Source organism: Cupressus sempervirens, chromosome 7 (genome assembly GCF_028749045.1).
Source record: "Cupressus sempervirens isolate cs-2001-9-10 chromosome 7, ASM2874904v1, whole genome shotgun sequence".
NCBI classification, from domain to species: domain Eukaryota; kingdom Viridiplantae; phylum Streptophyta; class Pinopsida; order Cupressales; family Cupressaceae; genus Cupressus; species Cupressus sempervirens.
The window spans coordinates 785,663,052-785,735,140 of NC_143124.1; the positions used below are offsets into that span (position 1 = coordinate 785,663,052).

At 34.1% G+C, this 72,089-nt stretch overlaps 1 protein-coding gene across 2 annotated transcripts; it reads right to left on the reverse strand.

Moving 5' to 3' along the window:
- Window positions 1-32,713: 32,713 nt before the first annotated feature.
- LOC149549696 (signaling peptide TAXIMIN 1) lies at window positions 32,714-38,558 on the reverse strand. 2 transcript variants are annotated; one of them, XM_089792980.1, is made up of 3 exons: window positions 35,460-35,554; window positions 35,221-35,392; window positions 32,714-33,038 (listed from the first exon to the last, which is right to left on the reverse strand). In XM_089792980.1, the coding sequence occupies exons 2-3, from the start codon at window positions 35,325-35,327 to the stop codon at window positions 32,915-32,917; spliced, it is 231 nt and encodes a 76-aa protein (XP_089649106.1). In that variant the 5' UTR covers window positions 35,328-35,392; window positions 35,460-35,554; the 3' UTR covers window positions 32,714-32,914. The 2 variants fall into 2 exon arrangements, with proteins under 2 accessions (XP_089649106.1, XP_089649105.1); XM_089792979.1 differs by lacking the exons at window positions 35,221-35,392; window positions 35,460-35,554 and adding an exon at window positions 38,185-38,558.
- Window positions 38,559-72,089: the final 33,531 nt, after the last annotated feature.

A 72,089-nucleotide genomic window follows, 5' to 3' on the forward strand; every position in this document is an offset into this window, starting at 1 on the left:
TTCCTTTACCCTTCTAAGCCCTATAATATCCAACTTCTCTGTCAAGTTGGTGCACTATTTCTGACCTCACTGGGGACTGAGCTATAAAAGTGAGCATTGTTACCTTAGCTCCTCTACCTCCTTTTGGGTGGGCTATAGCATGGAAGACTACCGCTTGAGGAATTGGATCAAGTTTGAAAGGTCTTTTGATCTAATCCTTAGTCAATTTGATGACATGCCTAGCCCTATGATTCATATCTAAATTTTCTTCCTTCTCAATCTCTGCATTCATAATGGGTTGATCAAAAATATCGTCTCTATTATACAATGGATCAAGGACATCCTTTATATCTTGTTGCACTACCTTTAAATGAACCTTTGTCTTCAAAGCACTGCTTTCCAAATAGAGAGTCATCCTAAAATAATCCCTTATACGGATATCATAGTTGTCTACTACATTCATCCAATGGTCCTCAATTGCATCTTCATGTTGGAATGTTTCTCCAACTAAGTATTACACTCTTCCAATGTTATCAAAATAAGGATGAGGAGATCTATATTCCTCCAAGGGATACTGATCCCACTTAGGCTCAAAAGATAAAATATCCTATCTTCGAACCACACTAAATGGTCCTATAGTAATAGGCCACACCCAGGTTATCTTGTGCTACTTCCTTACTTTGTCATATGCAGACAAGAGTTGTCAAGCAATCTCTAGCAATATAAGTCTATCACTTGGATACCTAGGGAGCTTCTTGGGATTGATAGTCATACCTACTACCCTCAAATAAGTGAATGTCTGAAATTGGATTAAATAGGCACCAACTTCTGAAATCTTGGCCGCTACCTCATCTGACATCCTCTTTGCATAATCCCCTTCAATGAACTGGATAACCATGAAAATAAAAGTTTCATTCACTATCATGTATTCCTTGTGTTTTGGAAGCTTTTTCTTCACCAATTGGGGATATACTATATAGGGCCATGCATTAGCATCTTGCATGCGACTCCTTTTGAATAGTCTCAGATAATCCATTGCCCTTGCCACTAATAGGTACACCAAATAAGATGTCATGTAGAACTTACAACTATTCTTAACCATCACCAAATACTCATCCAAATTATCACTAAGAATGGAAGCCCAACCAATTGGCATCTTCATTGTTTTGATAGTCTCAATAAAATGCACCATCCATATGTTTAGGTGTCTTGATGTTGGTAACCCCATAACTCTACTCAAGAGTATTATAGAATATCTAATATCCTCTTTCATATAGCCCCTTGTCATGTCCACTTTGCCTGCTTTGCATCTGAGAGGATTTTTCTGAATGAGCTATGAGGATTGGATGATTTCAAACGCTTCCTCTACATGTTCTCTGTACCATCTTTCCACCTGGTGATAAGTTAATCTAATAAAATGATCTGCTCTCAGGAGATGAAACACCTTTTCTATGTTCTTAGGTCAGAGATCTAGTACAATCTCTCCAGTTATACTCTTTATGACCCTTTCCTTGAGGACATAGTTTTATGCTAATGTCATGATCAACTTCGAGGATTGTACTGATATTGGGTGTGATGCAGCATTGACTAGTCCCTATCAGATAAGAGAAGATATCAATGAGGACCTTTTTGTGGGTTTTTTGCACAACATTAGGAATGTTTCAAGTCTGTATGACCAAGTTTGGTGTCCTTGATCTCAGAATAGTCAGCATGGAAGCGTGACTTTGCCAAAACACCATGAAACTTGAAAATCATTGGTTTCTGGACCATCTTTGTAGCAAGGGAGGACAATGAAGAAGCCACTGAATCTGCACAAAATCAAAATCCATTAGCCCAAAGTTAAATAAAAATCAATTAATACAAACCCTAATGATGACACAAAAAAACCCAAAAACCCTAATTGATGAAAACTATTAAAAACCTATTCTAATCCTGATATGCAAAAAAGAGTGCACCTGGTGCACCTCAAAGGTGCACTAGGTGCACTTTATCCCTTATGCACTATCTTAAAATAAAGGTGCACACTTAGCGCACCTCATGGGGTGCACACTAAATAACACATATAAGCACAAAAAGGGTGGACAACCCACATTGACGCATCTGAAGAGCTGCATAGGTGCAATGCGGGGAGCATGAAAGAAAAAATGGAGTGGGGAGAGGGGTGGGGGTCCCAAGTTTTATAAACTTGGGATTCAACACACCTCTTGGAGGTGTGCAACTATTCACTCCCAAGAAGAAGTGCTTTTACTTTAAAAACTTAGTGCACTAGCGCACTTGGTGAGATGTGTTAGGTGCGCTAGTGCACACTTTTCCTTTAGCAAATTTGACTTTCTCTTCTAGAATCCTAGTTTCTAGAATCTCAATTTTCAAGAAGAGACCTAAATTAGTCAAAGACATTAGGAAAAACCCTAAAAAAAGACTCAAACCCTAGACTAGGGATCTAGAAAGCTAAAAAATAAAGTAGGGGGTCCCCATTTCTAGGTGAAATGGGGAGTGCATTGTGAAACCACAACAAGAGGTTAAAGAAGGAGTATCAAAATATGGAAGATATGTATAGAAGAATATTTTTTCCTATCGATAGGGATAGGATTGATGAGAATCTTCATAAATTTGCAAGTTTTGTTTCCTCCAAGACAATGCTAATTGGTTTTTTATGTCTTTTCAGATGACTTGTTCTAGGGTAAGTAAGGTGACATACTATAATAGTGACAAAATGATGCCACAAAAAATGATTGTCCTAGTTTGTGATATTTAAGATCCCAACAATAAAAGACTCTTTGGTTGTTCCTAGTTTTTTGCATATAATATCCATAAGATAAAATGAGATATTAAAGTGAATAATTATGTATGGAGTTTCAAATGGTATTCACTATTATTGTATATGTTGTTTTAGAAAGGGGATAACCATATTATACAGATCCTTGAACTCCATATGAAACCAAAAAATAAGTTTGGAAAATATAAGTTGGTCCAATTATTGACCAATACTTAGGAAAGGAAATATAAGCATGCCAAATATTTACACTTTGAAGAATTCTTTGTCAAAAGATTGTATGACATTCTAGGTCATAATCCAACAAGATTGTCTCCCATGATTGCAAGATTTTTGAGGCCACAAGGATTGGAGGAGGAGATGAAAGTCACAATTGATCATAATTATGCTAATTACTATCTTGTAGAAAATTACACATACGTTAAGTCTATGGATTTGAAGGAGAGCCTCATATTTTTCCATTATCTATGACATATAGATTAGTAATTTTTGGAGATTATTTTCCAAATGTTTGAGGACACATCAATTTGTAGGAGCAACCATAAGGGTTCTTTTATCCCTACTCATATATGCTTTGGATATTTTGAGATCAACTACTTGGTGGCGACTGGGGGGAGGTGTGGGGGGGTTATCATCTTAAAAATAATTTTTTGTAAACTTATAGGTTGCCAAATGGATTAGAAGCCAGAACATTTGATCCTAAGGAATATTTTGAATCTTATTATTAGAACACCTATTTGCAAAAAGATGATGTGTGGAGAAATTATTATTCTTATGAGGAGGGGAGGATAAGAGCGCTAGTAAATAACAAGGTAGAAGAAGTAGAAAGGAGTATATAAAAATAAAATCCTAATTGTGCAAGGGAATTTCCAAATGAATCTAATATGGTTTGGAGGATAATTGTTGATGCAAAATGAGATGATTATTCTTCACAAAACTATTACACCCAACCTTGTTGCTTTAGTAAGTTTTGTTAGTGCATTGATTCAGACTCTTCCTCTTGACCAACATTCACTGACACCATCCACTCCCATGGATATTTACCAAGATATTGTTAGTATTGTAGATCAACAAGATGACATGGAAACAATAAATCAAAATGTTCAACTTTAGCTCTATTAACTAATGATAAGGGATAATGATGATATTATGGAAATTGTTGAGCATCTTAACGAAGATGCAAGAAGGAGAGTTGTCGAGGAGTTGATCGATGATGATAAATTTATTAAATCTTTTCAATTCAAGATGTGGATTTACAATATGAAATTAAAATAGTTAATGAATAATATTGACATAATTGATAAGAACAAAATGGTTGAAGACATTGAGGTTTTCTGGAAAGAGGTTAGAAAAGAGATGTAAAAGATGACCCCAGAAAAGGGTAAGTAAATATTTAGTGGTGTTGGTTGTTTATTATTGTCAGGTATGGAAATATCCACCAATATTGTGTTTGGAAATTTAAAGAGATATCATGAATTTGATCGTAGAATTAGTGATGAAGGAATGAACAAGTTAAGTTATGGGCCTGAGTCTAACTCAAATGATGACACATTGACAATGTCATTCTTGTATCCATAAAATAAGATGTCAATCACAATATAGAAACCTCATAAATCCTTGGTCAATTTTTGATGTACAAATTAAAGGATGTCTCTTTAGATCAAGTAGTAGATTTAACATTAAACGATAATGTTAAGTAAAAAAAGTTGAGGAGAAATTTGAGTTGGTAAAGGATTAAATGAGAAAATCAATGAATTGAAAAAGAATCGAAGCATGTATCCTAGATAGAGATTATTATTAGAGGATGATATTTCAAAATTGAATGTTGTTGTTTCTTTCAGAAGTAATAGGAGGATTGAATCAGAGAAACAAATCTTGATTTTCCAAGAGTTAACTCTATCCATGAAGAAGGAATTAAAATTGCAAAAATACAAAATGGTCAAGGAATTAATTGAATGTAAATAACAAATAATGATAACTTGCTTCCATACTTTTTAAGGTGCATACTAATATTTGGTCAATCTGGAAAATAAGAAAATGAAGCCAAAGTTTGATCTTGAACACACAGAGAGATCTTTGGTTAGAAAGAAAATATTGCTACAAAGTTTAACAAAGCATATATAGGATGTAAACTCGTTGATTTCTTCACTAGAAGAGACAAACACTAATTTGGAAGTGGTTAATTCTCTCTTGGATAATCATATTTTTCTTAGAAGAGTTTGTATAAGGCATGTAGAAAATTCAAAACTTTTTTGGCACATCATCTCCCCCATTCTTCAAGGTCAACATAATACACAAGACAAAATATTAATGGAAATAAGAACTGCTACAATATCTTTTGAGCTATGTTGCGTATAAGGGCATTAGTGATGTAGATGATCTGGTAAAGAATTTGCACATTCAACTTCATGAATTTTATGTTGTAGAATATGAATTAAAGGAAACTAATAGATAGAATGAAAAATCACCTACAATGGAGTATGATGAACACATTAGGAAGTGTGCTAATTTTATGCAAAAGGAAAAGTGACACATGGAGGGTGAAGAAAAAAACTAAAATCAAGCAGTTTCCCGCTTCTTTGAAGTTTTTGAATTATTTCATGGAGATGAATTCAAATTATTTTATTCTATTTTTATAATTATTAAGAGATAACTATTTAGGTAGTATCTAATTTAGATCTATTTAATTAATGAAAATCTAAACATGATTTGATTCATTTTTCATTCTCTCTAGTCTGTTATCGTTGTCATTGTGAATTTATCATAATTGTGTGATGTTTGCATTTCATTCATTTCTAAGAAAGGCTAAAGTCCATATCATCAACTGAATTATGTTTCACTCCATAATTTTTTATTCTCTTATTTACATGTATTTAATTAATGAAAATTAACATATGTGCATATAAACAACCGCTTACTATAAATAAATGATGAAGAATAATACTAGTAACATTGTATTGTATAAGTTTTGAGAAAAAATAATTATTTATTGATTATTGTATATTATTAAGGAATTACAATGTTACATGGTATATAACACCCCTATAAGTTTGTAACCCTTTATACAATACCCCTCTGAATTTATGTGAAAGGAAATATGAATAACCACTTGTCATGAATACCAATCATGATGTGGCCAATGCCAAATGGAAATTAAGTACAAATTAAGGCAACATCACATCAAACCTCAACAAAATATAACCTTAATTTTTTGGCAACTTTCTTATGATTTGGTATACATAATCGCTAGCACATGCACATACCAAATGACCACCATTTCACATTTATCATTATTATTTTTCTATTATTTTCCATCATTGGCTTAACCAAGATCAATGACTTAAAACATGGATTATGAAAAACATTAAATAAATGTCATTCCACTGACATTCTCAAGTGCAAAAATCATAATTTTGCATGCACTCTCATTTATGACTATGATTTGCATAGAGACATCAAAGGATTAGGAGTTATTATTGACCATTGATAAAAAATTTGGATATAAATTTTAAGCTATTTATAGAGAATTTTGGCTTATTTCTCCAAAAATTATCCCTATGTAGATAGAGTATGTGCATAGGATTTTTTTACATTTTGTCTTTATTTCTAGGAATTCTCTTAGATTTTGAGTAGATAGAGTGTATAATTGGAAGATGGATACTCTTATTTGGTTCACAAGTACAACTAAGGAGGGTCAAATGGCCTTTTGGAGAATTTTCAAAGATAAGACTCTAAAATTAGTTTTTAGGAAGGGCCACTTTTGGACTTTTACAGACGAGGTCATGAGGATGGTGTTGAGGTGTGTAATTAGAGTATTTATTGATAGATATCATGTGAGAACAAATATAATTTTATAATTTTTGGCTTCTCTTATGGACCTCAGAGGAGACAAGGTGGAGATGCTTTTGCTGCTAATATGGATTTTTAGAGAAGATTTCCCCAGGGATGGCTTTCAAGTTTTTTCCTTGTTAGAAATAAGGGTCAATATCCCATGGGCAAGGGATATACCCAATCTCTTCCAGCTAAGCTAAAATGTGACCCAACAAACTTTTTTATTGAACCTAAATGACAAAGGAATGACACATTAGATTTAATAGGCAATGATTGAGAGAGATTTCCTATTTAAATATTTTTTCCCTGATGATACATGAGATAATGGATGGTTGTGATAATTTGTACAACTTGTCATCTCTTATGCACTCTAGTTAAAATCAAGGGAATTAGAAATATTGAAAACTTAAGTTTTTTGTAAATGAAGGGATTATTTTTCTTTTTCTTATTTGGATTCTCACTTTGAAATGTTATCAAAATTCTATGTGAATTCATATTCTATATGTATAAGGTTTTATTATTGTTTGTACATTGTAAATATTCAACAAATTCCAAATTAATGAACATCACTTTCAATCTATCTATTTTAGTGTTTATCTCTTGTTTCTATATAATTTATTAATGAAAATTAATAAATGTACAAAAAAATGATTCCTTACTATTAATTAATAACAAAGAAGAGTGCACGAAAGAATCTATTGTATAAATTCTGATGAAGTTTTCTTTTATTAAAAATGAATTACAATATTACATGGTACATGATAAATTAATAATTTGAGACATCCTATTTATTAGTAATTTTATAACTTGAAGGTCCATGAAATGACATTTTCCTTCCCTTTATTATTGTGAGAATGAATTTGATGCCCATGAATCAGGGAGAGAAGAATCTACTAGACTACATAATGCTCGATGAATACTTCAAAAAGTACATAACAACTTCAGCAGTCCTCTTTGAGGGCCCCTCTCTCACATTATTCCACCACTCCAATTTTCATTCTCATACCACTTGGAATACCCAATCATATACTATGTAACCTAAACAATACATCAAGATATTTTATAAAATAAATGACACAACAAGCCAATGGTACAAACTTAGAGGAGCTGCAAATAAAAAAGATGTGCTAGGATCTCCCTATGTATCCCACCCCTTAGGGGGAGTCTAGGAAACATCAAAAAAGATTTGAATTATTTGTAACAAATAGAGGTAGACTACCCTGCATACATGTCCCTACATTTTGCATTTCAAAATGTCGAGACCCCTTTTTGTTTTTCCCTTCTCTCTTGATGGAACAAGTGTCTTCTTGCTTTTGTTGTCCTATGGGGTTTAGGATCCCAGATTGTGTTGTTCCTTATATGATACTTTTCCTTTTTTTATCTAGTTTTGTTGTATTTTTTGCCCATTCGTGCTTTAGGATTTTGGATCCTATAGCTTTCCTTGCTTTAATACGAAATTTTTGGACTTCGGGTTCCCTAGTAGATAGTGTTCTTTGTGTTCTTTGGACTTGAAGGATGCCAAATCTTGAGAGCCTAGAGTCTGGAGTATTGAATGACCATCAAAAGCTATCATAATTAATACCCACTTAACCTAACACTATAAAAGAGTTTTATTGCCTTGTTTTTACACTTACCATGTGAATTTACCTAATTGAGATTTTTTTGATTGTGTGATCTGAGCTTCTTTGTTCTTGAGATTTCTTGCATTGCTTGTGAGTTGATACTACGAGTGAGCTTGTATATATGTCTTTAAATGAATTATGTCCCTAAAATGTGCCCTATGCATGTTTATTCCCTCTAGTTGCAAAGCTAGTGGCAGATTGCATTCACAACCTAGTTTAATAAAGTTTGTAGCACATTCTTTTAGGTTGGTAACTCATTTCCTATGGTAGTTAGATTGCTTTTTGTTGCTAGCGTGGTCATTTTCTAGTTGTCAAATGCTTTTTATTTGTTTTCCACCACAACAGTTACTTGGCTATGTCAACATTTGCATTTTTTTGTGTTTTCCTTTGACCCTCACCCAGTTAGCCATCTATCCAAGTTTGTGAATTCTTTTGCTCACCTTCTCAGACTTCAAGATTTTCTATGATGATTTTCTTTATAGGCTTTTAGGCTTGAATATTTTCCATCATCTTTTTCTGATTAAGGTAGTATACTATGTGAAGGTACATTTTCCCTTACATTTCTATGATGTATTCTTGGTTTAGTAAGTATATTCATGTATAATTTTAGACCTTGGGTTCTAACATTGCACAATAATTTATTTTTTCTTTTTGTTTTGACACAATCTAAGTAGCCATTTTACAATTGGGTAAGAAGTTTTACACAATTATCCAAGTAGTCCAATGCTTCCTATGTCAAGATAAACAACAATAAACTTTGGTTTTCTTTCCCCTTCCATGTCTCAAAATGTGAATTGATCTATTATTTTTGGAGCCTATCTTTCAAGGTTTAGTGTCTTGAAAGGTTGGTATTTAATGATTGACCCAAGAAATAGAAACTAATATCATAATGTTAGCATGAATGTTGATGATATTCCTATGGGGGAGTATCCTAACATTTCTGGAGAGATAATATAGTGGTCGTATGTTGCATTCATGGCAGTGTTTGTCATTAATGTCAACATACATATTATTCTGTGAGATTGACAAAGCAACAAATAGAGATTAAGGTCACGCAGTTCAAGGATTGAAGATGACGCTATGCACAATTGAGGATATGTTCTAAAGAGTGTCATGCTGATGTGGTTAAGTGAACATGTAGAAATATGAAGACAATTGATAGTTATTTGATATTTATTGAAGTTAATGTTCAGACAGAGTTCATGTGTAACAGTTGCTGATGTTTTGATTATATCTCCTAATAGATATAGAATCTGGTTAAGCAAAGTTGTACCATACAAATGTAGAAGACAAGCTGAAAATGACGTGGTTAAGTAAGCAACAAATTAGATTTCAGTGGTCCTACGATGATGAAGACAAGATCTTTCTACAGTAAAAGTTATTTCATGATTCTTGTTGGTGATTTCACTAGAGTTATGTGGGTAGCACTTCTTATAGAAAAAATTGAAGCATTTGAGAAGTTTAAGGTATTCAAGAATAGCGTTGAAAATGAGTGTGTGATAAAGATTAAATGTTTGAGATCCAATATAGGGGGAGAGTTTATTTTAAATAAGTTTTACAGTTTTGTGAAGTAAATGGCATTAAAAGACAACTTTCAGCCCCTTAGACACCTAAGTAGAATGGTATAGCAAAGAGGAAAAACATAGGCAACAAGAGCTATGATGTTTGAGAATAATGTAGTGAAGATATTTTGGAGAGAAGTAGTAAATACATCAGTGCACACTATTTTTGGAATTAATAATGGGAAAGTAAGTTTTGAGAGGGGAGGGGTGAATCAACACTTCAATTTTTTACCTCTAATACATTTCACCATACATCCATCTCATAACTTAACATGGAAACTAAAATAACCATTCATCACATCCAAAGCATGAAATAAATCAACACATAAAACATAAGATTTTGGTTACCTAGAAACCCTCTAAGGAGAAGGTAAAACTGGAGTGGGGATGACACCCATAAATCTTCACTACTGTAGTTGTAAAGTGTGGCCTATTATGGCTACAAAGTTTTGATCATAAACTATGATCTGCCCTGTTAAAGGTCTACCATTTTAAAGGCTTACAAAGACTATTAGGTCTCACCTTACTAAAGGATTTAAACTCATAATTAAGTAAGAACTCGGTTAAGAGATTTACAAAAGCTTGTTAAGGCTACTATGTTAAGAGATTCACTCTATAGAACCTATTAGAATGATTCAACACCTAATCCTTCGGTTAGCACCAACTTACTGCTTGATGTCAGATGTCCTCTTTACTAGTTATCTCTTGATCCTCCTGATCAAATCTATCTTGTCTAACCTTTCACTGCTTGTCTTTGTTCTTCTCAGACTAATTCTGCATTGTATAACTTTGTCTTAGCCATCTTTTCCATATTTCTTTTGCACCAGATACACTCCTTAGTATCCTCCTTCACAATATTTGTTTCCCTTAGGGTTTATTTCTTTTATAAACATCATGGAAACAAAATTAGTTTAGAATCAATGACTATGGTTAATCTATATTGTCACCTAATACTTTCCTCAATTTGATTGGTTGCATAGCATAGTGACGTGTAATATGACTCCCTCCTTATTTTTTATAATAAAAAAATCATGTTCATGTTGGCCAAAAAAGGTTTAAATAGAAGTTTGTGCCATTAAAAACATCTATGACATAGACTATTCACTCGACATCAATAGGTTCTGATGCTCAACCTTCACTGATCTCTATATATTGATACTCGACTTCTGAATGGATCAACACTCACTCTTGCTCGGCACCTGAATCACTCAACACACTTTGTTTTCTCAGCACCTAAGTGACTCAACATGCATTGACTTCTCGGCACTAACTATTATATTACTCGACATGTATTTTTTGGAGACTTATGCTCGGCATGCTCTGTTCGCTTGGCTCACACTGGTCACTTCACATGCACTATGTATTTGGCTTGCACTATTCTTTGCTAGATAATGAATAAATGTTTTGTCACTACAATGTCAAAACCACAATGAGATTAAAAATATCCCCCTTTGACATGAGTGGCAAAAACACTTTTTCATGACATATACATTCCATCATGCATAAGTTAGACAATGTATCTTCTTTTCTCAACTTGTATGAAAAAATCTTCAAAATTTTAAAATTTACAAAAATGTTGAAGTTAACTCGTTAATTTTACTCCTCCTGAGTAAATATTTCAATTATGTTCTATAACTCCCTCTAAGTAGATATTTTCCTTGACAAAATCTTCAAAATTTTCAAAAATTTATATAATCCCCCTTTTTTGACACTTATGTCATTTGGGTGGTACACTTAAAGTCGATTTGTCCAAAAATGGCTTATGTATCTAGATAATGATTTTCAATGTTGAATCTCAATTATCAGTGGTTGCATCTAAAGATTGAATATGAATTTCTAGTTGTGTTGCCAGATCAACTAAGTCTTCATGAATAGAAAGATGATAATATTTCTTCATCAATATCTCAGCATAGGCTAGTTCCTTCTGCAAAACTTCCTTGAGGGATTAGCATGGACTGTATACTAATCAATGTCAATCTTATGTTTGCATCCTTGGCTTGCAACTTGGCAAGCCTACTCTATGTCGTTAGTAACCTCTGAAAATGTACTTGACTAGTGCTAAGAAATTGTTTCAATGTAGTATATGTCAATTGTAAATCTCCTTGCAATTGGTCAATAGACTATTGAGATTCTTTGGTAGATATATCAATGTTGCATAGCTTAGTATATAGAGAGAAAGTGTTCTCTAATACCATTTTCACACTATCCATTTTGGTCGACAAGTCAACTTTTCTCAATGCAATGGCACTGGATATCTTATCCTTTGTATGAAATTTTTGCACAAACCATTCCAATAATTTAATGTTGGTCTCAAGGTCCTCATCCTTTATCTTGTCAACTATGTGGACAAGTTGTTGTATAATAGGCTTATCATATAATGAAACTGAGAGACTAAAAGTATCGATGAAAATGTCTTTGATTTCATACAAAACCTATTTTTGCTTGTGCTCTCTCCTTAAATTTTTTGTCCCTTTCTTCCTTTATAGATCCTCTTGAAGAACATTCATTTCTTCAAGTGTGATTGTTGTCAGATCAAATGTTGGTAATACAATCACCTCATCTAAACTTACATCCTCAAATGATGTAGCTTCAACACTCTTGGGTGTGTTGGTACTACAAATTGATATATGCAAGGTTGTGCCCTGAGAACTTGGTACATGAAGAGTTTGGCTATTGGGAGGAGGCATAGTGGCTGCTAAAGTTACCAGTGTTTGTATAGCTACCTATTCCTTTGTCTCAACAATCATCTTATCCTCTTCCTACTGTTCATTCCCCTATTGTTCTTCACTAGGTTTCAGTGGGGCTACTATTGGGTTTTCTTCCTTATCATTTCTCTTTTCATTTCCTTCTTCATCAACTTCCACAATAAATGGCAATCTTGAACTTAGTAGACTTGGCAGTGATGTGATAGGTGGTACTACCTCCTCTTTCATCTTAATGACAATTGTTTGCATTAAAGATGGTGCTTGATTGAGCTCTACTTTCTGTTCAAGAGGTACACTTTGATCTATAGTATTTTCTTGTGGATCATTTTCTTTCACCTCAACAACACTTGATGCTACTAATGATGTATCTTTTTGTTGCTCATTCTCAAAGGATGCAACCTCAACTTGTTGAGATTCATTGATCCTTAAAAATACATGATTTGTGCATGGTAGAACAATATTGGTGGATTCTTGTTGCAGTGACTTTATGTATTCCTCACTCAATGGATTTGCATTCTATGTAGAGTTATCAGGTATGTCTTCAATAGTTACAGACTCTTGCTCTACATGTGGAGGACGAGTGCTCGACACTTGAGCATCCTATGCATCTTGTGCATTTTTCCTCAGCTATATCATCCTTTTATTCTATTGTATGCTCCTTTTTTCCTATTGTTGTCATGTTTTCCTTTTCTTGATCTCCCTTCTCTTCCACAATGTTGGTGGATAGCCCATAGATAACTTTCCATAGTAACCTTCTTTGGGTTACCACCTCTTCTACTTTATTCTTCAAAATGTTAAATGTTTGGTACTTGGGATCAAATCTCCCATTGTATTTTTCTATAGCCTTTGTAATCATTTTTTTCTCAAGCTGAGGCATAATTGTGGCTAAAGTAGCCTCTTTGATTTGTTTTTCAATCTTCAAACTGAATTTCCACTTTTTCTCAACTTTCTCATATAGGATTTTAGGAATAGAGTTAGCAATCTCTAATGGGGTGGTCCTAAATGTGGCCATCATATCATTAATAGCCTCTTCAAGATTATGTCTATGGACTCACTCCCTAACTTATCAAAATCAATATGTGAAAACCTAGATAAATCTGCATTGGTCTTTACATTTTTACAGAAATTGTCAATGTTAGATGAGAGATTGTGGCTTACCACTTTAAATGGACTTAAGTCATCAGATTCTGTCTTCTCATCATCTGAGTCAACTTGTGGATTGTACTTTCTCCTCGACTTCTTAGCAGGCTAACTCAGCTCTGGTGTGATACTCTCTTTGTGATGTCCCCATTTTAGCATATAATTCAAATAGGTATACTAATAATGATATTATATTATAATATCATATTATAAATAATAATATTATGATTAAGATATATCTTAATATAAAAATACTATATTAGTAAATGTATTACAATATAATAAATACTTGACGTATTAAAATAATGTTCTTTATGACATTATTGTAATTAACCTTATTAATTAATATAATTATATTATTATTAAATATAATATAATATAATAGTTGATATATTATTAAAATAATAATATATGATATAATTATTAAGTAACATAATAAAGTTTAGTAATATAAATAATATATGTTATATCATGCTTATTAATATAATATAATATATTTTATGAAATAACTAAAACTTATTAGTATGAATATATGATTTAATATAATTAATATGTAACATAACCGAGCTATTAATATAATTAATATTAATGAAAGGACATGACTATATTTGAAATATATGTATAAATATTGAATATCGAATGCTGGAAGGGGATAATAAGAAATATTATCAAATTGATATAAATAAATGTCAAATCTGAATATGCCCCAAAAACGGGACATTACACTCTCTTTTTCCTTTTGCCTTTATTTCTTTGACCACCCTTGTGCTTGACCTTATCAAAGGTGCAACTGGCTTCTTAACAATTTTCTTTGGTTTTTGCACTTCATTTCATTGTTCTTTCCTCTTCTTGCCAATTTCTTCAGTTTCCTAATTGGCATCCTCTTTGTCATCTTTGTCCTCACCTAATCCTTGAGTTATTTCCAATAGTGCTTGGCCTTCTTCTTCTTCTCCTTCACCAAATTTTTCTTCTAGCTTCTCCACCATCTTCTTCTTCTTCCTTTTGACTGTGGCAGTTTGTAAGCTAATGGCAATTCTTGATTTTGCTTCCTCATAGTTCCCAACATATGTAGCATCCTTATCAATATCTTATGCCAATAATGCAATAATAGTTGTTGAAGTTTCATCAATAGTAATTTCATATGTTAAAAGTATTAACCATCTTATCCTTGGAATTGCTGCCTATACATATGTGCAGTTGACATCAACTAGAAAACATACATCATTATAATATTTTTCAACTAGTGACACATGAATTCTTGACCTCTGCTTCATATACTTCTTCAAATCTTCAAAATAACTAGTCATTACTAATTTCAAATAATCGCCTAATTGCTCAATGAGCTCTCCTATCTGTTGAGTAACAGATCTGTTTGTCTTCCATGCAACATTGCCAAATGTAGGAAATGTATTTTACACATTAAAGAATATCCAAATGATAAGTGATCCAAACTTACATGAGGCACTCTTTTCTTTCCTAATAGCTTCCAAATTTTTTGATAGTTGCTAAAGCTATAGCTCGGTTAAGTCATAGTTGTGATCTCTCTTCATAATCTTATAGCATAGGTCAACGACAAAGCACAACACATTGTTGAGTTAGTTAGATTGGTAGAGTCTGTATGCAATCACTCTTATTGCAAACATTATAATAGGGTTTGTGATGGTGTCAATTGACATTCCACATTTTTTCCACACGGCACAAGTATTCTTCTCAATAATCTCTTTTGCATCTCTCCTCAATGTCTTTGGCCTATCTAGGGTAGGATACCCTATGACTCTATTAATGATATGCTTAGATATTCTGATTGGTCCACCTTCTAACCATATTTGATTTTCATGTATTCGAATCAACACTATCTCTATCCAATTAGTCTTAAAAAATTGGGAAAAATCTAGGGCACATGTTAACCCTTTTCGCTCTACAATCCTTTTTTCTTCCCTCAGCACACTATTCTCACACAACCTCTCATAGGTATCTCATATTTCTAAATCTCCAACCTCACCTACCTTGTAGGTATAACAACATCATACATCCTAGATCATTAAAACCTTTGGTGGTATCATTGATAGTGCACCAGATGGATCTCCTTTAAAAATGATCTTAGGAATGACATAGAATGGAGATTGTCTCACATCATTGCTAATCAATTGGAAATTAATAAATTCATTCCCCTCTTTCCTAGGAGTTGTTGAAGAACTTATTGCCATCTTGACTCTCTAGGGTTTACAAAACATGAAATGATGTAACTTGACACAAGTTAAATACCTCTCAAATCCATTGTATGATGTCAAGTTGCAGTAGAATATGGTTTGCAAATGGTTGAATCTCCTTTCACAAATTTCCTTTGTATTCTTCAAACTTTGGTAAGTACAAATGACTCAAAAAATTGAGTGTATAGCCTTCAAAACCTTGTTTTTAATGCCCAATGCATATACAACTATTTACTCGATGGCTATAAGGTTTTTTACAATGATCGACTATCATGGCGAGCTCGACTATCACTACCATACCTTCATTACTTGGTAGTAACTACAAAACATTCAATGCTCGACAACAACAATGAAAGTAACAAAACAATAGATTTTTTCTTTGTTCTAATCACTTAATTGCATCTTAATATATGCTGATAGATCCTTTTCACTACTTGAATGCTTGGAACTGATGCAAAATATATCAATTTAGATGTTAGTTCCACACATACCTTTGATTGCCTAGTTGGGGCTGATGTGATCACCCGATCCATTGGATGAAGTGACCTCACCTTGGCTTGATGTGCTGCAATATTCTTTCTTTTTCCATGTCTTGTTCATATGCATCTTTGTCTTTTCAAAATCTACTTTTGCATTTCTGTTGTCGAATTCATTGCTCAATGTAGGTGATCGAGTTGGAAAATTTTTGCTCACATGACCAATCTTAAGATAACTAAAGCATACAACCTCATTCAACCATCTATTGTAATTACCTCTAAAATGTGTCCTAATGTAATTTACAGCAACATGACCATACTCACCACAATAATGATAATTGTACCTTGTATTGTAATCCCAATCACAAGTATTCCCATGATGATGTACCTTGGTTTGCTTGTTTGATGTCCACTTGGGTTTAGATCAAAATTCATATCCCTTGTATCCATACTTTTGACAATTGTAATAGTATCCTTTGAATCTCTAAGTGTTGGTGGTCTTGGTCCTACAATCATGTGCCTAATGTCCTTGTTTTTTTTTGTTATGGTAACATCCCTTGAATTTTTGCTTAGGGTTTTGATCTCCAATATTGCTTCTACAAACATTTGTTGTGTGACCTAATTTTCCACAATGATGACAAGTGGATTTGTTGATCCTTCCCTTATAGTTCCTTTGTTCACCACTTCTAGATGATTCTCCTTTCCCAGTGATGGAATATCCCAATCCAATAGTGTCATTGTTTGACCTTGGTGCTTCCATTAGTTTTTAAAAATACTTTATGGCTTCACTAGGTTTGTTAAGCTTTTCCTTTTATGTTTTCAATTCATTCTGCAGTAGGGTATTATGTGTTTCCAAAGTTGTAATTTCAATGTATTTCCTATTTAGTTCTTGATTTGTAATCATCAGTTGATTCATCAGATCTAATTGAATGCTTGATAACTTTTGCACATTTTATGATTTCTCCTCAAGTATATTAGCTAGTAGTCTTTTGTTTTCTTCAATCATGACTCTATCTTCTTTATCTTTCTTTTTTAGTTGAGTTGTCTCACATAACAATGCTAATTAAGCTTCGCGTTCCCTCTTCAGATTCTTGACTTCTTTATTTAGGGCATTGTTCTTTTCCATCAGATCTACAATAGTTGCATCAAATTCATTTGATCTTTTTTCTCAAACAATCCAGTAGTATCTTTTTTTGGATATTGAGTGTCATTTTTTTGAATGACCAATTCTTTTCTTTTCTTCAATGACTAGTGTAGTTCATCTCTTGCCTCCTTCAGTTGATGTAGGGCAAGTTGTATTTCAATCTTTTGATTCTCAATAGGCTTTCTCAATTTGTAGACTTACATCTTCAAGATCTTACCTCCAAAGATATCAAACTTTCTTTTCTAGAGAACAAATCTCTAATACCAATTGTTGGAATTAATAATGGGAAATTAAGTTCTGAGAGGGGGTGTGAATCAACACTTAAAACTTTTAACTCTAAAACATTTCACCATACATCCATCTCATAACTTAACATGTAAACTAAAATAAGTAACCATTCATCACATCCAAAGTATGAAATAAATCAACACATAACACATCATATTTTGGTTACCCAAAAGCCCTCGAAGGAGAAGGTAAAATTGCAGTTGGGATGACACTCACAAATCTTCACTATTGTAGTTGTAAAGTGTAGCCTATTATGGCTACAAAGCTTTGATCATAAACTAAGATCTATCATGTTAAAGGTCTGACTTGTTAAAGGCTTACAAAGATTGTTAGGTCTCACCTTGGTAAAGGATTTAAACTTACAATGAACTAAGCACTCGGTTAAGAGATTTACAAAAGCCTGTTAAGACTACTTTGTATCACCTGTTAGAATGATTCAACACTTGATCCTTCGGTTAGCACCTTGCTGCTTGATGTTAGATCTCATTTCTATTGGTTATCTCTTGATCCTCCTAATCAGATCTATCTTATCTTTCAATGCTTGTCTTTGTTCTTCTTAGACTGATTCTTCATTGCATAACTCTATCTTGGCCATCTTCTCCATGTTTCTTTTGCACTAGATGCTCTCCTTAGTATCCTCCTTCACAATATATGTTACCCTTAGGGTTTAGTTCTTTTATAAAAATCATGGAGACGAAATTAGGTTAGAATCAATGGTTGTGGTTGATCCATATTTCTGCCTAATGCTTTCCTCAATTTGATTGGTCGCATATATAGCATAGGGGTGCGTAATATGACTCCCTCCTTATTTCTTATAATCAAATATTCATGTTCATGTCGGCCAAAAATGGTATATATAGAAGTTTGTGCCGTTACAAACATCTATGACATAGACTGTTTACTCAACATCAATAGGCTTTGTTGATCGACCTTCACTATGCTCTATATAGTGATACTTGACTTTTGAATCGCTCGACACTCACTCTTGCTCGACACTTGAATCACTCAACACACTCCATTTTCTCTGCTCCTTTTTTTTGTAAGTGAACCAAGAGGGTAGATTATAGATGGTGGAATAGCTTGGATAGGTGGTAAGATGGAAGCATGGAGCGGGGGAGATGGAAGGATAGGATCTTGATGTAGCTGGTGGGATGACAAGATATCTTGTAGTGGAGGAGATATGGCTTGAGGTTTTGGAGATGGAGGAGATGGTGACTGCACTATGGATGGAAGACATGGTACGATGATATCTTCATTTATGCTTTGGGGGATGTCAACATGCTTTTGGGTAGGATCTTGATAGGATTGGTTTGGAGTGGATGGTGTGATAGAAGGTGAAGGGATGGATTCTTCAAAGGCAGCGGATGGATAGATGGGAGATTCAGTAGTGGAGATGGGTGAGTAGAAGATGGATGCATAAGGGTCATTACGAGAGATTTGGGAAATGCTTGGAGGCGATGTGGATAGGATTTGGAGGGATTTGATAGGTGGTGGGATTTTGATGCTTGCGGGAAGTGGAAGGATTTTAAAAAATTTGATGGATGGTATGGGGATGATAGCTATGGGAGATGGAGGTGATATTATAGATGGGGAAGCTTCATCACTGACTACTTCGCATGGTTGGATTAGATGACATGGCTTATCGACTGTTGGAGGAAAATTTTCTTGTATTTCCTCTAGGAGATTCCTTGGAGACTCGTGTGTCGAAGGTGGAGGTGGATTGACAGGAATAGCTAGTGTGATTGGGGTGGAAGATTGGAAGCTTGGTTGATGGGGTGATGGAGGGGAAGCTGGAATATCAGATGGCATGACTAGATAGTTTGGAATAACTCTTGGATTTTGGGGGATGCTTGGGGGAATGTTTCTAATGCTTTCAATATACCCGTCATAGTCAACAAGATTTTCATCATCATTGGAATAGGAGGTGGCGGGAGCAAGGACAATGCGACTGAACACATCATGATAGGATTGGTACTTCATGCTTTGATGGTGAGTTTGATGGGGATGGGGTCTTGTATATGGATGAACACGGAAGCTCATGGTTGGATTTGGATTAAGCATAGATTTTGGATTGGCCGATGAAAGATTTCCTAGGGAGAGTCAAAGCTGCATGACAGACCTAAAGAGGATTGGCTGGAGATTTTTGGCTTTCCTGTGGATGGAAGACTTCAAGGGCATGTTGTCAAAAGGTGAGATTTTTTCTTTCCTATTCGCTAGATTTGGTGGTGGCTGTGTCAACTTGAGGATAGACTAATGATCCTATGGGCATGACACGAGATTGACCACTTGTGGATCCCAACCTTTAGCTCAAGGTGATGAGGGATGCAAGTGACAAAGCTAGATTACCCTAGACAATGCTCTGTCAGAGGGATAACCTTGGTGAGATTGGTTGATTGGTAGGATAGATTGATTGGATAGAAAATTTTGGCAAAGTGACAACAACTCTTTAAAGGCTTGGGTGATTTTGGATTGGGTTGCTAGCTGGCTGGGGGGATGATTTGGATGGACTTTGGATTTGGGATTGTTCTAAGGCAAAGAACTAGATAGATTCGGTTGCAGCGGGGGAGCTTGGATGATTTTCAAATAAGGCAGTGACTACGCTAAGTATGCCTTGAGCTGGGAGATTTCTACTTTTCTGGGATTTCGACCAAAATTGGAAAACATTCATTCAAAGGCTATGAACAAACAAGCAGAAAAAAGTTTTCAGCAAGCACGTCAAACACACCAACATCCTAGTAAGCTTTCTACAAGGATGAAATTTGGTTTAGCTAGGGAGTCCTCGATATACGCAAGGTACGTGAGGCCCAAATCCGTAGATGAAACCAAAAAGATGTCACATAGCCGAGAGGAGCGGTAACCCACTTCTCCTCTTTCACTTCTCAAGGGTATAAAGTTCCTTGAGGCTTAGCCCGAGTGACAAAATTTTGATCCCAAGAGAGGTGTCTTTGGATTCACCTCCCGATCTTTATACTCCGTTGAAACGCTGGAGTTGAGGTCGTCCCAAGGGGTGATGAAATCCCCAAGCAGGCCTCCTAAAAAGCTAAGACAAGATTTTGGATCCTAATCTTATGCACCCAAGATGGCCTCGAAAGACGACAAGGGGAGAGAAGACTTGGATGATCTTGGGCTAAAAAACACGCTTGTTCTTTTACCAACTGACGCTTAAGTTTTCTGATCTAGACTTTGCAAGCACTCATGTTTAAGATACAATGTTTATTCCAACTTTGAAGCGTCGACAAAAATAGAATTGATCGAAGAATGCGAACAAGAAGAAGAGTTAGGGTCAACAAGAAGGTAAACCCGTGTGCCCGGAGGCCCTCCACGTCAAGTATCGATTGATTTTTCTTTAAGGCATTCAAGATTGAGTGTGAGTTTATTTTAAGCCCAAAACAAAGGTGTGTGAGATTCAATTTCAAGCGCACGCCCGGAGGCCCTCCACGTCAAGATTTGTCCAATTTTTATGCCCAAATGAAGTGTGAGCGAGATTAATGCGCATTCAAGGAATTTTCTAACTTAGAAAAACCACTAAAAACCCAAATGAGTGGAGTTTGATTTGCGTGGAGCACTTAACACCCTCTTAGGTGGACCCATCCCCATAGATGGCACTGAGATTGCAACCAATGGTTAAATTGATGGGTGATTAAAGAGGGTGAGTCCAACGACAAACTCACTCAAAGCATTTTTATTTGTTTTTATAACTTAAAAGATTACATAAATGTAGATTCTTTTTATGCTCCAAAAGATGATTATTTGATCTATGGCATTCAAGATTGGATTTGTTGTTTTAATTATGCATTCATAAAAAAAACAAACTTTGATTTTAATCCATGGCACTCAAGAGTGATTTTAGCAACATGCATTCAAAGACAAGTGATTAAACATTCAAGTTTTTTCCTTTGAGCATTCAAGATTGTGATTTTGTGTGTTGTTTTAAGAACTTTGAAGTGCTTTGTTTTAACCTTAGATCATTCAAGATTGTTTTTGGACTCAAAAGTGAAAATGACTCTTTGAACTTTGCTTTTCATTCAAGATTTTGTGTTCTAGTTTGCATGTTTTAAGCCCAAAAATGATATTCCTAGATTGTTTTGATGCATGAAAAACCTAAGAAACATTCAAGATTTTGCAACAAGACATTTGTTTGGAACAAATAACAAAGTTTTTTAGGACAATTTTGGCAACCATTTAGGACTCTTAGTTTTCATGAGATTTTTAAAAGAACTTTAACATATTTGCAAATGAGGTTCATTTTATCCTTGATTGATGCTTTGAGTTTGATTTAGATTTTAGTGTGCACTTAGTGTTGATTTTGAACCTTTTGAAATGGAAACTTGAAGTTCTTTTTAAATTCCCAAAAATGAAGTGTTCCTAACTTTGCATGAATGCATCTAAAACCTTGATGTTGCAAGGATGCAAATGATTAGATTGGTTTAGTTTCACTTGTTAAAAGATTTTTTCTTTTTTGCAAATTTTTAATTTTTTAATGGATTTAAGTATGATTTGGGGGTTCATTTTAAGCATTAAAAAGAAGTGTGTATGAATTTGCTTCTTTAAAAAAAAAATGGCCAAGATCTCCCACAAGAAGAAGAAGAAGAAGTAGATGGAAGAAGAATTCCAAGTGCTTTGTCCACCTATAAGCTTGAAAAATCTGCAAATACTATGAGATAGACTATGAGTTCCTTTGTCTTCTTCATGCTCATGTGGACCTACAAAACCAATTTATACAATCCTACCAATCACAAAAACAAGCAAAATTAGCCAAAATCAGCAAATGACATACAAAACTTGACTTAAAAAGCTAATGAAGATGACCCATGCGGGGTCCCACCGGGCGTGCCAAAATGTATATGAGCAATGTTAGTATGCTAATAGAAACCAAATTTAAATAAAGCTTCTACAAACTAAACAAAATTCATAAACTTCAAGATAGACTAAGATGAGCTCTCAATTGAGAATATGAGCCATTAATGGACTCTCTCAATAAGAAGCTCTCTTGTTGAATAGCTTTATCTAAATGGATAGGATGTATGCTCAATATGCTTCCAAAGGCTTCAATGGATGATTGTGGATTTTTGGTGTGGATAGATGGCTTTAGTATGGATTTGGCTCTCAAAATAGCATTATAACTTTACTTCATGGATTGTGTTAAAATGACTTGGGAGAGGATTCCTTAAATAGGCAAAGGGCTTGAGGGATCAAGGGCTAGGATGCAAGGATGTGAAAAAGCTTATAGAAGGCTCAGATTGCATGAGAGGAGAGCACATGGATTGTGCTTCCTTACAACCAATCAGGGAGTGACACATGTCACATGGTGAGAGGATGGAGGAAAGGGGAAGGATGAGTCAACAAAGGAGGATCAAGGGATAAAATCTTCATAAAGACCCTCATAATGACTTGTAAGAGCAATAAAAGGGCTTGTAAGAGTCATTTATGACCTAGTGGACTTCATAAAGTTTTATGGTTGAGATATTTTGAGGGTGATGAGAGCAATTTCGACTTGGACTTGATTAGGAGGGTTTTAAGCTTGCTTAGGCTTGTGCAAATGATTAAAGGAAGGGTTAGGATGGTTTAGGATTAGCTTAGGGATAGGCAAGTGGATTGCAATTAATGAGGGTGGGTGAAGGAGGAGATATTTGTTAACTTTGGCTCGGGTTAGTAATTCTTAACCCATGTTTACGGAATGTGACAAGGTTAGGAGGGGATTAGGATTAGGTTTAAAGACATCTTCTAGAAGAGTCTAGACTTTGGATGAGGATAAAGACTTTCTAGAATAGTCTAGAATTTCCTAGGATGAGGATGAAGACTTTCTAGAAGAGTCTAGAACTTCTTAGGATGAGGATAAATTAGATTTTTAGAAAATAAATAAAGTTTTATTTATTTCAAGGGTTTGGGTTGAGGAGATATTTATTAAAAAAAATTTAATAAACATGAGGATTAATATTTAATCTTAATTAAATATTTTGAGTTGGGATTAGGGGTAGGAAATGATGGGATTAGCCTTTAATTAAAATTAAAGAAGGATTAGGAGATTTTGGAAGAGGTTAGTGGTCATAAGGAAATTGGCTAAGTTTTGGGCAAAAAATAAATTATTTATTTATTTAAAGATTTTTGGTCAATTTATTAATTAAATAATTAATAAATAAGGAAATAATGTTTAAATAAGATTTAAACATTTTTGGGAGGGATTCCTTAATAAAATATTTTTAATTAAGATAAAGGGATTTAATGGCATAAAAATTAATTAATTAATTAATTAATTAATGATGATGTCATCAGAGATTTTTTCAAAAAATAAAAATACTTTATTTTCTAAAGGTTTTTAGGTGTCTACACTTGGCACCATAGAGGTAAGATTTTTTCTCAACATTGGGGTGATTTTGTGAAGAGCATAACTTTTAGATTTTACCAAAATTTTCAAATATTTTTAAAGGGTTTTTGAAGAACATATTAAAGAAGCTTTAGTCTAAAATTTAGATGAATTGGAGCAAATTTGAGGAAATTATTGCAGAATTACTATTTCTACACAATTTTTTGAGATCTTCTTATCTCTCACATCCTGTTGAATTGGAGTATTACTTGTATTGGGTTTTTCAATACATAGTAGAGGAGCCTAAATTCAAAGCTTGGAAAAATTGAAAAACAAAAATAAGCAATACATTCTCTCTCAAGGTAGAAAATTTGCTAATTTTTTGGGGATTTTTTTCGAGTAAGGATTTCTTGGCCCAAGTAAGTTACAGTAAAAAATAAATAAATCAAAGAATTTACATTTCATTTGTGTGATTTGTTTCAAAAATATTGGTTTCCATCATGACGGGGCCTCCAATAAGAGGCTAAAAGAATTCTACAACATCGAGGAAATCCTCTGATCAAGATTAGGAAGCAACAAAGGATAGTAAGCCCAATGAAGAATTTAGTAAGCTCAAGGAAGAGGTTAAGAAGGATATGTGTGACCTACGAAGAGATATATCAGATATACGAAGCATGTTAAGCATCTATATGAATGAAACAAGGAAGGAGCTCTCAAGCAATCAAGGTGAAACCTTCAAGTCAACTAATAATGACACAAATTTTATTAATCCCATGGGATCTAGGATTTTTTTTCCAAAGGTGGATATGCACAAATTTGATGGCAAGGATCCTCTAACATGGATAAATCAAACGGAGAATTTTTTTGAAATACATCAAATCCCATATGGACAAAAGGTTACAATGGCTTCCTTATATCTAGAACCAGATCAATTCATTTGGTATCGTTGGCTTTGTACTCATAGGAAAGAAATGGATCTCACTATATCATGGTCAATTTTTACAGAAGAACTCCAAGCACAATATAGCAATAGTGTGATAGAAAACTTCTTTAGCCAGCTTGCTAAGTTTCAACAAACAGGATCAGTTAAAGATTATCTTCAACAATTCCAAAATCTATCCTTAAGAGTGGATACAATTACAGAGGAGAACTTAAATGATTTATTCTTGGGTGGTCTCAAGGATCACACTCAACATGAGGTATGCATGTTTTGTCCGAGTTCAGTAAATGAGTCTTTTGTATTGGCACGCAGGGTAGAGAAGAAGTTCTTGATTTCTAGAAACCAGGGGGCTAATGTGACAAGAGACAAAGGATATTCAACACCTTATCTTCCTCAACCTACTAGGTTGACTCCACAACAAATTGAGGAGAAAAGAGCAAAAGGGTTGTGTTTCAATTGTGATAGTAAATATAGTCAAGAACATAAATGTAGTGAAAAGAAATTGTTCCATATTGAAGGTCCAAGTGAGGAAGAAGAGGATGAGCCCATATTAGAGGAGGACAGGGAGTCAGGTGAGGAAACACATGATTCTCAACCAATCATTTCTTGTCATGCACTTTCAGGTTTCAGTGCACCACAAACTCTCAAGGTAGTTTGTTTCTTAAAGAAGCAGAAGGTAACAATTTTGATTGACTCAAGTAGTACTCATAATTTCATCAACAAAAAGTTGGCAACTCTTCTAAATTGTTTTATATATCTAGCCTCAGAGTTTCAGGTTTTGATTGCAGATGGGGGCACAGTTAGTTGTTCAGGGAAGTGTCATAGCATCAAATTATCCATGGGAGATTATCAATTTGATACCCCAATGTATGTGATATCCATGGGTGCAGCAGATATTATTTTGGGAGTACAATGGCTTACTAAATTGGGAACAATTGAGATGAATTTCCAAGAACTATTCATGCGATTTCAATCACAAGTAAAGGTAGTGGAGCTAAGGGGATTGAAGGCAAAATCCCCAAAGATGGTAAGCTCTCATCAAATGTTAAAACTTCTTAAGAAAGGTGCGGATGTATTTGTGGCCCAGCTATGTTCATTAGAAGTCTCTCAATCTAATGCTCTTACTCATCCAGATTTACAAGCAATAATTGATCATCACTCAGTGATTCTTAGAGATATGCCTAAAGGACTTCCTCCTAAGAGGGATCATGACCATGCCATACAACTAGTTCTAGGGAGTCAGCCACCAAACATTAAGCCTTATAGGTACCTACACATACAAAAAAGTGAAATAGAAAAAAATGTTGAGGAAATGATAGAGGTAGGAATTATCAGGCGTAGCCAAATAACTTACTCCTCACCTGTTGTGCTAGTGCGTAAGAAGGATGAAACTTGACGCATGTGTCCAGATTATAGAGATCTCAACAAGTACACCATTAAAGATAAATTTCCTATTCCAGTCATTAATGATCTTCTAGATGAATTAAATGGAGCTATGTATTTTACCAAGTTAGATCTTAGATCAGGTTATCACCAAATTCGGATTAAGGAGGAAGATATTTGTAAGACAACATTTCGAACTCATGAAGGTCATTATGAATTTTTTGTGATGCCATTCGGTCTTACCTATGCACCATCTACATTCCAAAGTTTGATGAATTCCATTTTTAAGAATTTCTTGAGAAAGTTTGTGTTAGTGTTTTTTGATGATATATTAATTTATAGCAAGACTTGGGAAGAACATTTGCAACATGTAGATCAAGCATTACAATTACTCAAAGATCATCAACTCTATGCTAAGCCATCCAAGTGCGCTTTTGGTCTTAAGGAGGTGGAGTATTTGGGACACATAGTTTCACATGAAAGAGTAAAGGTTGACCCTAACAAAATTAAGGCTATCATGGCATGGTCTATCCCAAAAACTATTAAGAAGTTGAGGGGTTTCTTGGGATTGACAGGATACTATAGAATATTTGTGAATAATTATGGTCATATAGCAGCACCCCTTACAACTCTATTGAAGAAGGATTCTTTTCATTGGAATGAATCTGCTAATGTATCATTTGAGCAATTGAAGAAGGCTATGTGTACAACTCCAGTGCTTGCCACTCTAGACTTCACCAAGGAATTCATTGTGGAATGTGATGCTTCTGGAAATGGCATAGGAGTAGTTCTCGTGCAAGAAGGTTGACCAATTGCTTTTGAGAGTCGTCAATTAAAAGGTAAAAATCAACTCAAACCTATTTATGAGAAGGAAATGTTAGGAATCCTTCATGCAGTTAAAAAATGGAGGCCTTATTTAATGGGTCGACACTTCAAGGTTAAGATAGATCATGATAGCCTAAAATATTTTTTGGAACAAAGACTATCATCAGAAGAGCAACAACTAGGATATAACTTTGAAATTGTATACAAGAAAGGGAAGGAAAATATTGTGGCCAATGCACTTTCTAGGAAGGATGAAAAAAATGAACCCTTATTGTGTGCCCTTTCAATATTACAAGAAAATTGGGTGGCAGAAGCCAAAGAGGAGTGGAAAAATGATGTTGCAACAAGTAATCTCATCCAACAAATAAAAAGTGACCCTAGTAGTTTAGATAAGTTTTTTTTAAAGGGGGGTATACTTTGGTATAAAGAGCACTTGTATCTCTGCAAGAATTCCACTCTTAAACACAAGATTCTCAAAGAACTACATGAGTCCCCAATTGGTGGTCATTTGGGATTTTTGAAGACATATCATAGGGTCAAGCAAGATTTTTTTTGGGAAGGGCTAAAAGGTGATGTTCAAAAGTTTGTGGCTGAATGTTTGGTTTGTCAAAGAAATAAGGGGAAAACAATTAAGATACCAAGTCTCTTGCAGCCTTTATCTATTCCTAGCCAATGTTGGGAAGAGGTATCCATGGACTTCATCACAAGGCTCCCCGAATCTAAAGGTCATAATGTCATCATGGTAGTAGTTGATCGCCTCACTAAATATGCACATTTAATTGCATTATCACATCCTTTTACAACAAGTATAATGGAAAAAGTTTTCTTGGAGAATATCCAAAAGCTACATGGTACACCTAAGGTTATTGTTAGTGATCACGATCCTATCTTTACTAGTCACTTTTGGAAAGATTTATTCTCATGTTTGGGTACTCAATTGGCTCATAGTTCTTCATACCATTCGTAATTAGATGGGCAAACTCAGGTGATTAATAAATGTTTGGAAGGATATCTACGTTGTTTCATTGTAGAAAAATAATCTCAATGGGTAGATTGGCTACCTCTTGCAGAATGGTGGTACAATACTTCTTTTCATAGCTCATCAAAAATGTCTCCATTTTTGGCACTTTATGGATATCATCCTCCTTCCATCACATCATCATTAAAGGTGTCACCAAAAAGTTCAAGCGGTAGAGGATCACTTGCTTCATCAACAACAGGTACTTTCAGGACTCAAGGAGAATTTAGATATGGCACAACAGGTACTTTCAGTACTCGAGGAGAATTTAGCTATGGCACAAAATTGAATGAAACAACAAGCAGACCAACATCGTATTGAAAGAAATTTTAAAGTTGGGGACTAGGTCTTTTTGAGATTGCAACCTTATAAACAAATCTCAATGAAGCAACAAAAAAAAGAATAATGAGTTGTCTCCAAGATATTATGGACCATACCAAATTATGCAAAACACTGGTAGTATTGTCTACAAGCTTGAGTTGCCACCAACAACAAAGATACATCTAGTTTTTCACGTTTCTTGTTTGAAGAAGGTAATTGGGTAGAATATTCCTACTCAAACAGTACTACCAAAAGTTGATGAAGAAGGAAGAATAATTTTAGAAGCAGAGTGCATTCTTCAAACATGCATGAATAAGCTGAGGAACAAAACCCTAACTCAGTATCTCATCCAATGGAAGAATTTACTAGTTGAAGAGGCCACATGGGAGGATGAGGAATTCATTCAAAAGAATCCACACTTGGTTAGCATTGAGGACAATGCTTCTTTCAAGAGAAGGGGGATACTATGCCCTTAATATTACTGTCTGTAGGGTTATAAATAGTCAACTTGTGGCTATCTTAATCTTTAATTAAATCATGTTATCATTATTATATTATAATTTAGGTAGGTAGATCGACCTAGGTGTTATGAAGGGTTGTGTCTATTCAACCTAAGCATAATTAGGTATAAATAGAAGGTTGTGAGTCTTATTTTATCATCATATTGTGAAGTGTGTTCTCATTGGAGATATTTGGAGGATTGCCCATTAATCTCAACTATTATCAAGTATTTATATAATATTTCATATTATTTTTTCTATTGTGCTAGTTATTTCTTATGTATGCCTTGCCTACTTTTGAGTTGTTCATGCATAAATTGCATCGGTCCAGTGGTAGCAAAGCACTATTATTTATCTGGATTGAATACTTGATGCTTCCTCTATGGGGGAGTATATTTGTTTGAGCTAAGTCACGAAGGACTATTGATAACTGGTATTTAGTTGTGTCTTTGGACATTTGAGCTTATTACATATCTTATGTATTTGAATTGACATAATGATGTCTGTCATTGATGTCAATAGGGGAGAGTAGCGCATGAAAAATATCATTTGCATATATATGTTTGGGCGAGAGTAATACATGAAATTTCTTTGTATATTGATTGATGTCAATGGAGGCGATTGATGTTCCTGCGTGTGTGTGTGTGTGTGTGTGTGTGTGTGTGTGTGAGAGAGAGAGAGAGAGAGAGATTTGATTGATGAAGAGGATTTGAAAAGATGTTGATGTATGGGGGAGATTAACACCTTCCTTATGGATGGTGGTTACACTACAAATAACATTCATGGGCAACATGAATGGCGAAGCAGATGCAACAAAGACATTTGGTATTTGTGGAACTTAGATGTTTTTCATCTATGTTTTCATCAATGCCAAAGCGGAAGATTGTTAGCATGAATGTTGATGATATTCCTATAGAGGAGTATCGTGGTATTGTTGGAGAGATGGTACAATGGTCATATGTTTCATTAATGATAGTGTTCATCATTGATGTCAATATACATATTATTTTGTGAGACTGACAAAGTAGCGGAAATAGATTGAGGTTTTTCAGTTCAAGGATTGAAGATGAGGATATGCACAGTTGATGATACATTATAAAGAGTGTCTTGATGATGTTGTTAAGTGCACATGCCAAAATATGAAGATAGTGAACAATTATTCGAGATTTATTGAAGTCAATGTTCAGACAGAGTTCATGTGTAATAGTTGCTGATGTTTTGATTATATCTCCTAATAGAGATAGAATCTGGTTAAGTGAAGTTGTACAGTATAGAGGTAGAAAACAAGTTGAAAATAACATGTTAACGTGAGCAAAGTCAAAAGTTGCACGTGTATAGAGTTATGAAGACTATGAACCGACAATTTGATTGTAGTTGTGAAAAGATGTAATATTGTGATGTAATATCTTGAGATGGTCCTATATTATTATTGTAAATTGAAATAGCCCGAAGACCAACTCAATAACTTACTCTAGGACTTGGTATAAAAGAAATATTATTTCCTTGTGGTAGAGTGTGATTGTGTGGTTGTGAACAAATTATGTGTAATGTCAATATGCAAACTTGTATGTGAGATCCAGTGAATCTAATATGGAATATCTTTTGATTAGAGAAGTGTTTGGTGCAATTGAGGCACGATGAGCTTACAAAGAGATTGCATTTGTCAAAAATGTTGCTATGGATAGTTGTTTATTTGTATTATTCTGAGAAGGATAATACTAAAGCCAATTGGACAGTGAGTTCAGTGGTCTTGCCCTTAAAGTTGTTTGGACAGTGGGTCCTTCTGTATTCCACAATTCCTAATAGTGTTGGAATCTCCTAACATGGACTGATATGTATTGAATATATTTCATTGACTCTTGACAAAGTCCATCCTCTTACAAGGAACTTGTCTATTAGCACATCATTTTGTGGGTACTATCCCCACTAGGGTTTTCCCTCTTATTAAGGGTTGCCCTAGTTAACAAATCTAGTGTTATTGTGTATGGTTATCTTTTTGTGGTTGTTGCATCTATTGTTTACATGTTTGAATTTAATAAGGACATTGAGAGTTGTTTTAATCTGATAACTGAAACTCACAGGTAATCCAAGCTTCAAAATAGCAATAATCAATTCTTGTGCAATAGATTGAAATTCAGTTTTAAATGATCCACTTGAAGAAACTCCTCGCTGCTTTCAGAATGGAAAGTAACGAGTTTTGACACAAACATCAAATACATTCTTCCAGCAGTAATGTATCTTTTGACACAATCATCAAATACATTCTTTTGGCAATTGCTATTTTAAAGTTCACACATGAACCCCTCTTTTGAAGACAAATTTTGAAGAATGCCAATTTCCTTTCTGCAAAGGAAAATGAAATTAGCTTGATTCCCTCTGGATTAAGCAACTTTTTGGGTTCCTATGTCATAAATGAATGCTCAACCAATATATCAGTAGATATTCAATCCATGCATCTTGTGACAAAGGTTAATCTTGTGAAAGACCATCTAAATACCAAAACTAAAAGGGATGGCACATGTAAATTAAACCTCAAAAATTATATATAGAGAAAATAATTGGTGTAAAACCCCACAAATTGTATAAGGAAAAAATAACATGGTAGTGCATAAGCCCCCAAATTATATTAAGGAGAAAATATCATGTTGGTGCACAAGCCCCCAAAGTGTAGGCCACATGATTGAGCAATTAAAAGACACAGACGACTGATGCAGGTTCAAAATCCTGACTCGCCCAGCCACACATGCCATGGGACAGCTGATGTATATCACATTGACCCAGAGGACTAGACAGATTTCCCTGACAGGATGTGATCCGTGGGTGCTGAGCCTGGAAAACTCTGAGCTATCAAAAATAAACAATTAAATAAACATGTTGGTGCATAAGCCCTGTCTAAGCCAAGCACTTAAGAGGATACCATTAACGTGGTTGCAAAAGTACATCAATTTAGGTTGTAAAGCTCAAGATTAAACAGCATTGCTGGCTCCCATGAAAGATTTTTGGCTCTAATCCATGACATTATTCCATAAATCAGCAAATAACAAGTCCAATGAAACTTGTGGCAAAAGTTAAACCAATAGAAAACAAAAAAATGGCAACAAGTGACACCAATATCTGACTTTTAAGGCTGAAGAAATGATTGAAGAAGAAATACTATAGATCTCATCAGTACCAATCCAGAGCCACTGTGCTACCATCTCAAGGAACCACCAGTCAGGAAAGGAAATATGACATTTACAGATTGCTGAAAAATGCACAAGCTAAATAAGACTAGCAGGCAGACCGATAACAAAGCACTACAGAATAATAAAAATGAGTGCACAACTAATGTGTAATCAGGCACATTGTCTCAGCATGACAAAAATATTTCAAAATAAAACACAACCAATACAGGGACACAAGTTCAACACCAAAATCCGACAGCGTATACCAAAATTGATCATATAAGGCTTGCAAAACATAGATTATAGGCCCATAAAGCAAGCTTTCAAGACTTAAGCTATACATCACCAATTCAAAACAAAATGGCCTATTTGCAATCAATGTATAGTGAAAACAAAAAGAAATGTCTGAGCGGATCTCATCTATTAATTTAAAAGTCATGAAAATCATACCAATAACCAATATGTTTCATTAAGATACATAGACCACAAATGTAATCACAAGACATTTTAGATTGGAGATCCCAAACATGGAAAAAGACTGTTTTATTAAAAGGGAAGCAGATAATTACAAAATAAAAACCTCAATATTATTGGCACCAATGTACTTCAAATACCCTTCATCCAAATTTCAATAACAAATCTGTTAACGAATAACCTCCAGATCCCAGCCTATAGTACAATCTTTTTACAAAAGAAACTTTCAGTGATCTGGAAAAATTTCCTGTTTTCTCAGCAAGGTATTTGTGATGTGAACCACTCCATTACATGGAGTGGAGCTTTGATCAACTCCAAGGCGAATTCCACTAGAAGTGTGACGCAGATGCAGCATGGGCATATGCAGCTCAACAGAATCCTGCAAAATGACAAAAGCCCATCAAATTCCTACCCAAAAAAGATGAAAAACAAATTAAAAATGGTGACACAAATTCTAAACCCTACAGTTGAAAAGGTCTAATTGTGTCAAATTAAACCCATCAATTTGCTATCCTCCTAAACAGAGAAACTTCTAAGGGAAATTTTACAAAGATAAACTAATTAGTTAATATCTCATTTAATTAAACATTTCTTTTACAATTCTTGGTTAATATCTTAGAGAATATATTAAGTTTCTTATACATGTAAGATTTATAAGCCCATTGGATTGTGGTCTAACATAAGTACAGGCAAATTAACCTACGTGCAGAACCCAAAGAATGTCCTTGAACTTTATGCAGTTTCCAAGTTACTGCAGCTTGGAGATGGTTTCCAATTAATCTTTGATAACAATAATTTGGTTCCAATTAATCTTTTGATAACAACAATTTGGTAGCTGGCTTTTAAGCATTGAGAATTTGAACTATTACATCAATTCTTAAGTTTTCGACTGTGGTGGAAGCGGATGGAATATAATGGAGGGAACCCTTTACAAATCATTCATAATCTGCCCACATTCACAATTTGGCATTAAGGATCTGCCCATAATCACAATTTGTTGGGCTGTGGCCTAAGCCTAAATATAGAGCAGCTATTGATTCTTTTGTTGGTTAGGTTTTGGTGCAACGATATGGGATACAACAGAGGGTGACCCCGTGTTTATATTTCATTTTGAATGTGCCTACATTCATCATCAGTTGAAATGAAATCTAAGTCTATCCAGGGGAAGAATCCAAAAAATCTCCTCACAAATTATGAATTCTCTGGAATAAAGTGTCCTGGTAGATGCACCAGAGAAATTAGGTATTGATCGAACTTTGATCACATGGCAAGGTGGCTGTGAGCCTCTGCTATGGCATTGATTATATCATCAGCTAGATTTTGGGACAAGGATTAAGGGATACACTGGAGTCTGCCCCATGTTTCCAAATCTTTAAAAATCTTTGGTCAATCTTTATATAAATTCTTAAATTGGTTAAGTTAGGATGCAAGGAGAAGGGATAAAATGGAGGAGGCCCCATTTACAAATAATTCAGAATCTGCTTACATTCAAAATTTGTTAGACTGTAACCTACATATAGAGCAGTTATTGATCCTTATGTTGGTAAGGTTGTGGAGCAAGGTCCATTTTTTATCTCTTCAGCTGCAGTCTAACAGTCTAAAAAAAAAAAAGCAGATATGACATTGTTAATCCACCTGAACCGAAAGAATGTTCACACTTACTATGAATTCTTTGAGTTACAGGGGCGTGATGGATGTATCAGAGGAGTTAGGCTTTGATCTCAAGGCAAGTTGGCCACAAATCTTCTCTACGGCTTTGATTTTAACGTTTACTAGATTTTGAGACAAGGAATATAGAATAGGCTGGAGTGCCCCATGTTCAAATCCTTCAAAACGTATTAAGTTGGTAAATCTGTTGGATTGTGGTCTAACACTAAAGATGGAGCACTTACTATACCTGTGACCCAGGTGCAGAACCTGATGAACGTCCTCCACTTGTATAGTCTATCAGTTAGTGTGGCTCGATGGATGTGGCAGAGGATTTGAATTTCAATTAACATTTCATCCTATTGCAAGATGGCTGGCTTCTGAGCCGAAAATTCCCTAGAATGTCGACTATTGGAACGTTGGTGGGTCATGGCCACCAGAATATGGAATTTACAGGACTGTGCCCGATGTATACAAAGCTAAAAGAATCTGCCTTAATTAAAAAATCATTGAAACTCTCCCTAACCGCACAAATCTTCAGGTTGGCAAAATTGCAACCTTACGATGGATTACAATGGAGAACTATTCGTTATTGGAAAGTTGAAGTATATACTCTTAACATAGCCCAAACCATATCCGGGCTGTCCTTAATCTCGCCAAAAATGAAACTGAAGATTCAACTATTAAAACAATTTAATTTTTCCTTCTAGAATAATCAAACAGTTGAAAAGAAACAAAAACTATCAAGATTTTTACTTGACTGGCATTGTAAACATACAAATCAATCAACCTAGCAACTAAAATAACCGAACAAAGCAAGTCAGTCAATCAAATCACAGCCTGAACAAAACCCTCAACCAAAAAACACGAGAAATTAAAGCAAAATAAAGGATTTCAACTACAAAATTGCTTACCCCACAATCCAGACTAGAACACCAACAAGAGAAACAAGGAAGGCCAAGAGGGCAAAGGGAAGCCCCAGTAAAAATCCCAGCGGCCTGCACCCACGATCGTCACTCATCTTTCCAATCCCTCAGTTTATTTCAATCCCGGCAGTTAATCAAAAAACCAATTAGACCACCCTACCTCTTTCCAATCCCGCAGTTTATTTCAATCCCGGCAGTTAATCAAAAAACCAATTAGACCACCCTACCTCGTCGACAAAGTTTTTGATGGCTAACTAATAAGTCTCATCCGGGCAACAATTAATATGTGTAAGTTGGCTTTGGATAAAAACAAAACGCTTTTAAAAATGAAAAAATACCATCTTATCATAACACCGAAGACTTTGTGCTGGCCCGACGTGTACAACTTGGTCCCAACCTTTAAGTTGCCTGTCGTTAACGACAAGACCACAGATCCACACCGCATGGAAGCGTGGAAAAAAGTTTAAGAAAAAGAATCATCTGAACTTATGTTCTAACTTCTACGCGTCTTTCCATTCAGACCTAAAAATTCAAAATTTGATGGCCGTATAACTCTATTTACCTAAATTCGGTGTAAAACACAGTTAAAATCGATAAGGTATTATTATTAATAAAATTTGTATATGTTTATTTTAAATGAAGCACGGCAACTTTGAAAGGTTCAATCCAATAACTTTGTTTGTCGGGCAGGGTCTACCGTCAAATTTAGATTCAGGGCCATGTGGTGTATTTCTAGCAGACAAATCTTAACTGTAACTTTTCAGTGCATTGTTCATCAGTACACTTGGCTTTCTCCTTTACCTGGCTTGACTTCAGAACTTTTTTGTTTTTTAAATTTGTAAAAGTAAAAGGTGACTGCAAAATGTTATTCGCTTTAATAATTTCATAGGTAAAGCTTATAGCCCTCGTCTCATCTCATGACCCACTTTATTTAAATGGAATCTACAAAAGAGTCTGTGTTTTTAAGAGTAACAAGAACTCTAGGTGAGCTTGAGTCCCTGCCTTAGCCTTATTGAAGACCTCCTAGTGAGATATTTATAGATGTTTCAATGATATTCTATGTATATAATATTCACAAAAGTAGGTAGTTGTCATTGTACACATAAAATTAAAATAACTATATGGAGGTGCACAGTACACAACTTAAATAAGTTCGCAACGGGCTAACACTATACCAGTCATAGAAGTTAATTGAAAAATTGGAACAACGATAGAGATATGGATCAATTCCATTTAAAAAAATGTAACAACAATTCTGACCAAGAAAAGAAAAGAGTTTACTTTTTTTGAGGAGGGCAAGTGTACCTGGCACCTTGAAAAAAAAAATTTATATACAGCATCCAAGAGATAATAACAAAAGTGCAATAAATATTCTGACAGAGCAATAAATAGGATGTCATTGTTACAATTCATTTTCTTAATTTTTTTCCATTCAAAAATAAAAATAACCCCTAGAAAAAGGAAATTATATTTCAAAAATTAATTTAAAAATATTTCCACCAAAACCTTAGAATTGTGAATTTGATTTGTCATATCTTAATTAAGGAGTCTAATGAAAACATTACTTCCCTCCTATATAAGCAAGGACTAATGAAGTCCTTTAATCAATCAACTAAATTCAGACTACACAAAGTCAAGAGAAAGTGTAACTTTAAAATAAATATTAAGTATATTATTATTAGAATTAGAACATTGAATTGATTTATTCTCTTTTTTTATATTATTATTAGAAATAGAAAATTCAATTCTCTTTTTCTCTTTTTTTTCTTTTAAGTTTTTATTTATGAATATAATTTCTCTCCACTTTTATAAACTAATTGTAAAGTTCTATCTTCAATTTTATTGATTAAAATAAATTTATATAATTTAGAAAATAAAGAATTCTTAAATAAGGAAAAAGTAGTGATCATCTTATCGATATGGAATATGGAATCTGAGCTTGTAATTACTCTTTTTAGAAGACAATTTATTTATCACTAGACCAATTCAGATTGTACAATATATCATAATATGGGATTGTACAATATATCATACTATGGTTTTTTTTTCAATATTTATGAGATATTATGCCTAACATTTGATAATAGTTCTGCGGCACATGATGAAGGAGAAAACAAGATAACAAAAAAATTAATAACAATTAGATTGATTGTTAGATTACAAATGAAATATGTTTTTCTTCTACATGATTCCAATAATGGCAAATATTGACGAGGACAAAAGTCACCCCAATAGAATCCATAAACACCATATCTGATCTCTTCACTACTTCTCTTACAGAGATTTTTTTTTATTTGAATTTATAAAATCAATATACGTGCCCTAATCAGGGCCCTGCTCTATAGTAAAGAATCCACGAATTTTCTGCATCTTTGCAGAAAGTTCGAAAATGTATGCATGTTCGTCAGATTTTCTAAAAATTAGCATCCCGGTGAACATTCTTACAACTTCAAAAAAATTAATTTATAGACATGAGAAGATATCGTAGCTATTAATGCTGAAACACGGCAACAAGCTAACAACTTGACAGGAAGGTGGAACAAAACCTAGATAATGCAGAAGAGAATCTTCGTGGAGACTAAAATAATCTAGAAATCCTTCAATATTTCTACTGTTTTAATTGACATTTAATGCCGATGTAAGCTCCTTAACTTCACAAAATTTTGCTTAATTTGTGCTTAAAAAACCGTAGGGTAAATTGGGGCAGAATAGAGGCATCCTGTAAGAAATTGTGCTAATTCTTTTAGCAAGTAAGGGCGACTTTAAATTCTATCCAAAAACAACCTAAATTTTTCACTATGCTAACATTTAGCTACTGAAAATGTTCGAAATGCCACAATTTTCGCTCTTTCCGGCATACAAAATATGATAGATCAATGAACTCAGAAACAGTATAGGAAAATAATTTCACAGCTTGGACAGAAAAATAAACTGAAATAGAGAATTTCTTACCCCACAATCCAAACCAGAACACCGACGATGGAAACGAGGAAGGCGAGGAGGGCAAAGGGAAGACCGAGTAGAAAACCCAAGGGCCTGCATTCGCAGTCACACTCGCACATCTTGCCAAAACCCACTTCAATTCACTTCACCAGCAACAAAAAGTTTAAAGTAAGATCTGACAAAACTGATTGATAAGCCCGCTTGGTAATTAATTTTCTGGCTGTTCGTCTTCCCTCTGGTCAAGATGAGGAAATGAACGATCGAAATCGACGATTAACAAATAAAACAGATTAAAAACAAATCTGTTATGAGTTGGAGTTGAAGAAAGGATTTATTTAAAAAGAGCCGTCTTGGAGGTGGGGTAGCATAGAAAAAGCCATTAGCAAGAAACCATAAATAGCGTGATGTCCAAAGCGGAGTTTATTGATGTACACGGAAAGAAACAGGCGTAACGACAGACGTTACGGCGGAGTAGGTATGGTGTCTATTTACTACCATATGATAAACATGGAGAGTTGTCTTTTTCTATTTTAAGAAACATGCCTAAAATACATTCTATTTTATCACGAGATGAAGGAAAAAATAATTTTACAATTTTCGTAATTAAATTTTTTTTTTTTTTGATGAATAGTCCTTTTCAATTAATAAAATTTACTAAGTTTACAATTCACAAAAAAAGGGCCGAGGGATACAAGATCACCCCGCGAATGAGTTCATACAGCTTCAGCTGGAATTAACAACATGGCCTCAGCGAGAAACTATTCATTATTCATCAAAAAAAACTTTTAACAACCTTAGGTTGCCAAGGCAGTACCAGCAGAGGGAAGATCGTCTTTATCAGAAAATTTCCACACATTAGTGGGATTGTGAGGCGGACTGGGAAAGTCTTTCAATTGAAAAGCAATTTAACAAAAATAATAATAATAATAATAATAATAAATTTCTTAAGGAACAAACTTTAAATAAGTAAAACAAGATATTCAATATATGCTACTAGTGGTTAGAAAAAATATAGTTGAATTATAATTAATAATATTAAATATAATTATGGTAGTGGAAATTTTTTTATTTAAAATAATAGCCAAAAATTCAAAATCAAATAAGAGGCAAACGTATAAACCAATACCTATCAACAAAAATAATTTTGATAATTGTATAAAGTTAAAATTTCGTGATTATATTATACAAAAATTAATTAATTAATTTTTATTATTATTATTTTTTTAATAATTCTTATTGATTGAAGTAAGAAAATTTAATCGCCACATAACGAAAAGTGATTGCAATAGTTCTAGAACAAATGTTAATATTTAGCCTAGGGCAAATACTAACAAGTTTCACTCTCGTGTACTTGTCCTTTTAGAGAATTGTAATGCAAATAACAATAACTAAACATATTAATAGAAATGTTTTCTTATACAATTTAAGTATAAGCATAGGTGTCATTGCATTACTAGTTGAAATAGTAATAAACTATCTTATAGACGATCACATATAGTGGTAATATAATATCGATATAATTTTAATTTAATAATTTTATTATATTTGATTATAATATTTAGTTATTACAACATTAATTGATAAACCAATATTGTTGGAATGATTAGAATAACTGAGAGGGGGGTGAATTAGTTATCCTCAGGTCCAGATGTACCAATTCAACTTTTAACAACTTTAAACAACTTAATCAAACTCATAAAACCACTCGATCAATATAGAAAATCATCAATATTTCAACTTATTCATGTCAACACCTTGCTCTATGTTCTACTATTAGTCGAATTGCAAAAACATATAACAGTAAATAGCAGAACACGTGTAAAAAGCATTCACACAAGTATGACACCAAGTTTTAACATGGAAACTCAATTTGGGAAAAAGACCACCAAGTTACATGCTGCCAATTTTTTCACTCTTCTAAAGTAAGCTCAGTTAAGAGCCAACCCTATTAAAGGTTACAACACACACTATTAGGTGTGACTATGCCAAAGGATTTAAAATACCCTATTAGGAGTGGCTTTGTTAGAGGTCTTCAAAAACATCCCATCAGAATGCCACCTTGATTAAAGGGTTTACAACATGACTATTAGATCAACCTTGATTAAAGGATTTTTACTATCAAAATGGTTAGAAAGTAACAACTAGGTTGATATAATAAATTACAACTCACTTTGCATGTTCAAATCTCCATTCAACTCATTCTTGGTTCATTGATTGGTCTTCATTACATACCCCATCTCTGATATGCTTGACAACACCTCAAGCAATGTCACTTTCATCAACTTCTCACTTTTCCTCCTGCACCTCTTGTTCTTCCACTTATTCTTCACAAATTTGCTAGCCAACTTGTAAAATATCTCATATGCCTCCTTAAATAGTGGGTTTAATCTTTTGGCTCTTAAACATAACCATAGATCTTAGTGTTTGATCAAATTTATTGAATCTATTCATCATTTTGTCTTTCTTCTTGTTTTCTTGAAACTTCTAGAAACTTCTCATGGAATCTTCACTTAGATCGCTCATCAAGCTTAATTCATACATTGAATATGATAGCTCATCAATCCTCACCTTTAACATGTTTTGACTATTCTATAAATTTAACTGTGTCGGCCTCAAATCTTGATTCTTTCTCAAACTGTTAATGTGTTGACACTCGATCATCATTGAGTAGCTCATTCATTACTGGTCTATCACACTTGACTTGCACTGGCTTGCTCAACCATCATTATGCTCAGTCACTACTTCAATTTTCCTTCATCTTGTTCAATCACTAGTACCATCACTCGACTAATACTTAAGTTCCTTAATCTTCTACTCAGTAACACATAACTTCTTCATTCACCTAGTAATCTATTGCTAAGTCAAACTAGTGTTTTACTTAACTTCTTGACTTGCATCAATAATCTCTTCTACACTTCAACTCATCTTTCTTCTTCGCTTAATATAATGATCAAACAACTTATTATCTTGTCAAGTACTAACTAATTAAGTGCCCTTTGTGCCTCTTTACTTAACCACTTTACTAGTTCATCTTCTTATCTATCTTTTTAGATCATCTTCATCAATGAAATGATATGGCACTATACACTATTAGCAAACGTCTTACCAGTAAGGTTTAACATAAATGACAACATAATAATTATTCTAGTTGTAGTTCCAACAATCTCCCTCTTTGGCATTGATGGAAACACCTTTAGTTACAATGCAATGGCAAAAATGTTCTCTGAATCTTCATTGTTAACTCATCCATTGTTAACTCCCTCTGTGATCTGTATCAAATCTTCATTAATATCCTTAGCTTCATTCTGATTCTCATCCATGTAATGTCCTTAATTTCATTTTGATTCTTATCCATATCGATCTCTGATATACTCCCTCTTTGCCTCTTTACGCTTCTCCCTCTATAATAGCAATTGAGATTCTTCATGTTAATATCAATTGTAATGGCTCCCTCTTTGACATATCCATCATTTCACTAGTAACTTCTCATCCTCTGTAGATATTGGATGGTAACTTGGCACACATCTCCGTCTTTGACAATAATGCCAAAGACCTCATGTAAAAGTCATTATCCTATGTTCTAACTAATCTTTGAACTATCTTTGTCCTTGATTATATCACCATCATGTGCCTACTTGCAACTTTATCAACTCATGGTATTGTCCTTCTTTTCACATCTTTAGGCAACTCCTAAAGTGCAATCTCTTGCATCAATCTATAAGATATTTTGATCATAACAATTGATGCATTGTTGTATCCATTCTTAGTTTTCTTCAAATAGGGGAATGACCCCTAACTTACCTCTTAGATACACAAATGATTCCTTGGGTAATGCCTTGGTGAATATATCACCTGGTTGCTCCTTTGTATTCACATAGCCTAGTCTCACTTCTTTGTCTTACACTAATTCCCTTAAGTAATAATACTTAATTTCATTTTCCTTTGTCTTTGTGTGCATCACAGGATTCTTGGATATGTTTATAGCACTTATGTTATCATGATATATCACCATGGGTTCAGTAATCTCTTCCTTCATACCTTTCAACGATTGCTTGATCCACACTATGTTTGAGCAACTAACTGTTGCTGCAACATATTTAGCTTATGCTATGGATTGTGAAATATAAGTTTGCTTCTTACTTGTCCATGAAATAAATCTCTTTCCTAAGAAGAAAGCTCCTCCACTTTTACTCTTTCTATCATCAATGTTTCTTGCCCAATCAACATCTATGTAAACTTTCAATTCAACAAACTTGTTAGTCTTCTTATACCATAAACCATAGTCTTATGTTCCTTTCAGATATCCCAATATCCTTTTCACAACCATCATATGATTCTCCTTAAGATTAGTAGAAAATCTTGGAACAATTCCTACAACTAATGCAATGTCAAGTCTGCTATGAATAACATATTGTAATTTGTCAATCATTGACTTGTATAATGCCTGATTTACTTCAACCGAATCATTATTCTTTGAAAGTTTATGTCTAGTAGTCATAGGTGTTCTAACTAATCTGGATCTTCCATTCCAAAGGTCTTCAGTAGCTCCTTGGTATATTTTGATTGTGTAATATATATACCTCCTTTCATTTGATAGACTTGAAAACCAACAAATAATTTTATCTCTCTAAACATTGGCATCTCAAATTCTTTCTTCATCTCATAGAAAAATGATTTGCACATTAAATCTTGTCCTCCAAATATGATATCATCAACAAATATTTTAGCTAACAATATCTTATCCTCATATTCACTTTTCAGATGTAGATTTCTATTATAATTAGTTATTTCAAAACCATTTTTCACCAAATATGCACGTAATCTTTCATACCATGCTCTAGGGAATTGTTTCAAACCGTACAATGCTTTTGGAAACTTACATACATGTTCTTCTTGCTAGGTTCAACAAATCTTGCACGTTGTTCAATGCAAACTTCTTCTTCCAAGATTCCATTAAAAAATGTAGATCTGACATCCATTTGATATACCTTGAATCCTTTGTAAGAAGCATAAGCAAGTAATATTCTTACTCCTCCCAACCTTGCAACTAGAGCAAATGTCTCTCCATAGTCAATTCCTTCCTCTAGTGCATATCCATTGCAAATCAATCTTTCTTTGTTCCCTGTGACTTCACATTTCTCATTCAACTTGTTTCTTAATACCCACTTGGTTCCAACCACATTCTTATTCTTTGGTCTTGGTACCAATGCCCATGTTTTGGTCTTCTCTATTTGATCAATCTCCTCATTCATTTCTCTAATGCAATCTTCATTTTCCAATACATCTTTTACTATTCTTGGCTCAAACTCACATAGTAGAATCATTCTTCAACTTATTTATTTTCATGACTCTTGAATCTTTGTCTCTAATGATTTTATCAGGTTTGTGTTGTCTTCTCACATATTTTGATGATAAAAAGTTCAAATCTTCTATCTCCTTGTTGTAGGTCACTTGGTCTAGCTTGCTCATCTTTTTCAGGTATTTGCTGCTATAACTTGAATTCCTCTATCTAATGTTTGATCTCCTCTATCTATGACTTAGCCTCTACAACCCAATGCTTGGTAGCTTGATGATGCTTGACAAAGCTTCTCTATTGTAACTCCTATAGTTTCTGTCTACTGATGCTCGACAACCTCTTTCTGTTGTTTGAGTAAAGTACTTGGTCCTCCTTCATAAATGTATACAAAGTTTATTTAATCCTCAGGTACCTTCTTGTGTTCTTCTTCATTCTTTTCTACAAATTCATCAACTCTAACATTTGCACTTTCCACGATTTTGTAAGTGTTAGTATTCAAACACTTATATGCCTTGTTTTTAGTGGAATATTATAAGAATATACCTTCATCACTCTTTGTATCATGTTTTTCATTCCTTGAATCTTTCAATATATAACACTTGCTTCCAAATACTTTGAAATATTTGACATTAGCTGCATAGCCATACCAAAGTTCAAAAGGGGTTTTGTTTGTACCTTTCTTGACTTAAACTCAGTTAAGTGTATAAATAAAAATACTTACAACTTCTCTCCAATACTTTTGTGAAACATTATTTTCTATCATCTATTTTCTTATATTGTCCATGATTGATCTATTTCTTCTTTCAGCTAACCCATTTTGTGGTGGAGTCCTAGGTGCAAACATTTATCTTTTGATTCCTTTTTCATTATAGAATGTATTCAACTCCTCTAATATGATTTCACCTCCTCTATATGATCTCAAGAATTTTAGGCTTTTACCTATTTCCTTTTCAAATCTAGCCAAATATCACTTAAACATTCGAAAAGCAAAACATCATACTCATCATTCTAGAGAAATCATCAACAAATAGGATAAAGTACTTATCACCACAATAACTTTTCACTCCAATAGGACCATATAAAGCAGTATAAACCAACTCCAAAATATCATTAGAAGAATTGGTCTTTTTCTTGAAACTAGACTTTGTCATATTTCCTATTTGACATTTTTTGCACATCATTTTATCAGGATTTCTCAATCTTGGTAATCCTCTTACTCTTTTAATCTTACTAATATTTACCAAATTATTAAAGTTCACATAACACAACCTCTTATTCCACAACCAAACATCTTCAAAATGTGCAAATAATCATGCATTTTCATATAGGTCTAGATAGAACAAGTTACCTCTTGTTTGTTCTCCACTTCCAATCAGTTCACCAATAGCATCATAGATTTTTGCCTTCTTGTTTTGAAATTCAACTCGGTAGCCTAAACTATTCAGTTGTGCCACACTCAACATATTTTATTTAAGTCCATCAACCCAATATGTATTGTCACATATGATGTTTTCATTCAATATAATAGATCATTTTTCTTTCATATAACATGGGGTATCATTTCCAAACTTAACATAACTTCCATTATAGTGTTCTAGCTTTTCAAACTTAATTGTATCACCAGTCATATGATGTGAGAAACCACTATCAATTATCCATTTATCATTCTTACTAACATGAGAAATAAGATCAATTTCCTCAAACTTTTCATCTTCATTAGATTCGTCTTTCATTGCAACATTAACAACTACTTCATCATTTTCATCAGAATCACTTTTAGAACCATCTTCTTCAGCAATGTAACAATATTTCTTGCCTTTTTCCTTGTAGTCTTTGTTACCTCGATTGTCTCTCCTTCCTTGGTATCTATTGTCTTTCTTTTCCTCCTTTTCATCTCTATCAAGACACCTTGCAATAATATGACCAACTTTATTGCATGTAAAATAGATCATAGGAATTTTACCTTTGTATTTACCTTTCCCTCTTGTTATCCTTCTTGCTATTAATGCTTCTAGATCCTCAAGGTTATCATTTGATCCACTATCACTGTCCACAAGATTACATTTTGAAAATTTTCTTCTTTTAGATCCATCATGGGTTAGTTGAGACTTGAAAGGAGATTCAACACTAGAAGGTGTATAATTATCAAAAATTGACAATTCAAATGTAGTGAGCTTACCAACTAGACTATTCAAGGTTGGGTCATTACTAGGTGTACATCTTAGTTCTTGTACTGCACATAATCTAATGGCATAAACATGAAACTTCCCATTGAATCTTCACCTTAGATCATTCATCAAGCTTAATTCATACACTAAATATGCTAGCTCATCAATCCTCATCTTTAAAATGTTTCGACTATTTTGTAAATTCAATTGTGTCAACCTCAAATCTTGATTCTTTCTAAAAATGCTAATGTGGTAACACTCAATCATCACTATGTTATTCATCTTAGTCATCATTATGTAGCTTAAACACTATTGATCTGTCACACTTAGTTTGCACTGGCTTGCTCGGCCATCACTATGCTTAGTCACTACTTAAGTTTTCATTCATCTTGCTTGATCATTACCATCAGTCAGCTAATACTTAAGTTCCTTAATCTTTTTCTTGGTAATCCTTAACTTCTTCATTGACCTCGTAAAAATTTTCTCGGTCAAACTAGTGTTTTACTTAACTTTTTGACTTGCACAAATCATCTCTTCTACACTTCAACTCATCTTTCCTCCTCCCTTAATACAATTATCAAACAACATGTCAGCTCCTGATTTAACAGATTTAAAAATAACCAAGAAACTAGACCAATACTTCTAAGGCTAGAAAATTCTTATGATGGATGCACTTGACTGAAAATCTTGGGCCAACTATAAGGCATAACTCCTTCTTCACTTTAGGCTCTACAACACCTAGGCGGGTTAACCTTGAGGTTCTAATATATGGTACCAATACAAATAAACATAAAATCCTATTAACAGTAGATGAAACCCTTATATCTTCTGATACTTATGCAATAACATAGGAATGAAATAGCTACAAATAATAACCTATGAACTCATAAGCTAAGTGAGGGTTAATTCCTTTCAGCCCACTACAAAACATGAAACATTGATTTGATTTGAATAAAATGATTTGTTCAAATGACCTTCATCTCAACTTGCATCTAATTTAGTGATAAGTGCCTTATCCATTGCAACATATGGTCACTACCAACAGGATGACCTAACTTGATTGCCTTACAATTAAGTTTATCAATTGAAATCGCAAAACTCCATTCTTACTAGCATCCCCTCCATACACCCAGAGACCCTATCAAATCATTGAAGCATTTACTTAACTCCTTGAATTAAAAGCAACAACAGATCTGACACACAACTCATCCAAGCTGTCTTTAATTAAATGAACGTTATTCATTTAATCACAAAGTTAACAACATATGAAGAATTAGGAGACAAAATAAGAGAACACAAGTAATTCATTGTAAATCCCCTTTTTTATTTATCCTTGGAAAGATTGAATACATTAGCTGGTAACACTTAATGAAACTCAGGATATATTACATGATCTATCATCAATTTTCATTATCCCAAAGAAACAATACATGAAATGAACCCAGAAACTTGCACAAGAATGGATGTCTGGCCTTCATAGCTAGAGCTCTACTCAATAGACAGGAAGTAAAACCAACCAACAACTTGCTCTCATAGTAAAAACTAGAACCCTTACAATGGATGAGAAAGAGAAAGATATAGAAGAAGAATGGAATCCTGTATTTGATCTGGAAGTGACATGTGTCCACTTGAATCTCCATTCCTTCCTATTGTAAAACCTCTTTTATCTTTCTACCCATGAGATCTAATTTAGTTTTCATCATTATTTTGTAACAAACCCGAAATATATTTTCCTCAATGATGAAAAAACCCTTTTGTTACTAAAATATCAGCATCATGAAATGTTGATAATGCTTTGATTTAACTAACTTGGAGGTGATACAACTTGCCCATAACTATATTTTACTACTTTTTACATTCACTTAGCTCACCATTTCACTAGGAATCAGATTTGAACTGCCTCAACTCAATTAAACTAAAAAATTGGGCACTTGAGACAAATCCTTGCATAACTCAAACCAGTGACCTCCTATGCAAAAAAAACTCCAGAAATAGAAAATTTGTTTTCTCTTGATTCTAATGATATATAATGCTCCTATATAGACTTACCAGAAACACCCAGAATCTGAAAATTAAAAATAGGCTCCTTCTATGGCTTCAGACTGCATTTTGGCATATATTTGACTTGTTCTATAGTCTGAACTATTGAATTAAATCAAATTTTATTTAAAATCTCTAGCTACACATTCAGAAACAATAAAATATTATTTTTAAACCTGGTGATTCTTCCCTCTTCTCCATTCAAGTCAAACTTGTTTGACCAACCTTGCCATGTGTCATGTTTTGATTTGCAGATTCCTAAACAATCAACTGGCACCCACCACGTGGGTGCCATGTTTCACCACCTTATTGGTTATCTACTCCACCATGTCATCAAGCCATGTCATCGTGTCACATCACTACCACATCATCAGTCACTATGTCGCTATCCCAGTCAACATTTTGCCACATCATCATGACATAACAGCCTTGTGACACATGTCATTTTGGTCCATGTCAACACCTCGAGAAGCATGCCATGTCTAAAACCTCTACCACGTGTCAATTTTTGACTCATCCAACTCAGTCTAGTTGGCACCCAGTCACTGCCATGTGTCATCCTCTGGTTGGTCCACGGGTGCCTTGCCACTGCTGACATCACTAGTCACTATGTCGTGTGGTTATCCTCCTTGTATCTTTCCTTTGGCAATATGGAAACCATTGTCTAATCTGCCACATGTCACCATCTTGTGCCTTAGATTTTGGATTGCCACATCACTACGTTCTCAAAATTTGTGCCACGTGGAAACTTGTTATTGGTTGGATCTTGCCTCATCACTGGTCCACGTGGGCACCTAGATTCGTGTGTCCGTCAAAAATAACCCGAGGCAACCTTCTAGTTGGCACTTACTTTTCTGGGCCCTACCTGCGAGCCTTGGTCTTCAAAAGGCCCAATGTCCTCAAATAGAATGCATAGTGAGTAGTTTTGTATATAAACATCTAAAGGTTCATCCGCACAAGCAATGTGGGATAGCTGATTTGTGGGTTTATGTTATTGGCAGACTGGATCAAACTAAACGGGGTGTGGAGCAGCAATGACAAAACATTTCTAATGCTTGGTAGTTCCTCTCCTGTCAAGACTCCTCTCACCTCTTGACCTCTTCAATTTCACTTGCTTTTTCTTAGATTTGCACACTAAGTTGATTTTCATTATGCATATTTTATCTACGTTTATTATCATTTGAACTTATGCTACTGTTCAAATTCTTAGAAGATCGCGCAAGCTTAAGCTTCTATTATTTTTTCTCCTTTATAAGACTCTCTATAACTTCTTCATAAGGCACCTCCTTGTCCCAATTGAACAATAATGAGTTTATATTGTTTGGCTTTAGATTCCTTGAATTCATAACCTCCTGCAGAAAAGATGATGAGGTCAGATCATCCTTAGATTCAATGTCAAAAATAGATTTTGTAGATGGCATTCCAAGGATAACATCATCATCTTCTTCTGACTCATTGCCTTCAGAGTCACATAGACGCTTACTCTAATTCATTTATCTTCCTTACTTTGCAGATTGGTTTCAGTCACATGCCAATATGATTGGTCAAACAAAAACTCATAAAATATTATGTCTGTCTCTGATGAGTTTGATGAAGATTTTTTCAAGCCAACTAACTTGGAGTACTCATATCCAGCTAAAAAAATACTACTCCCAAAGACACATGCCAATACAACTCTAACAGGGGAAATTGTAGATAGGTGCTTGACTACATTCAACTGAAGAGGATAAAATTGAGCTTTAACATCTTTTGATTTTCCATACAAAGAGGCTTGAGATTTGGAATGCATTGAAGTAGAAGGATTGCCATGAAATCCATTTTCCACATTTTTTTGGGAATAGGTAGCACAAGGAATGCATGCCCAACCATTTTTAGATCATGATGGGAAGATAGGAGGCACACAAGTTGAAATCACCTCATGAACCAGATTTGCCCCCATAACATCTACTACTTTACTAGCTGCATCAACACTTCCCCTCTCAAACACCAATCGAGTCAACAAATCATTTGGCCACTCAATAACCTATTTTGTATCCTTATAAATAGTTGGAAAAGTTAGGGAGGAGGAAATCAATAAGATACAAGATGGTTCGGCCTTTGATGTTAGTTGCAAAGGAGCCTTGGATTTCTCTCAGAGGAAATTTCAATTTTTTTCTATGCAAAATAGCTACCAAATTCTAAAACCTGAAGAGTTTCATTCCTGCGATTGTTGCACTATATGCCCTGTGCATTAGCAATTTATTAAACACCTCTGACATTGACATTGCTTCCAATTTCTAGTCTATTGTGGAATCTCCCAAATGAGATCTGTCATTTTAAAAATGGGAATGCCTTCTTCTTAAAGCATGTGGAAAATTGGATAGTGGGAGCTTCGAGAAAGACTTTTGAAAATTGTTTAAAATGGTTAAAAAGTTATATATAATTTTCAATACAAGCCAAAGAACTATATTAACCATTTCCTATTTTGCCTACAGCTTCAGAACTCTCACTTGTGAATTCTTTCTTTGCATGTAACTTCAACTTCAAAATCATAATTCCACACATCAAAACATTCCATGATCAAAACCATTTAGAACATATTTTTAGCTATTTTGCTCCCCAATCATTTATCAATGTGATGAAATCAATCGGGACCCAAAGTGAGTCTAACTGAAAAAAAGTTCTTTTTTAAACACCAGACATTCCAAACTAATCCATTGAACCTGTCATACTAAATAGAATCAAGTTTGACCACTGAACAATCAATTAAAACTCATTTTAACTCTTTTTATGTGACTTGCCAATTTCATGCCAAGGGGTCCTTTGACTAGCAATAAAAACTGACAAAAACACCTGATCGAGCCCTAGGATCTGACACATTGATTCTCTATTTTGTATTCTTGTACCATGTCAAATATTTTCTCATGACGAATTCTCAGTCAAAAGATATTGACTATCAAAGTTGCCCTCTTAGAATTGCTTGCAAGAAAACATGTCAGAAAACCATAAAACACATTCAGATTTGGCTTTGAAAATAGGTCAAACTGACACTTGGGGAAATGAAAACCGGGACATTGGTTCACTATCATGAGGAGAGTATAAATCTGGAATTTGGGCTTAAATATTTCGGCGAGCGGTCAAAGTGGGCTACTTAGAATTTGCAGACTGGAAACACTAGCAAAAAAGTAGTTTTTTGCAAATGGAGTGGACCTAGGAAAGTGTGTAGACAAATTTGTCAAAACTTGCAAACTAGCACACTTAAAGAATTTTTAGAGTAGAACACAATGGTACAATCCATTTGATCTCTTCCATCACGGATTCAAAGTTATGATATCACGGATAGGGGTACCAACCAATTTGCATTTACTAACACTAGTAAAACATCTAAAATTGCATTTGAAAACTTATCAAACGGATTCGTCATAAGCTCAAAATTAAATCATAGAAATTCTCTAACCTCTTGAATATAGTGCAAAAAGAATTTTCTCATTTTGGTCAACTGGGTCAAAGTTATAACAAGTCAAATAGGGCCTACCAAAATTTTGAACAATTTGCATCAGCTTGACAACAATAAACAACCAACTTTGAGAGATTCAAAACCTAGTCAAAACATATCAAAATGACTCAAAATCTAAAACATAGGTTCTCTGTTATGGATACTAAAAATTTCTAAAGCAACGAGTCATGAAACATTACTGGGTGTGAGATATTCAATTGCAAACAAGGCCTCTTGTTGTTGTTTGACACTTCGCCAAAAATGTAGATTTGGACATTGCCCACAACAAAACTTCATGGAATGACTTAGAATGGCAATTTATCTCCATGGGATGATTCTATGTACTGAATGCGAGGTGTTAGAAACATTAAACACCTCTTAGGCCTCAAAAGAACAGTCGGGTACACATGCATCAAAAAGTGCTTATAGGGCTTGATTTTTAGGATGGTACTCAAAATCAGGGCTTCAAATTTAAGTCCCAACACAACATATAATCTTGTCAAGCACTAACTAATCAATTTCCCTTTGTAATTCCATCATACTTACTCCTCTTTACTCAACCACTTTACTAGTTCATCTTTTTATCTCTCTTTTCAAATCCTTTTCATCAATCAAATGATATGGCACTCTACACTGCTAGCAAATGTCTTCAGAGTAAGGATTAACATCAATGACAATATAACAATTATTCCAATTGTAGTTCCAACAACTATTAATCCAAACAAAAAAATAAACTCTTCAATTAACACAAAATTTAATTTCTTATATTTATAATAATTAATAATCTTCACCTTTTATAGTAAGTTTTCTACCTCAAGAAATCAATTTTACCTGACACTATTCTTCTTTAGAGTTTGTCAAGTTTTAAAAATAATGAAATTTATATGTTTATGTATTTAAATAAAATTAAATCTATTGTTTATTTATTTATTATATTCTCATTTGTTAACTAAGAATAATAATGATGATTTACATTAAACTAGAAAAGAAAAGCATCATGATATTTTATACCAAAATTGTCATGTAATATTAGTAAAAATTGATATAAGATAATAATATGTAATGTTTAACATAATTATATAAAGTAGATTATATTTAATCATATATGAGAGAAGATGATGATTAATTATATGTATAAAACTTTCTCCAAAAATTATGCAATATGGAGGAAACCAATTCATTCCTTTGAAAAGAAAATCCCTATAAGGCACATTGATTTCAACCAATAATATTATAGATAGATAAACTTTTTAATTTTAAAATTTTAAAAAATAAAGTTGAACTTTATAAAACTTATAGTTAAATTGCAAATGAAAAATATAAAGAGATGTCATTGGTGGAAAGTAATTGATAATTTAACACGAGTGAATGCAATAGCATTGCCTACGACAAGTATAATAATATAGATTAAACAAATAACTTTTAAAACTCTAAAACTCTTTCTCAATCCTTTTAATTCATATTATTAGTATTTTATTTTTTATGTTTTTACTATTTATTATATGTTTTTTTTTTAAATATTAAATGCACATATATGTGTCATACTTGTCATGTGATTATTGTAAACAATATTTGAATTATAATATATGTGTGTGTGTTAGGGTTAACTTTAGTGGTGAATATTCACCAATTGACAAATTTTTCTCATCAACCAATGTTGGTTTGGAAAAAAATTTTACATATCTGGTAAGGCATGTTACCTCAAGTTTACCAAAAATGAGTCACACCCCTGGGCCCATTACCATAGGATTTATGCCATCGTATGTCCTTTCGATAGGAAATAGCCAATCAAAAAAAAATCACACAATAAATTAAACACATTCACCTATGATTTTCAAAGCGAAACTTTTTGGATGACCTTAATTTGCCCTTTCTTTTGAATAATGTTTTAGGAGAGGGATGACATTCACCCCACAAATGTGTGAATGTGTGTCACACATTAATTCAATTTTGCCAACTATATTATCCATGGCCATATAATGGACGAACCATATTCACCTTGGAAATTCTATAAGAACGTGTTTTTATTATGTAGGCTTCGCCAAATATTTTGTATGTGCTACAATATTCTTGCAAAATTCTCCAAAAAGGAGTGGTATATATATATTCATAGATCAATAGGTTGTCTCAATTCCAATCAACAATGAAGTCTCAATTTCTCAAACGGACAAGAACATTGTTGGGCGAGTCGTGAGTGTGACGAGTGCAATTTAGGAAAAGGTGAGTAACTTAGACCCCTATATGTTTTTTCTCTATAATTTTAGTACATTCTTATTTAATAGATGCAAGTTAGACTATTAGTGGTTAGTTATCAACTCAGACCACTGACCAATACCACTACATTATGGAGTAAATAGGGAGACCTAGGACATCTATATTTTATAGTGTAGGTTGTACAACCAATGAATGCTATTTAGATAAATATATATAATAGATTGTAGTTGACTATCACTTTTTGAACAACTTAATATTTTTGGCAGCCCATATTTCTTGTGAGATGTCAAACATGAACAAGGGTAAGAGTCCTACATGTGGTGGAAGTTGAGAAAGGCCAGCCAAACACACTTGCAGAACCTTATCATCATATTTTACTAACCAAAATCAAGAAGCTACAATATCACAAGTACATTTACAAGATTCCCAACCACTAGCAATAGCACATATTAAAGAAATTGCCAAACCTGATATATGTTATCACAATGAACTTGAAGAAGATATTCATTTAAATACCTAGAGTAGCCAAGATCTTCAGGTCAATACCTTAGAGTAGCCAGAATAATATAATAGACTTGGATGAGAATTCCAAAGATGGTGATGGTGTATGACCATGAAAGGGAAAAAGGAAATACAATGCAAAAATTGACGTGAAATCCAAAAAAATCATAATTGGGATCTATCGATTAGGAATTTTCAAATAGAATGGACCTCAAAGTATCCATTCATTGAACCTATACGCAATCTAAAAGAAGGTGAGCCTCTGCTAGAATGCAGATGTATGATATGCACAAGGATAAATAATAAGGAAAATAGGTTGTAGCTAAAAATTAGCACCATAGAAAAGCATATGGATAAAGTCTATGAGAAGAAAATCATAGATGGAGTGGAAAAATCGGTGACAAGATGGAAAACAAAGGAGGAATGTCAACATGTTAAGAATGCAAAAATCTTAGAATTTCAGGAGAAAATACAGATGAAGCCTACTAAAGTAAAAGGCTCCATTGAATCTCTTCTTGGAAAGGCAATGGAAGTTGAAGAAATGGGTAAAGTTCTTTAGTTAAGTGGTGTCTTCTATTTTTTGAGCAAAGGGTGTGCTATGAAAAACTACCCATCATTGTGTGGTTCATTAGACTTTCTAAAAGTTTTCTATTATCCGAGAAGTCATTGGTTAGTAAACAAGATATGGGAATGGGTAAGTTGTCTTACTGAGGTTGAAAAGGAAAATATCAAAGAAAAAATTAAAGAGTCAAATTTCATTGCATTATCTTTAGATGAGGTGACAACAATAGACAATACTTCCTGGGTATGCATGCATGTCTATACTATACACAATTTTTTCTACCAACCGAATCTACTAATTATTGTTCAAATGAAGGATAATTCAACATGAAAAACATATTTGAACTAGTAAAGAGTTCTCTAATTGAATATCGAGTTATATATGAAATGATGATTGCCCAAAAGTTGGTGTGTGTTGGAGCAGATGGAGCTTTAGTAATGCAAGGCCACAAGAATGGTCTTGTCAAAAAGCTAAAAGATTTTCTTGCACCTTACATTGTTGGAATTCATTACATGGCCCAAAGAATGAATCTAACTTTTAGAATTGTTAGCAACTCTTTAGAAATATATAGAGTTGAAGTTTTAATCAAAGAGATCTATAGGCACTTTTGTTGAAGTCATAAACAATTCAGGGAATTTCAACAGTTTGTTGAGGGATTATGTAACGCCCCGCCAAGGGATCCAAAAGAATTAACCTAAAGTTTCACTAAGTTTGCTAAACATTTTTTTTTTTAAAGTAAGAAAGTATGACATACACATCAAACAAATAGTAGCGGAAGCAATAACATGTAATCATCGACAAACATACATTGCAAGTTACATTTCTTAAAGATCCCAAGACATTGAGTCACGTTTAAATTTAATTAATTCTAAGTCTAACAACTAACACATACATATAAAAGAATAATCAGAAACTCCAATGTCCATAATATACATTTGTTCCGAATGCTCCTTGGCAAATTAATTCGGAATGCTCATTCATCCACTGTACATGTCACAGGGTATGAAAGGCTTAAAAGAATATACATATGTAAAGATCAAGATACAACATCCTCAAATCCATGATACAAAGTACAGTAAAATATATGAAAATTATTCACCATACATGATACATCCATACATCCATAATGATAAAGCATCTATCATAAAATCTAACCATCCATCATACTAATCCAAGAACATAGTGTAGGTAAATGCCAATCACGAAAACTCCAGCCACGGTGACCACGGAACAGATCTCAATGGTAAGAGTAAAAGCACTACCACCCGACCGCGTGGAACCTAAATGGTCCACTCCCACCGCGCTGAGGAGATAGTCTCAAGTCCCAAAATAGGATAACAAAACCTATAATCATAAATACTCTCTAAGTCCAGGAAATCCTATAAGTATGCTAACTCAAGGGTTCCTAAAAAGATCGACATCTATATCCCAGAGGTACCACAAGACACGTAGGAAACCTAATATGCAAGCGGGAAAGTGTCATCGCAAAAGTCATGTAGAAGTTACCCAAGCAATCCCTTAGGAATCTCGGGTCCCTACTGATCCTGCGGCCACTAATATCCTCTCGTACTGACGAGGCATACTATGGAATGCAAGGTCGTAACCAAGCGTCCTCTCTACCCCATCCTAGTCTGTACTAGCACTCATGGCATGGGAGAGAACATACAATTATCTTGTTAGGTTCATTTTCTCTCATTTAGTGTAAATGTTTTCCCTTATTAAAAATGACTTACAATGGGTTTCTCAAGGCAGCCTCTTAGGGCTCCGACCCCCATTGCAAGCCACTTCCCGACTCTACACATAGATAACCTACCCTAGCTCATGAACTCATAAATCAAAGAATCATAATAAAACCATCTCAGTCATATGCGAGCAACTGAAAATATCATAAAAAGATAATCCACAAAATATATCAGTTCTTCATGAGCAACAGATAACATCAAATAGTAATCATGTAATCACGACAGTTCTCTATCAGCAACTGAAGGCATCAATGATAAGTCACAAAATCCAATGGTTCTCTAATGAGCAACCAGAAAGTAATACAAGTATAACTGATCGAGACTCAGAAATGGTTATCAAATATAACTGATCGAGACTCAAAAATGGTTAAGTTAGGTATTCTCAAATACATACATCTCAGCTTCACACAAGGAAACTGGAAAGCAATCACAAACAGTAAACACAATCATGTCATAGAGCACTTCATCACATTACCATGGTCAGGTTTAAGAAAGATCGAGACCAAATCATCAAGACATCACATTCACAAACCCCGAGCCTCTGGTAACAACCTGAACTGGTCAACGCTAAACCAACCCCAAAACATTCAAAGTATAAAGACAACATCAAAGTCTCAGAGATTGGATCTGAAAGTATATTATTTAAGTTAAGGTAAGGTTTGTGATTTAGTTTAATGTCGAATTCAAGTAACAAAGTTGTCACAACTACCCTTTTTCGAATAACCCAGTTCTATAATAATTTACATTAAATCAATATCCAAATTTATAATTTAGTCAAATAACATTCATTATTAATTAACTTAATTAAACTAATTTTAATTAAATTAATCAATATTTATTAGATCTAATTATTTATTTTAATCCCACTACTAAATGTTAATTTATTAATATTTAAACAAAATTAAAATCTACAACTATTTTTATACAATTAATATTTATTTATTAAATATTTAAAAAGTTTAATATATTATAAAAATTAAATATATTATAATTTTTATTATTTAAAATTTTTAATTAAATAAAATTCATTTTTTTAATAATTAAAAAAAATTATATAAAAATTTTTTTTTTAAAAAAACGAAATCTTCAAAACGTTTATAGCCCGTCGGCTTTGGCCACAGGCCTGCGGTCGCAGGGCCTGCGGCGGCAGGTACTCTGTACCTGCCGTCGCAGTACCTGCGACGCAGGTACTGTCGGCCTGCGCCGACAGTGGGGGCGGGTACGGGGTAATTCCCTCCCCCCCACTAACATTAATATATATACTTTTTTTTTTTTTTTAAAATATATTTTTTTATATATATATGATTTTTATTTAATTCTAATAACAATAAAATAAATTTTATTTTAACAAAAATAATTTTGTTAAATTCTTTTTTTATTTTTTTATTTTTTTTTTATAAAGCAATTTCTTCAAAAGGGTAAATATGAAAAAATATATATATATATATATATATATATTTATATATATATATATATATATTTATTTATTTTTATTTATTTATTTATTTATCTAGAACTTTTCAATTTCATTAAAACAAAACCCTCATCAAATTAGATCTCAATTTCTAAATCAAGAAAACAATGGTTCTAATTAATTCATCCAGTCTCCATGAATACAGAAATTATTGACGAATAATTAATAACTTCACAATATTGAAAGCTTAAAACTTTTATCACAAAGAATTCAGATCTACAAACCCCAGACACGAAGAAGGCAGGAAGGGATAATTTGCATATCTAATGGATAAAAAACCACAAGATCCTACCTGATCCTGATGCTATTATGCACTCTCCAGGAACTGTATGCAAAATCGCTCCTCTCAATACCTTCCCCTTCAAGACTTTCTTCGTATCAGCCTTCTGAAATTTGCTTCCAAAAATTGTCTTCCTCCTAATTCCCGTCCAAATTCCTCTCTCTCAAAAATGAACCCCCAAAGTTGTGATAAGCAAATTCTCCTCAATTCGGGGCACTAATTGTGCGTTTACCCGAGAAGACTCTTTGCACAACTCAGTTAACTTAAATTAACTTTTATTATCTTTTCTAATTCTTTTGCATTCAACTTTCATGCACATTAAGTTGAATGATTAAATAACTTTATTTAAAATTTCACTTGACTTCAATTCTTAATTAATTTATTACTTTAAATCTTATGTGCACTTTTAAGAAATTAAAATAACATTATTAATTTTTATAATTTAATCTTTTAATTTAATTCTTATATTTAACTCATGTTTAGATCATGCGATCTAGAATTCTTAATAAAATTAATATCTTTCAACTTTTTAATTTATTTTAGAACTTAATTGATAACATATTTAATTAATTTAAATAACAATAATATTTAGCATTTATTTAAAAATGAACTCCAAATATATTATTATTAAATTAAATAAATATTATCCTGTTCTAAATATATCTTAAACTTTAATTCTTTTATTTAATTAATTAATTAATTAATTAAATATAAAGATATCATAATAATTCCTTATTAAATTAAATCATTAATTTGTCTTTTTAATTAGACTTAATTAATAGAAAATACACCAAGGACTCAAAAAGCAACATACGAAAACCCATCATAGAAAAATACATACCAAATCAAACAGAAGGGTTATAATCACCAAATTACATCATTTGATGCATTCGGAGGGTACTTAACTCAGATACTTGTCCTAATTATCAATTAGGACAATTGGCTAAAGGGTTTAGGATTTGGACTTAAGAGTTTATCTCCCCTCTCTTACCATTGAGACAGTGCGATAGGGTACGCTCATCCTGACAATTCAGGGAAGTCGATACCCGGTACCTGCAACCTGCATAAAATCCACGCATGTACAAACACAATATTCTAAGCTAAACAGGCAATGGCAGGAAGTGGTGCATCGTGTAGATCCCGACTAGCAGGTGACTACGACCCCCTTCCTTAACCATATCAGAAACACCATACATAAATAAAACAACACGCACACCATACACATGCAGTATGGGGTAAGTATCCATAAGAAACACATGGAATAATGAACCATTTAACTAATTATCATCGATAACTGAAACCATTGAATAATCATCATACATGCACGAAATATAGAGTACCAAGTAATCTCATCATATAATAAACTGAGTGTAAACATTCTCTGATAATCTCTAAAATAATGATACTACTCATCAAACATAAATTGGCCTAAAAGAGTTTGGCAAACATATCATAAATGTAGCTCGAAAAATGTAAACTAGGGGCAGGCACTACATCCACCCCCCCTAGACTTAGGCTTACTCCTAGAAGCCTATAAACAAATAGGGATATAAATCCCGTAATCTAGATGCATCCTCCCATGTCGCTGAAGAGTCATCAGTAGGGTCCCATTGGACCCTTACCTGCTCTATGGTTCGACCCCTGAGGGTCAACTCCCGCTGCTCCAGAATACGTATTGGCTCCAAAGCCAGCTGCCCGTCCTCTACCTGTAAAGCATTCCAATCAAGAATATGTACAACATCAGGAATATACTGTCTAAGTACTGATACATGGAAAACATCGTGAATGCGAGCAAGGCTGGGCGGTAAAGCAAGACGATAGGCAACTGGACCAATCCTCTCAAGAATATCGAATGGTCCCACAAAGCGAGGTGCTAGCTTCGAGCCCTTTCCATAACGGATCGGACTCTTCCGCGGACGCACTCTCAAGAAAACCTTCTCTCCCACAGCAAACTGCTTATCTGACCTATGAGCATCAGCATACTTCTTCTGCCTATCCTGTGCCGTTGTCAAGTGCTCTCGGATACGCACCACCTGTTGCTCCATGTCACGAAGCATCTCTGGGCCCAACAGGATGCGATCCTCAAGGCTATCCCAACTCAAAGGTGTACGACAAGGGCGTCCATATAAGGCTTGGAAAGGTGCCATGCCAATAGAACTGTGATACCCGTTGTTGTAAGCAAACTCCACTAGGTAGAGATAGTCCTCCCAATGAGTCTGCCTATCCATCACGTACATCCTCAACATATCCTCGAGAACCTGATTCACTCTCTCTGTCTGCCCATCTGTCTCTGGGTGATATGCTGAACTGAAGTTCAACTGCGTTCCCAGATCATGCCGTAGTGATGTACAAAATGCGGAAGTGAAAACATGATCCCTATCCGAAATGATCTTTCGGGGAATACCATGTAGTCTCACAATGTCACGCATGAAGACATTAGCTACTGAAGCTGCAGTGTAGGAAGACCTGATTGGTGCAAAATGTGCCACCTTGGTCAACCGATCAACGGTGACCATGATAGCATCATGACGACGAAGAGTCATAGGTAATCCTACTATGAAATCCATAGAGATGATGTCCCACTTCCATGAAGGAACGAGATTTGGTTGCAAAAGTCCTGCCGGATGCTGGTGTTCTGCCTTGACTCTCTGACACTCAAGACATCTAGCCACAAAATCAGCAATGTCGCGCTTCATCCCGGACCAAAAGAATAAACGTCGCAAATCTGCATGCATCTTCTTGACACCTGGATGTGCCGAGTAAGGTGCACGATGGGCCTCTGATAGGATCAATATGTGAAGCTCATCCAGTAGCGGCACATAGATCCTTCCTGAAAGTCTCAAAAGGCCATCTGACTCTAGGACATAGCCTAAAAACTTTCCCTCCAAGGATCTCCCTGAATTGATCTCACTGCACACCTCCAGATACCATGAATCAGTGGGGAGTGCCTAAAGTATCTGACATCTCAAATCGACACTAAGAGTCATAGATGATATCACATGTTTCTTGCGACTCAAAGCATCAGCTACGACATTCTCCTTCCCCTGGATATACTTCACCTCAAAGTCATACTCGCACAAAAACTCCATCCAACGCCTTTGCCTAGCATTTAGATTAGGCTGCGTGAATATGTACTGAAGACTACGATGATCGCTATGTAGTTCAAATCTGTGTCCCAACAAGAAATGTCTCCATCTCACTAAGGCATGAACTACTGCTGCTAACTCAAGTTCATGTGTAGGATAATTCAACTCATGATCCTTGAGTTTGCGTGACTCATATGCAATCACTCGACCATTCTGCATTAAAACTGCTCCAATACCCTCGAGGGAAGCATCTGTACACACCATGAACTCACCTTCTGGATCAGGTACTGCTAAGATCGGTGCACTGGTCAGAAGCTCTTTGAGTTTCTGAAATGCTTCTACACACTTTTCTGTCCAAAGAAACTTCTTTCCTTTCCTCTGAAGGGAGGTAATAGGGTGTGCTATTCTGGAGAAGTTTTGAACAAATCTGCGATAATACCCAGCTAGACCCATGAAACTACGAATCTCCGACACAGTAGTGGGTGCAGGCCAATCTACTATTGCCTGGATCTTGCCAGGAAAGAAACCCATGCAACCAAAATTAACTATTACAAATGAAGTGTTTGAACAAATTGTTGAGTCTGTAATGGATTCTGTGAAGGAAATTTCTTATAATATTTCCTAATAAATGAGAGAAATATTGTCTTGACACGAATTACTTGAATCAATGTGTATTGTGTTTCCCCATTATTGGAGTTTAAGAAGTCCTAAAGATTGTAGAGATGAGTTATTGGTTTTGATAGATCAATTTTGCAAAAGTAAAGAAATCAATGGAGTAACTATAAATGGATTTTTAGATGAATCTCGTTTGAGAGAGAAGTCCTGTCATTTTTCCATTACAATAAAGGAACAATAAGATCTTATGTGAAACCCAGAGAAAAAGGGTCACTAACCAAATTTTGGAGAAATCTAGCTCAGAATGATGTGTTACAGGGTTCAATATCTGAATTTTTTGGTCTGTGGAGGATGAGAGAATTTTTAATGCTTTGGTGTGCCTAAAGTCCAAGGTAAGAAATAAACTAGACAAGAATTTGGAAAATTATCTGAGGTTGTATACATCCAGATATAAAGTCAACAATTTTCCTTACGAAAGGGCACTAAAACTGTGGAGGAAGAAATGTCAAAGAAGAGGTTTGGGAAACATTTCAAACAATGAGATCACTAACTCAAGTAGTGGTACTGGTATTGGTAGCATTGATGTTGAAGTTGAGGACAAGGCAAGAAAATATATGCAGACTAGAGAAAACATGGAGCATAATGAAGGACTATTTGAACTTGATGGAAAGGAATCTGAAGATTCAAATGATGAGATGACATGGTAAGTTTAATAGTTATAGTATGATGTGCCGACTTTGAATTTATTACTTATTAGTAATTACTACAGTCTACATTCTAAATTTTGGACAATATTCTCTTAATCTCATCATGATTCATCTATCATGCATAATAAGTTATATCATTTTCTAAATGTCTAATGTCAATCAAACATGTACATTTAATGTTAGATGATTCTGTAGTGCCTACCCTCATTTACATTTTTCTAGATACATTGTTGCTATCATGGTCGAACTCTGTTAGACTAGTTTTATGATGATGGTTAGTAGCATTGTTTTGAGACTATCAGATATTGTGCTATGGATTCAGTTGATATGTGATGAGATTACTTAGACTCCACATTTCATGTATGCATGATGATTATTACATTATATTTTATTATTGATGGTGATTAGTTAGATGGTTTATTATCACATGTGTTTTCTTATGATTACTTACCCCATACTTGCATGTGTATGGTGTGCGTGTTTGGTCTCTTTATGTATGGCATTTCTAATGTGGTTAAGGAAGGGAGTCGTAGTCACCTGCTGGTCGAGATCTACACGATGCACCACTTCCTATCATTACATGTTCAACTTAGCATATATATATATATATATATATATATATATATATATATATATATATAGTATGTACATGCATGGATTTTATGCAGGTTGCAGGTATCGGGTATTGACTTCCCTAAATTGCCAGGATGAGCGTACCCTATCACACTATCTCAATGGTAAGAGAGGGGAGATAAATTCTCAAGTCCAAATCCTAAACCTTTAAACCATTTGTCCTAGAAAGGTAGGACAAGTATCTGAGATGTTTTACCTTCTGAATGCGTCAGGTGACGTAATTCGTGATTTTAACCCCTTAGACTGATTTTGTATGGATTGTTCTATGATGGGTTTTTCATATTTTATTTTGGAAGTTTTTGGTGATTTTTCTATTAATTAAGTTTAAAATTAAAAGATTTAATTAATAATTTAATTATGTTAGGGAAAATTAATATAATGTTATAATATTTTGATATTTTGATTTAAATTAATTAAATGGGAAATTAATTGAGTAAAAGAATTAAATAAAAGAAATTAAAATTAATAACAATAAAAATAATAATAAAATAATAAATAAATAATAATAATAATAGTAATAAAAGAATTAAAATAAAAGTTATAAGTCTACTTAGGAGTAAGCGCACCTCTTGAATGCACGTGTGTCTACAACACAGGAGTTAGCGCACAAATTAAGCACATGGTGTCTACAACCTTGTGACTCATCTAGAAGGTTGGAAAAGACTCATGCTTAGTTGTCAACACTTATCTCATCTTCTAGTTGTTTCTAGAGACATTCTAGGTGCTTCCTGAGAGTTCTTTATATTCAGGCACTCCTAGAAGCTCGAAGAGTGTGTTTGGAGGACCCGAGAATGTTGGAGAAGGAAGGAGCTTTCTCTACAGATTCTGAGAAGTGATTTAACATCAGTGTCCAGGTAGACACTCATGATTTTTGCATATGATATTTCGCTTCTTGCACTTCATGTCTTCTTCATGTCTTATGAATGCTTTCTGAGGGTTTCATGTGTTGAATATCTTGGTTGTATGCATTCTTGTCATGGGTCGTTAAATTTCTATATGAAAAAACCCCCACATGCGTAGATCTAAGGAATTTATGGAACTAGTGTTATATGCTTATGGACCTACCTATAGAAGAAATAAATAGGTGATTCTCAAAGGGATACATTGTATTCAAGCATTTGATTGGATCTTGACATATATATATATATATAATACTAAATTTTATTGAAAACGTTTAAAAATATTAATAATAATACATATAAATCTGAAACGTTATTGTAAACGATTTATAAAGAAATGTTTTTAAAAATATATATATATATATATTTATATTTATATTTAAAGAGAGGCTTGGAGGGATGAACCCATACCCCCACCCCTCTCACAGCGCACGAGAGCTGGCAGCTTTGCTGCTGTAGACACTGCGACAATTGTGTTGTTGCAGACCTGCATCAGCACTGCCACTCCATACAGCGGACGATCGTGCATAGTTTTAATTAAACACACAGCCATGGGGGAATAGTCTACCGTGAAGTACAAAGTGCCAATTGTTATTATAATTTGTTTAAAAGATGTGTTTAATATTTGTAAATTTATTATTAGATATATGTGTATTATATGTTATGAATATTATGTTTTATTAAAAAAAAATGTTATTATATAAGATTTTACTAATATTATTATTAATAATTAATTATATCATAATGAATTTAAATGTTAATTATAAACATAAATTCAATTTGATTAGATTCAATTAAATTTTCAATGGAACTTGATGGAGGTTATTAGTTAAATAGCAAATAAATATAATTTATCCTTTGAGCACCCTAGGAAAGTCGATTTAAATGAGTTTGGTGGGGGGTCATTATCAAATAACATATATATAATAAATTCTCGGATCACCCTAGAGAATTGTTTCAATGGAGTTATGGAGGAGAATCTTAAACTAGTATACGGGTTAGTTATAAGTAGAACTAGTAATGTTCTTTCACTTGATAATTAACTCATAAACAAAAACTAAGAACCCCATGTTCAACTCAACTAAGTTATTTTAACAAATCCAAACATGTGCTTGCATTTTGTGTTTTCTCTATGCTATTTGTTTCAGGTTTTGGGGTTGACTAGATTGTTGACCAGTTATAGGACGTCTACCAGAGGCTCAGGGGTTATGATTGTGATGTCATGATGATGTCTTTTGATTTTGATCTTTATAAACCCAACCATGGTTATGAGATGGTATGTTGATTGATATTGTTTCCAGTCTTCTTGTGTAAGCTGTGACATATGTAACTATTTATGAGTTATCAATCAGTTGTATTTGGATTACTTTCCAATCACTTTGATGGGATTGAATTGTTTATCTGATCTTGATGATGTCATGTTGTGACATGTTTTGACTCGACCATTTTGGAGTCTTCGATCAATATTACTTTGAGATACTTTTTGGTCACTTGTTGAGAACCAATGGATATAGTGATTATCAGTGATACCTTCAGTTGCCAATAGAGAACTATTGTGGTCATGATTATCAATGGATACTTTTCAGTTGCTCATGGAGATTTGATGCTCTTACTGTGGATTATCTTTTGGTATTTTTCTAGTCACTTGTATAGGAATGTGGTGATTTTTTGATTTGTGATTCCATGAGCCTAGGGTAGGTTATCTTCTTGTAGTGTCGAGAAGTGGCTTGCAATGGGGGTCGAGGCCCTAAGTGGTTGCCAAGGTAACTCATTGTAAGTTGTTTAATAAGTGAAAATATTACACCTAATACTAACTTAAATGAACCTAATAAGATAATTGTTTGTTCTCGCTCATGCCTCGAGTGCTAGTATAGACTAGGATGGGAGTAGAGAGAATGCTTGGTTGTGACCTTGCATTTCATAGTATGTCTCGTCAGTATGAGAGGATACTAGTGGCCGCATAGGGATCACTAGGGGGTCGGGGTCTATTGAGAGACTGCCAAGGTAACTCTAGCATGATTCGTGCGATGACACTTTCTCGCTTACATAGTAGGTTTCCTACATGTCTTTGTGTGCCTCTGGGATTAGATGTCGGTTTGTGTTGGAACCTTTGAGTCACTATACTTTTAGGATTCTTGGACTTAGAGAGTTTTTTTTTATGTGATTTGATATACTATTTGGGACTTGAGATTATCTCCTTAGCGCAGTGGGAGTGGACCATTTAGTTCCACACAGTCGAGTGGTAGTGTTTTTTCACTCTTACCATTTGAGACTCGTCTGAGACACCGTGGCTAAAGTATTCTTATTGGCATATATCTTTATTTTGTTATTGGATTATGATGATGGACATGTATCCTTATATTGATGATTAGCATATGATAGATGATGTTATTTACTTATCTTATGCCTTATTTTTCATGATTAGATTTCTGATGCATATTTTGTAGCATGTTAGATTTCTTTCTTCATATGATATAATATGTTTTAGGAGTGACATTCCTACTATGATAATACCAATGATCTCTTCGGTGAATTGGGATGTTATGCACGGAGAGATGGCTAGGGCCTACGATGGTCTAATGATGCTATTTACGGTTGGGAGGAACCATGCACTTAGATACTTATGTGTTGTGACTTAAGGTTATCTTTTATGATGGATGTTTATACCTTCTATGATGATGTATCATGTATGGAATTTGGTTTCATTTACTTATTTGCATTTGCATCATGGATTTAGAATAGGATGATGTACTTTATTTTCACACATGTATATTCTTTTATGTCTTTCATACCCTGTGACATGTACAGTGGATGATTGAGCATTCTGAAATGTAATTTACTAAGGGACATTTGGAACAGAGTATATTGTTTAAAGAATGTTGGACTTTTCATTATTATATTATGTGGATGTGGTGTTAGATAGAATAAATACTAGTCAATTTAAATGTGGTTCAACGTTAAGGGATCCTTAAGGAATGTAACCTGTTATGTATGTTTATGTATACTTTCAGTTGAATGTTGTTATTGTTTCTACCACTATGTGTATGTTGTGAATGGTTTAATTTTCATGTTCAAAAAAAAAATGCTACCAAACTTAGTGAAACTTTAGGTTAATTCTTTGGATCCCTTGGTGGGGCATTATAGATTCCATCAATCAAGATTCATTCAAATTTTACCATTACTATTGTTTTTTATTTGCATTATTATGGTCATATGAACATTGTTATGGTATAATCCTTGATGATTTTTATGAAAATATAAAAATTCAAATGATAAAATTCATATTCATTCTCATTAATTTTTTTACACATGATAATTGATACAATTCAATGAATTCACATTGCAAAAATTAAATTTGAATACCTAATTTCATAGTCATGAGTTATAAGTACTAAAAATTTGCAACCATTACATTTAGCAAACCCTAAATTCCCTTCCATAGAAATATAGAAATAAGGGAGCAACAATAACTTCAGGTCATTTTGCCTCATGGGAAGAGTCTTAGAGTAACATCAAATTCAATATCAAAAACATTATTTGTCTTTGCATTTGACATACCTATGTAGCAAAATAGCATTTGGATTCTATTATGTTTATCATGCTCAAGAAAAAAGGTTAAAACTTTAAACTCATACCAAACCATAAGAAATAGAAATAAAGAACACACTACAAAAAGTATTAAAATCACTTTCCAAGTTTCACATACTCTGATTGATGCCTTATGAACTGATTGAAGTTTTGGTTAGCTTTTTTAGGATGTTGAATTTTTCTTTGTTTGGAGTTTGAACATTTGTTATGTTATAGTAGATGACCTGCAACTTTGTCAGACATTCATATTTGGAAGATTTACTTGAAAGCAATGCTACATCCAATAGTGCATTCAAATTTTCCAATGGTTTCATGCAATTAAAAATTCCTTTAGGAGTTGTACCCTGAGTAAACTTGACTACTTCAGACATCATTTTGGCCTCCAACTCTTTTTGTAAGCTTCTCTTCCAACAAACCATCTTGGTGAGATTTCTCCCAAATGAGTTCAAATATTCCTCTCCTTCCCTTATACTCTGGCATTTTTGAATGATAGATGATGACTTTATTGATGCACTAACGCATGATGAATTCCATTGCTAGCCAAATACCTATCATTGTTTGTATTGATTATGTGTATAATCTGTCTTGTAGTCTTCTCAAGCTTAAAAAGGTCTTTATTCTTCTCAATCTACTCTTTGACACTCCCACAAACAGCTCGAATAGTGTGATGTAATTCAAACCAATCACACAACCTATTAGCATTTTCCATGATTCCCCCCCACATCTTTTCTTTAATTTGCTTGATTGAATTTTTAATTTTGTCATTTGACGCAATCAAGTTGTTTTTGTAGGTTGTGATTGTTTTCTTTGCCTTATATATCTCTTTCACCATTTGTGATAATTGATTTTCACTTTGTTTCTCTATTTCCTCTACTTTCTCTTCCCATTATTTTTCCTTTTCCCTCTCATTGTCCAATACATTATTTAAGTTGTTGATTGCATGTCCACTAGACTCCAACTTTTTAAAAATATCTATTGTAGGTGCTCTTTCATCCTCAAGTATTTTATTGGTTTATTTCAATTTGTCTGTGAATTTTTTGAATTTTACATTTTCATCCATATTAACATGATTTAGACTATCCCTAAGTTTTCTATTGCTTTCTTCCAATTGTTCCTTCTATTGATCCCTATTGTGTGTTGTCTATTAGTATCAAACACTTAATCATTCCTATGGAAGAGTTGGTCGATCATCATTGTGACTGAGCCATCTTACTAAGGTTGAGAAATGTATTTAGACTTGTTCTTACTTTAGTATTAGCCAAGCAAGTCTATGGTCATTGTGTACTCCTATACATGTCAAGTGAGAAAGAAGAAAATAGATGCCAAGCTATACAAAGTTAGTTCATGTTGAGTTTTGTAGTTAGTGTCGAGCATAGAGAAACTGAGGGACAATAGGTAATGCTCCACTAGGGAACCCAAAAGAACTTAACCTAAAGTTTCACTAATTTTTCTAAACATTTTATTTTTGAAAGATTATAACAACAAGAGATAACATAGTGGAAGCAATAACTCACATACATACAACCATCCATAAATAGATTACATCTCTTAAGGGTTCAATGATGTTAAATCACATACAAGTTTTATTAATACTAAATATGATACATAACAAGCCCACATCATAGATAAACCACAAGTTTGAATCCATTTAAATAATATACAATTACATAAGATGCTACTTGGCATAACCAAAATGCATAATCATCTGATGTACAAGTCACAAGGTATGAAAAGCTTAAAGAATATACCTCATGAATAAAATACATCATCACATAAGATCTATGATAATCAAATATAGTACAATAGAATATAACCATCCATCAAAAAAACAAGATCAAAATGAAAGGAAAAATTGCACAAGTACATCCAGCAATGACCTCCAGCCGTCAGATGTCAATGGTATAAGAAACACTACTATCCGACCTCATGGAACCTAAATGGCCCACTCCCACCATGCTAAGGAGATAATCTCAAGTCCCACACAGATATCAATCCACAAGTAATAACTGACATCTAGGTCAAGGAAAACCTAATAGCAATCTATCTCAAAGGTACCAAGACACGAATAACATCTAAACCCCAGAGGCAACAAAGACACATAGGTAATCTACTTGTAAGTGGGCAAGTGTCATCACATGAGCCAACTCTAAGTTTATCCCAGTAGCCTCTCTGGACTTCGACCCCCTAGTGTCTCTATGTAGCATCAATGTCCTTCATATAGGCAAGGCATACTAATGAAGCAAGGTCATAACCAAGCATCCTCTCTACTCCCATCCTAGCCTACACTAGCACTCAAGGCATGGGCAAGGAAAAAAACTAACTCTTATTAATTCATTTTAAATCCATTTAATGAAATGTTATCACTAATTATAAACAACTTACAATGGGTTACCTAGGCAACCTCTTTAGGGCTCTGATCTCCATTGCAAGCCACTCTCCAATATACACATAGATTACCTACCCTAAGATCATAAAAAGTACAACTCAAAAAATCAAAATTTTCACCTCAGTCTTTTACAAGCAATTGGAAAGCACCTAAAGATAAATCACAAAATTCACCTAAGTCCTATACAAGCAACTAGAAAGCACCAAAAGATAATCAATTGAAAACTCAAGGTTACAACAAGAAAGTCACAATAATCACCTCAGTTTTATGCAAGAAACTAGAAAGCATCAAAAGATAACTGATCAAAAACTCAAAGGTTACACCAGGAAAATCACAACATTCACCTCAGTTCTACAGAAGCAACTAGAAAGCACTAACAAGCAACTAATTAAAACACATCATAGAAATATGTGAATACATCACAATGATCGAGTATAAAAGATCGTTACCAAAATATACATAAAATTTTCATAGAACAAAATTCTCTAAGCCTCTGGTAAACATCCTGATTGGTCAATGTATTAAGTCAAACCCGAACCCCAACACTAGTAACCCATACATCACATCAAGTGTAAGGAAACTTGGCAACAAAGAATATAACCGTTTCCACATAACCCATAATAGATTTGAAATAAACATGAAATTAAAATCCACATGCAAGAGAATAGACAACATACCCATAAAATGTGACACAAGATATACCCTGGGAAACCCTCATTGAGGGAAAAAACCTAGCCTCCAAAAGCATCCATCACCATGTATTATTCAGCAAAAATACCATTGCCATACAACCATGGAAGCCTTCATGGCCATAGCCACAACCGAGAAAACTATGTAAACAAGCATGAATCCACACATCCCATGCCATGCTTTCAACCTTCACAAATGCTCCCTTGGCTAACCTGTCAAGCCTTGTCCCGCTCGACTCTTGCCTTTTGCCTTCTTGTCACTCTCTCTTTCATCTACAACAACTACCCTTGTGGCTGCTTATATAGTAGCAAGTCCTACAAAACCACCAAGTGGTATTACATAAACCATGTGCTACCTAACCCACTGACCCCACATTTAATATTGGGCATTTAATTCTTTTCCCCAATATTAAATAATTACATGAAATATTTTTACAATGTTACAATACAACTCATCAAGAATATTCCATGGGAATCTTTACATGTTGCACATCCATCTAGGTACAACATTACATAATAAAATAAAATAATAAAATAACAATATTATGCAATGTGTGCAACACCCATTATCTCAACAATCTCCCACTTGTTGTATACATTGCATACGGTCAATCTGTAGCCACATAAATGAACAAGGGAACAATCCCTCCTAGCACATCCACCATCATGGATCAAAATACACCAAGTGCTCCATCTTGGTACCCGCAACAAAATCAAAGTATCCAGCATCTTGAACATGAATGATCTCACCTTCTATTATGCCACTCCCACTGGACATACATAGAAGCCATCCAAAGAGAAAACCACCCAACCTGTCACATTAGAAGATCATAAAATCCTGTACCAACTAAAAATTTCAAGCACAAATAACCTGATCCAAAGGTAATCACATGTATCCGTAGTTGTCAAAATATCCATAGCTGAAATAGCACCCACAGCAAATGCCAAACCCATCCAACTATCCATACCTCTAATGTATAACAAGTGAATCTTATATCACCGACATATCCAATCTATAACTTGCAATCACAAGCCTCAAGAGAAATACCTACCACATATATACCAAGAAGCTCCCACTGCAAAAGATAATGTCAAATCTATAACCAATCCACTCAACACATTTCGAAGAAGTGAATCCATATAGTACCAAGGACATCCACAATACATAAACTAATATTCTGCAAGAAAAACTCTCATAACAAGTCTCCAATGCTCTCCCAAGTTCACCACAACCAACAAAGGAAAGAGAAAGAAATAACCATGTCATCTCTCACATGACATACATGAGCACAAACCAGTGATCACAATCTCTAACCAATCTCAAATCCAATGTAAGCAAAACTGAACATCCAGGAAGATAACCAAGACCAGAGAAACTATGCAAATCATAACCTGTATCATGTCCTTCTACACACACCTCTAGATGTAAACTGTGCAAGTATGATCTCCTTCATAAAACCCCAACAAGAAGCCTCAACAACACCCAAACCATACCATATAACTCATCATGGATGTAAGCCTCTCACAAGAAGATCAAACTCAATAAAACCATTCCTAAA

Coding starts and splice junctions, on each gene's coding strand:
- LOC149549696 (XM_089792979.1), bottom strand. CDS start 38,294: ATGTGCGAGTGTGACTGCGAATGCAGGCCCTTGGGTTTTCTACTCGGT. Junction 33,039..38,184: donor GTTCTGGTTTGGATTGTGGG/GTAAGAAATTCT, acceptor GTCATTTTGCAG/GATTCTGTTGAGCTGCATAT.